The sequence below is a fragment of the Uloborus diversus genome, chromosome 6 (assembly GCF_026930045.1).
Source record: "Uloborus diversus isolate 005 chromosome 6, Udiv.v.3.1, whole genome shotgun sequence".
NCBI lineage: Eukaryota > Metazoa > Arthropoda > Arachnida > Araneae > Uloboridae > Uloborus > Uloborus diversus.
In genome coordinates, this window is record NC_072736.1 from 167,711,589 (window position 1) to 167,774,486 (window position 62,898).

General features: G+C 33.2%; 2 protein-coding genes across 3 annotated transcripts; one reads left to right on the plus strand and one right to left on the minus strand.

The window, feature by feature from the left end:
• Positions 1–947: 947 nt before the first annotated feature.
• LOC129224390 (putative phospholipase B-like 2) lies at positions 948–33,070 on the minus strand. Its single transcript, XM_054858837.1, has 12 exons — positions 32,982–33,070; positions 30,913–31,091; positions 26,771–27,017; positions 23,173–23,267; positions 21,317–21,531; positions 14,933–15,027; positions 13,446–13,606; positions 12,700–12,792; positions 12,402–12,473; positions 11,218–11,370; positions 8,526–8,685; positions 948–1,416 (listed from the first exon to the last, which is right to left on the minus strand). The coding sequence occupies exons 2-12, from the start codon at positions 31,083–31,085 to the stop codon at positions 1,246–1,248; spliced, it is 1,635 nt and encodes a 544-aa protein (XP_054714812.1). The 5' UTR covers positions 31,086–31,091; positions 32,982–33,070; the 3' UTR covers positions 948–1,245.
• Positions 33,071–34,121: 1,051 nt separating this feature from the next.
• LOC129224115 (sesquipedalian-1-like) lies at positions 34,122–50,158 on the plus strand. Of its 2 annotated transcripts, none has more exons than XM_054858523.1 (2): positions 34,122–34,332; positions 49,094–50,158. In XM_054858523.1, exon 2 carries the CDS (start codon positions 49,114–49,116, stop codon positions 49,888–49,890), a length of 777 nt encoding a protein of 258 aa, XP_054714498.1. In that variant the 5' UTR covers positions 34,122–34,332; positions 49,094–49,113; the 3' UTR covers positions 49,891–50,158. The 2 variants fall into 2 exon arrangements, with proteins under 2 accessions (XP_054714498.1, XP_054714499.1); XM_054858524.1 differs by having other exon boundaries at positions 34,148–34,250.
• Positions 50,159–62,898: the final 12,740 nt, after the last annotated feature.

Consider the following 62,898-nt stretch of genomic DNA (forward strand, 5'->3'; position numbering starts at 1 on the left):
ACTTCCAAATCCGGCCCTGTCTGGATCTCTGTGACGCGCATAGCGCCTAGACCGTTCGGCCTTTTTTCATGAAATTTGGTACAAAATTATTTTGTAGCATGGGGGTGGGCACCTCGAAGCAATTTTTCGAAAATTCGATTTTGTTCTTTTTCTATTCCAATTTTAAGAACAAAAATATCATAAGATGGACAAGTAAATTACCAAGTTATTATAGCGTGGAACTGTAACATGGGCACAAGCCAATTGGCGAGAAATTCACCATGCATTATTTGTAACTATACAGGCGAACCAAAAGACCTTTTAATTTTTCTATTACAGGCAAAGCCGTGCAGGAACCACTAGTCAATAATAAAACCTTATTTAAAGTATGCTGTTCAGATATATCCTTATAAATCAAGAAAGATATTACTTCATGAGAAAGGATTGAAATGAGGCTTCAGATTTAAATTTAGCAAAATGAAGGATGTTATAAATTTTTGCACAGAAGGCAGGACAAGGGTCATTGTTTTTCTACTACGGGCAAAGCCGTGTGGGTACCACTAGTAGGGAATAACCAGGCTTGATGCAGATGTCATCTCATTGAAGCTAAGAGTGCTAGCAAACTGCAGTCTCTGGATTGGATAACCGGGCTGTTGGTATATTGCATGTAATTCTGCCTTAGTCCTGGCTATGGGGCAGTAACTTACTGCTTAATACCCAAGCTTTGCCTTCAATTTTCAAGTTGAGCCGCACCATGTCAGCGAACTCTCCCTGGTGAGATATATTTGCTTTATTTGCAAATTGCAGCTTCTGCAAGTTCATTTCTTTTGTGGCTATGCCTATGTTCAGTGAAATGCCGATTCTCTTAAATGCTAATGAATGGGATGATAAATGGGAGAGGGGGGAGGTCTTCAAATAATGTCAGTGTTGCACAAAATAATATTGCCAAAAACTGAATTATTGTACAATAATAATTTATTTTTAAAATCATTGTGAATCGAAAGTAAAAGCAGCACAAGTTAAGCAAAAACATAACTTATCCATGAATACAGTATGTAATAATACACTGTACAAAGGGTATATTTAATGTATTCAAATCATTCACCAAAAACCCTATACTAAACAAAAAATGTCAACATGTCAAACAGTTCATATTAAGTAGATAAGTTGAATACAACCTCATAGCTGCCTAAAACCCGACATCATTCGAATAGAAACAATTATAAAAAATTGTAAACATACAACCTAAATTTTGATTAAAAAATTTCAAAGCCATTTATGAATCACTGGTTCAAATTTCCACAGATCGGGATGTCCTTCATGTTTCACAAGTTTATCAAAGTCGGATTTACTCCACTGGAAAGGTGGAAGAGGATCATAGGTTGGACCTCCAATTGCCACAAATTGCAAATTTTTGAACAACTGAGACGAAGTTAACTGAAATGAAAATAACATTCGTATAATTGAACACATTTACAAAAAAAAAGTTCCATAAAAAATACTGATTTTATACTCTTTGAAACACAAAAAGTAGTCAACAACAACTTCTCCCCACCATGTTTTTAATACATATTTTTTTTTTTAAAGCTTAACACTGTGGTGCCACTCTTGTTTAAGAAAGGATGCCATTTTCACTAATTTTCAAATTAAATAAATTATCAGTTAACTATTGTGGCGCTTTTAGAAGAATCAATTTCCTAATCAAGGGGGTAAGACTGGCAAAAAATCTGAAATCATAAGTTAACTGGCACAGTAAATGATATATAAGATTCTGTAAGTTAAAAAAAATGTTTTTATTAATCACATACAGGGTCTGTATAAAAAGCAATGAGACTGAGCTGTGTTCTAAGAATTGACTGCAGATATTAATACTTACACCTAAAAGTCTTCAAAATAAGACCCTTGGCCTAGCACACACTTATCCTAGCGAGTCTTCTCAGCTTTGACAGCTCAGGGTGGCGACAGATCAGGGAAATCAGGGAGATCAGGGAAAAGTCAGGGAACTTTATTAATCAGGGAATTTTGAAAAAATAAGAAAAAATCAGGGAAAATTGATTTTATGAAGAAAAAATTTTTTTTGCTTTACAAAATTAAGTACTCTAATTCCCTACGCATTTTCCGCCAATTATCTATTAAAAAGAAAAAAAGGAAAATTAATGAGGTGCAATTATACACTGCCGCATATTTGTGCATCTTTTTTCCTCAACGTCAAAGTATTGAATCTTACTTATTAACCACAGGATGAACTTCCTAAGATTGCTTCTGTGTCTGTTAGGTTGTTTATTTTACCTAGCTTGAAATTTCCTTCTGCGCTTTCAATGTTACGTAAAATAAACAACCATACATGCAAAGAGGAAGCCTTCATTAATGCCTTAGCTTTTCTTTTCTTCAGACTTAAGTATTTTTTAAATTTTATTACCAAGTTGTATTCTTCTTTTATACCTATAATATGAAATTAACTAATTGCTTTTTTTCTTCTTGCATTTCAAAGTTGTTTGTTACAAAAGCAATCTAAGATTTTTTTTCCTTACATACTGAAATTAATTTGAAATAGAGTCAACTTGCGTACTTAAGTAAATATCTTTATTTTTTATTGTTAAAATGCTGTATAAATCAGGGAAAAGTCAAGGAACTTTTTTTCACAGTTCCTGTCGCCACCCTGCAGCTGCTTTGTGGTCTGCTTCTAGAATGCCCTTTAAAAGTCTCGCACTAGCGCTTTCACCGCATCCAGAGTTCCATGGTGATGCCCTTTTAGTGACGGTTGCATCATCGGTACTATAAAGAAGTCTGCTGGAGCTAAATAGCGACCGTAGGTGGGCTGGGGAAACGTAGAGATACCATTATGGACCAGGAAGTATTGGAGGATGAAGCGTTTCCAGCATTTCAAGTTTTCAGCAATGATGCTGAGAACTGTCATTTTATCAAGTCCAATTTCATCTGCAATCATTCTCACACCTAACCGGTGCACAGTGGGGCGAAAATGCCAAAAAGCGCTTAAAAGTGTTTTTAAACCTGTCTCGCTTATTTGTTTACTCAGGCATGTTATAATGGATTTTTCTCGATTTGTTTGGGCTCAAAGTCCAAAGTTTGCAGGTTTACGCAGCTAATTCCTTTTCAGGGTATTTCTACAGACCATTGGTGACTAATTAATATTAATTTCTAAGAGGACATAAGAGGACATTTTTTTATAGAGCGTTTTTTAAAAAAATAACTATGAAATCCCCAGTTTTCGGTTTTGATCAAAACCAACTATCTGTTTGAATATTCGATTATTCTTTATTTTTGTTCTTTTACTATCGTCAGACACGAGAGAAATTAAATATATCCGCCATTAATAAGAAAAAAATATATAGATTGCTTCAAAGCAATATGTTTAAATCCCCTTCATTCATGGTTCTTCACCTGCTAAAGGTTATCTTTAGCTTTGTAGTGGACGAAGAGCTCTAAAATTCTAGTTCTGATTGCCTAAGATATAGGCCTGTGCAAATATATTAATCCGCAATTGGTTGAATATAGAAAAAAAATTACCCTTTTAAGCGGTTTTTGTCGTTTTCGTCCCACTGTGCGGCGGTTCGAATTTAGCGCATCACGCACACATTCCACATTTGCATCCGTTCTGCTGGTTGACGAACACCCTGTTTGAGACTCATCCTTGACGCTCTCCCAGCCATCTTTGAAAGACTTGTGCCACCAAAACACATCCACCTTTGACAGACAATTATTTCCGAACACTTGCTTACACATCTCTCAAGTCTCTGAAGCCAATTTACCAAGTTCCACACAAAACTTAATCGCTTAACGCTGCTCAAATGTTCTCTGCATTTTGGAGCTGAAACCAAGGGCGCCCATATAGGAGACCAAGGGGGGGGGGGGCCCTTAGAAATTAGAACTTCCTTGTTTTTAGTACTTTTTCCTTTGCAAAAAATGTAAAAACATTTCTTCTCCAATCATTAATGAATAAGTTATTAAAAATATTAAATTTTAATGACTCTAATCTGTCCTGAAATCTGCTTTCATGGGGAAAATATCCTGCTAAACCATGGTTAAAATATCTGAGCCCCCCCCCCCCTTACGATTCTGCATATGGGCGCTGAAACCAATGTCAACAACAGTGGTACACTAACGACGATGCTGCCCGAACAAAGATTCCCAGGAGACAGCGGACAGAAGTGAGTCCCACCAGTAACCCCCACCACTGACCTAACCGGTTTGTGCACACTTAGGAGGTACAATCACATCAGGAACTAGTATGTTGTGGCCATCACGAAACTTTCTTCTATATTTTTCTTTTTTTTTTCTGATCCCTCCCCATGCTTGACGAGGAAGCAATATTCCCAACAAAAACAAAATGACACATGCAAAAACTTGACGACCATCCCAATGTCTGAATTATTGCAAAAGCAAAGCAAAGAGCAAAAATTGAAAGTTATTTTAAAAGCCTTGCTTGAATTAATTACAAATATTTTATTTGTTAACAAACATAAGATGGCAACAGTTAAAAATTTTAAATCATTGAGATAATATTTCCGATCATTTCCATACAATTAAAATCACGAGAAATACGCAGACGACAATCTATTACGATTTATCTTTCTAATTGTTGCATTAATAAAGCTATTTTTATTCGCTAAAAAATAATGATAATAAAAATAAATCAGCACCTCTTGGCGCGATTGGCGCCAAAGTTGAACCAAAGCCTGTTTACATATAGATTCACATATATTCCAAATTTCAACCAGAACGTGGCATTACTTCTTGAGATAGGGCACTCACAATGGAAAAAAAGAACGGGCGATTGCGCTACCCCCTTTTTAGCTGTTGACACCAAAATAAAATCAGCTCTTATACCCACTAAGGGCTACTTGCCGATAAATTTTTCTTTCATTCCGTTCATTATTTCTTGAGAAACAGCAGGCACAATTGACGACGAAAAACGTTCTATAGCTCAACCCCCGTTTGAGTTATTGACACCAAAATTGAATCAGCACCTGTTCTTGTTAATGGCGACATATGGACCAAATTTTGTTTGATTCTGCCAGTTACTTTCTGAGGAATAGCTATCACGCGTAACTCAAAAAACGTCCCATTGCTCCACCCCCCTTGGAGGAATTCGCGCCAAAAACCAATGGGCACAAGTTCACATAGGGGCACATATGTGTACCAAGTTTCGTTCGATTTCATGCGGTAGTTTTTGCTGTAGCGCGGCCACAAAAAACTGGTCACACACAGACGTGACACACACACACACAGACAGACAGACATTTTCCAAAAATAGTCGAAATGGACTCAGCACACCTCAAAACGTTCGAATCCCTCAAAATTCGAAATTCGAAAATTTGCACGAATCCAATACTTTCTTCTATGTATTAGATATAGAAGAAAGTAAAAATTGAGTCTCATTACGTATTATACAGACCCTGTATAAGTAACATATCGCCTCAGAGCAACAGTAAGATATCTAATCCCAGAAATATTACTAAGGTATCTCACTGTTTCTCCGAGACGATATGTTCTTGAAATTTTTTATTGGTATTAAGAACAATTGCTCCTCTCATGATAACTAAAGCCCTGAAACGTAGAATATAGTGGCGACACGTCCGCCATCTTGGGGCTAAACAATGTTTCCTTCCTTCCTTCCTTCCTATGTCTGCTATGGTGGGTGAAGTAGAGTATTTCTTGACTTTGGTTTCTTATTAATTCCATGTTAATCCACAATCAAAAAGCACCACAATTAAGAAGCAAAACATGCAGACCAGGGTTTGTGATATGTGTCAGATATTTTAAAAAAATAGTGATATTTTCAACTACGGTATTTTCAATATAAAAATTTATTAACATAGCAATTATGTTCATTTTTTATTAAATACTAGCTGCGTCGCCCGGCTTTGCACGGTGCACCTCGAAAATAATAGTTATGTCTAGTGACGCGTGTTCAACAATCAGGCTTGAACAAACAAACAAAAAATCAGTAAAATTTTGCGGCAGATTGCGGGAAAATAACCACAAAGTAAACATTTTAAAATCCCGTTTGCAGGAAAAGCATCAAAACAAAAAAATTTTTTGTTTATATTCGAGAAACAAAATGGCAACAAATCTTTCATTTAACAATTTTCTTCACGCTACAACTACAAATTTCAATAAAAGCATTCTTACGGAAAGTTGAGATGAGGCACTGAATAATAATTTGAATGGAGGAAAGCCTTCGAAAAATAGGGATTTTATGTCGAAACCTAAGTGTCATAATTAATAGTTTTTAATTGATATCTCCTCTAACTATTATCGGAGGATTATGTTAAATAGCAAAACATGAAGACGGGAAGATTAAGAATCCATTGATACCTTGTTCGATGGTCAGTTCACTGTCGTTCGGGAGAAGAAGCTTGGACATACATAGATATGCTCAGTTTTTAATTATATAAGATAACTAACAAGTTATGTGCTATATTTTTATGATGTACATCATTAATGTAACATTCATTTTTTTATTTCATATTCATAAAACTATTAGTAATGTAACAATTTAATTCATATTAAAAGTGCCCAATTAATTATTAAACGTTAGTCAGAAAAAAAGAAAATGTCAATCTTATGACTGTGCACCGACTAATGCATATTTTTTATTTCTGAATCATATAAATGTGTAAAAGGAGAAAAATGAGTAAAACAGCTAATGCTAAATTAACTCCATTAAAATTGTATAAAATGAAATACTAGATATAAAAATGAAAAGAAACCTTAATTTTAAGTCTACATAACCTCGCCTAAGAGCAACAGTAAGACATCTAATCCCAGAAATAACACTAAGATACCCTACTGTTGCTCTGAGACGACAATATTGTAATAATAATATAAGAAAATAAAGAGTGATTTGAGTGTGCATTTACTTTTATGAAGACCTTTGTGCTGATTGAAAATATCTATACATATAATAAAATAAGATGTTTGTGTGTGTGTGGCATGCTTCCAGGGAAAACGGTAAGACCTAGAAAGATGAAATTTGGTATACAGGTACAGTTTTTGCCGAAGATCTGCACCTCGGGCTTCGATTTTTAATATTTTAATTAGAAAAAAGTTATTTAATGTTTTATGTGTTTTTTGCACTTTTTACCTCACAGACCTCGAACCAATCTCACTACACAAATATTTTTTGTACTCTAGTGTAGAAAATTTAATTTTAAATATGATGAATGAAAAAATTTTGAAGATTGAGCAATTTTTGTATTTTTTATGAATTTTTGAAAAAACCTTTAATTTGCATTTTCTCCTGGGTTTTATTTTTTTTCTAATATCATCCTGCGAGAAGAATCAAAGAATCATTTCTAAAATTTAAGTTGGTAATAGTAAAAACAATTTGCCCTCTTCAGAAAAAAAAAGTTTTTAAAAATACGCAATAATTTTTTTTTTTTTTACAATTTTTTTTAATGCTGAACACATGTCTTTTCACGCATTGGTCGAAAAAAAGCGTTCTTCAATCTTTTATGCCTGTGACGTCACTACTTTGATATTGATTCGATATTTACAATGGAATCTTAATTGCAAGCAATGTTAATCTTTTTTTTTAAACTATATGGCTTACTTCTACATTTTATGATGTGATGACCACTTGTTTTTCCCAGCAGCGCTTGCTTTTTTTCTTTCCTGTTTTTGTTTATTTAGGGATTGCATTTATTTCTTTTTCCATTCCTCCCCCCCCCCCTCCCAAGCTGGACCTTTTGCTGTATCTATATTACGTTACATTTCATAGTTGTACGCATTTAATTCAATAAAAATAGTGAGATTTTTTATCTTTGTCAAACGCTACTTTTTGCACACTACGGGGAATTTGAGCTTTTTTTTTTTTTTTGCTCTACTTAAATAAAAAAAATAGCGGTTTTTCGAGTGATCTTTGTTTTTATTAGGAAATGGGCGGGGAGGTTAAAATAAATAGAGATGGATAAGAAAATTTAGAGGTTGATAGCTTGGTGTAAAAATGTGAATGGCACAAAAAAAAAAAAAAGATAGAGATGGATTTATTAATACTGCTGCCAAATTTATTTAAACAGCCGCCGAAGGCGGCAAACTTGAAGTAAAAAGGTAAATGACAAGTTAGCCAAACAGCCGCCGTAGGTGGCTGCTTGCACAGAAAGGCGAATGGCGTAAGAAGGCGAACCAGCTGATCGCTGCCGGCGGCTAATGGGAAATATATCAAAATATCAGATATTTTCAAACTCTGTAGCAGACATAGGAAGAAAGCGGCATTTAGCCCCAAGATGGCGGACATGTCACTAATTAAGCTACTATCTACGACTTTAATGATAACTAACGATCTTTTGTACAATACTTGATTCTAATTTCTAATAGAGTTCGTCATTGATGATGCAAAGTATTACACAAATATAATGAAGAAAAGAAAAAGCCTTATTTCAATTAGGCCTAAAAGGTTAATTTCAGTTCTTGTTCCGATTTTTAATCCCCGACTTTTAAAAGCTTTTCCTGATCTTGTAGGAACTGCTGTAAATGTGTTTTCATCACATTTTTTACAAAAAAATTAAGGAAGTTGTTCTTACCTTCATATCAGTTCCTCCATGTTGACGATGGCCCAGAGCTCCAAACGGATACGTTCCATTAGCAGGATTGAGATCTGAACGTGCAGAAATTGCATTTTCTGCACTATATGGAGGCGTGCAGTTGCATCGAGAAAGTGGATCATGTGTGTAGTCATTATACCTGTAGAATTTAATACATTCTTAGTGGTTTTGTTACATTTTACAATGTAGAGCTATTGCGTTATTTTAGTACATACACATGTTTGTTTAAGCAACAAATATTCTGAAAGAGCAGCAAAGACTAAAAAATGATATACAACAAAATCTCTTTACAACCAAAGATCTTTTTAAATGAAACAAATGTTCAGTCCAGTTTCAATTGCAATTAGATAGCTTTAACAAATTTTCCAGTCCCTTGAAGTTTGTTGTAAAGGGATTTTTTATTGTATAATAAAGTAATAAAAGAAGGATACATGTCACAGAAAAGATAAATATGGGTCATTCTTCAAAAAGTGTAACTTTTCTATCACACGCCTTTTACAGAAAAACCTTTAGGAACAATGCTTTTTAATTTCATCAAAAATATATCTATTTAAACCTGCCAACAATTTTTTAATAATAATTTTTATTTTAGGATATTTTTGGTTCACAACATGCGAATTCACACCTCCGTGGCATGTCACACACCTGGTGTGACTGTTTATGCTGCTTAATAACTTAGTTAATTAAAAGTATATGTTTATTTATTTATTATTCCTTTTCGCAAGTGTCTCAAATACTAATTGTTTAAGTACATTTAATTTTTTAATATTGTGTTTTAGTTCATTTTTTTAGGATAAATAGCCATGTCACACAAAAAACTCTCACCTCCGTTACCTAAACACAAAATGCCATTCCTCATTAACATGTGGCAGTAATGATATCAAATTTTATTTTCCATATTACAAGGGAGAACCCTTGTTTATTTTCAGCCATAAAGAAGTTCTGAGATTTTTGTCGAAAAACAAGAAGACAGATTTTGTTTTAAAACCAAGTATGGTTATAGTGGCTTCTCACATCACCTCCGTGAACTTGAATTTCAGGGAAGTAAATTAATATAAAAAAAGAAGTGAACATGTTTTCATATGCTTAACATGTGCAGATTGTAGCAACGAAGAAAAAACATGTTTTCCTGAAAAATGTCTCCATTAGGCCTGTATTAATGGAAAATTCCTCACCTCCGTGATAGACCTTATCAATCTGAACAATGAATTGTGACGTGAAAATAAATGATGGAGGGGAAATACATCAATCGTAGGCATTCTACTACAATTATAAACTGCCAATATATTCTCAAATTTACTAAACACTATTTTCTAACACACATTTGAATTAAAAGGATAACTACTAATTAAGCCATCCCTAATTAAGAGAGATTAATATTAGATTCCCACTAATCATTAAAATAGCTCATTGTTTCCACGATTAACAAAATTACTACTTTGATATTAAATTGGCCTCGATTTTTAAAAATTGAAATGTTTTTCTTTTTTTTTAATATTCGTGAACAAGACATTTTTTATTTTATTTTTTTTTATGAGTAAAATAATTGGAATTTAGCTGGGCCATTGTTTATGGTTACTTCTAGTGGGTAACACTTTCATGTAAGAATTTAAAAAAAAAAGTAGTAGTTGCGTTCAAAAGTTACGTTTTCTGGAAAATGACCCATATACAGGGTGTTCTGTTTTAACCTGCAAGACCTTTATTTTCGCAATCGTTAGTCCTAGATGTATACTTCCAATTGCAAAAAAATGTTCGAAATCAGATGCAGACTTAAGATATTGAAAGTTTGAATTAAAAATAAAAATGAGTCAAAAAATACAAAATTTAACTTTTTACACGGGCCCTAGGTCCCCTAACTTATATTTAGGGAAATAATTTCCATTGAAAACTCTTACTGACACAAAAAACTTGACAGTTGTGTGACCAAAACTCAAGGAGATAGTCCAATTCAAAGTTTTAAGGGACCATGCAGAAGATTAGATTGGAACTTATCGCCCTTTCAGAAGAATGACAAGTCGTCACAGTAAGAAAAACAAGGTATTTATATTTTTCAAGGCTATTCAAAAATAAATACAAATGTTCTGCCGTGATACGCAAAACACACTACAGTACCCGAACAATTGAAAAACCACACTCTATGCACACATATAATTTCAAACACTTGTTAACCGCTATATTTCCCCCCAAAAGGTGTTATTGACGGCGAGTGAAAAGTGGTTGTAAGTCTCAAAACTCTGCGTTTCATATCTAGGTGAATATTGGGCGTACCAATGTCAACATTTGTGTTGGAATTATTTTTCAATGGAGATTATTTCCCTAAATATAAGTTAGGGGACCTGGGGCCCGTATAGAAAGTTAAATTTTGTATATTTTGACATATTTTAATTTTTACTTCAAACTTTCCATATCTTAACACTGCATCTGATCTAGAACTAACGGTTGCAAAAATAAAGGTCTTGCAGGTTAAAATGGAACACCCTGTATATAAATATACACACACACAAAGTTTGTAAGAGACCTTTTTAAAGATTTTGAGACTAAATTAATTTTTCAGCTGATATTTGTTCTTTATGCTGATAAAAATTTAGAACTTTTTAAAATTTTCTGAACAGACAGCCAAGAGTCAAATGAAATTTGGAAAAAATCGCTATGTAAAAATGAAAATACAAACCTCATGAGTTTCATCATTGATTGTAAATCAGTAACTTTCTTGTGATCTCTCCTGAATATCTGAGCCCGTGGGTTCATATCATAAGTAAACCAATCTCCAAATTTTTGTGCATTGGCTTGGCCTCCACTTAAGTTGAAAACATCTTCAAAATATCTGGGAAAATTCAAACAAACATAAAATTAACATCTCGTTGCCTCAGAGCAACAGTAAGATATCTTAGTATTATTTCTGGGATTAGATATCTTACTGTTGTTCTGATGCAACGATATGCTTTTCAATCAAGTACATATTTTTAAATTCTAAGTATCATTGGAAAGTGGGTGTCATAATGGGGTGGTTTCCTTCAGTCAAAAGTACTACTTTTAGTCATTGAAATGGATAGAATGAGCAGAAAAAAATTCCATGGACCCAGAAAATACTTTCATTTTCCCAACAGTTTTCTTTTTTCATTAATTTTTTTAAATGTCCGATTTTTCAAACAAGGCATGGTCTTGATGACGTCACAAATGATGCAATTTGGCGCATCTTTCTACTACGTTTCCACGTTATAATAATCAAGAAGCGAATTACAATTGCGCGCTACCCTCGCCATCAACCCTATCGTTGCCAATACACGTGAGTAAAGATGCAAATTAAATATTTTGGAGCGTGAATGGCAACACTGAATGGCATTTCATCATTTGTGATGTCATCGGCAGAAGCGTTAAACGATGAAAGAGCACCGATTTAAGTAATTTTTTAAAAATATTAAACTTAAATAAATTATTTAAAAAATGGTCAGATCCTATGTTTTTAAGCATGCTCTTTCAAAAAAAAATCCTTTTAAAATTTTGGAAACGACCCCATTGGTTTTAAAGATTTTTTTTTTTTTTGTCAGTGCCCATTTATAGCAGATAAGACAGGGTCTATGCCTTGGTCAATAACTTCTGAAAGCGACAAATTCCAGTGTGGCACAGATTCAAAAAGGAGTTATGACCTTTGATGAGAACAACAGCCAAAATTATGAGAATTCCCGTGACTGGTCCACAATGTGTCAAAAGGGATTCAGATCAGAAAAAATAGTCCTTAAAGGAAGTACTACAGTATAACTGACTTGATCAACTCAAATTTCAATAATATATTTTTTTAAATATAATTCATTAATTTTTTTAAGAGAATATTATTCATTAAAAACTTATACTTACGGAACGTTATACGAAGGAAAGTAAGTCTGTTGCCTCAGTAAGTCAGTCACATCAGCACTATGCAAGTAACCACTGAAAGAAAAATCAAAAGTAACAATTTGTTTTAAGAAACACTTTTCTCTTTCTTTGAAAATTAACGTAGTTTAAATTCACAATGGTTTTGATAATCTCAAATCTCTCGCATGGCAAAATTTGATGATAATTTTTTGCAACACACGCAGTTTGCTACTAAATAAACAAAATTACTACATTTTGATAAACATTTATTGTAAGAAACTGAATAAAAAAAAATCCTTACGGCAGTTGTTCAAGCACCCATAAGAGCCCATCTTGAAGTGGTTGTCCTGGCAAGAATTTTTTATAATCTAATACTATCCACTGGTTATTGTAACTGAAAAAAGAAATTACATATATCTATGATACAGTAAAAGACCAAAATCGGAAGAATGTTGTTTTGCACTGGTGGATGGCATTATTCCAACAGCATCGAAACTGCACCAAAATGCTTTTGTCAGCAAAATCGTAATTTTTTGATTTATTTTGGAGGCATTGATACATTTTTTATAATAATAGAGAGTATAGTAAACTCCCGATTATCCGTGGGTCTTTATTTTTTTTTTCTTTCAACGGTCATCAAATATTTTTTAAACTAATGATTGTTTGCTTTTAGCTTTTATAAATATATTTTACATTCAATGTTAGTAGATACAGTGTAGCAACGTTTTTAGCTATAATTTAAATGTATGTGTGAGTGTTATTCATATTTTTTAGCTATTGTATACACTAGTATCGTTTTTTACCCATTATTCGGATTATCCGCGTTTTTCGCTTATCCACAGTTACCGTGTCACCCTATTCTGTGGATAATGGGGAGTAGTTGACTGTACTTCATAAGCACACCTTATGACACCATTAGACATCCACAGGTGAAAGTCAACATTCTCGAATTGGGGCCTGTTATGGTAACATATTATACTAGTACAAAAAAAGTAATCCTTAAGTACACATTCAACAAATGAACTAATTAATGACAAAATTACTAACGTGCCACTATTCATAATTCCAAATAATTCTGTCCACTGTGCTCCAGTTACTGCTAATCTGTTAGCAACAATGTTTCTTTGATAGTCCAATATGGTTCCTTTCGGAGTTACAAATTTCCATAGACTTGAATTGCCATTTCCTATAGTGGTTTCAATTGCTGCCTAGTAATGAAAATTAATATATTTATGCATGATAGCTTCTCGCACTTTGGTAAAAAGCTCATTTTTCCTATTTCTTTACTTGCTTTTTAATTACGTCTTTTTGTGTATGTTTTCTAAAACCTTCAAATATAGCACTAAATATAACAGCTGAACTTATTTCCATCAAGCAGAACAATTTTCTGGGCATTTTTTTTTTTTTAAATGCAAGAAAAGCTTTTTTGAACAGATTACTGGCTGAATAATAAAATAAAAGAGCAACAACAAAAGTAATAAAGAACTAAAAAGCCTCTCAATAAGAAGGGGAAGACATTCAGCAATTGAAAAAAAAAAGTACACCCAAACCTGTTTTTGTACATTGAATAGAGACCACATGAAAAAAATGGTTCGAAACTTCACGAGTAGCTATTAAAAAAAATCGTTTTCCCAATACAGATAATTAAAAAAAATATCTGAAGTGGATAGGGACAGCATAAAAAAAGGCGTGTATAGAAAATTCCCCAAAAACTTACGAGTTAACTAAGAATTGCTTCTCTAAACAAAATCAAAATTAACCAAGTGATGATCATTTTGCTGAATAGTCAGACAATATTTCCGTGAATTCAGAAATTTTTGGGAGGTCAGTGACTTCTCATCGGGGTGCCCCTGTTCTCGCTTAAAGATATTACCCCCCTCCCCACTAGTTTTAGAAATAATTTGGTCAATTGAGTGTATTTTGTGTACATAGCAAGAGCACATAATAGAAACTTTTTATTAGTCTCGAAATTTCATTGAAGTTTACATTTAAGAACATTTGTACAAGAAGTATTTTATTACTAGATGTCAGTTTCAAATTTTATTTGAGCAGTTGATAAGGAGCCCTGCTGAACATTTGCAGTGCATTGAAACTTTTAGAGCCCAATTCTATCACATACATGCCAACTTATTATTATTATTTTTAAAGTTATGTGCAGATTTTATCATTATTGTTAGGGTTAATAAATCGACATTTTTAAAATTTTCAAGTTGTCAAAGGTCATTATTAAAATGATTACTTAATTGGTTCAAATTTTGAAGGATACAATTTCTAAACTAAACTTAATCACACAAATAACTTTTCATAATGTTTGTTGCTAACAAAAAAATAAATGCTTATAAAATCAAAACATACAAACTGAATAATACAAGTTTTAACAAACAAAATAATTTAGGCATTTTTAACTATTACTATACAGCATACAGCTCATTATAAAGCTTTTTACACTAAAGCACTACAAAGAACATAGGTAAATTTATTGTATATAATTAGAATGTAAAACTACTCATTTTTTTATTTTAAAACATGCTTACCAAACCAGATGAAATCAAATAGAAGTCATCTCCTGAATAAATCACACCAGGCTGAGATGAAAAGGTAACAGTGTGACCAGGTATAATAGGAGCACCTACAAATAGAAACTGTAAACTTCATAAAAGTTCCAAAACTTCATTGTAAATTAGCATTACTGTCTCAGACTTTTAAAGATTACTAGCAAAATACCCGACGTTGCCTGGGTCAGTAATAATTATGAGAAACAATCATTACTTGAACTTGTTTTCTGTTTTCAGTGAAAGAATTAAAAAAAAACACCTTTTTGACGTGATTAAAAATAGAGCTTCTTCCTTACTCATAAAACTAAAATTAGAGCTTCTTCCTTATTCATAAAACTAAAAGAGCAATAAGTATAAAGAGCAAAATAGTATTCATTTAGAAACGAAAGCACAACATTTAAGCACATACAAATTTGAATAATTTCCGAAAGAGGAAATTAAACTTCACATGTTTAAAAAGAGTTATCTGTAAATATTTTTTTTAACATGGAGTCTAAAACCTCCTCTACATGGCTATTGAAGTACGAACTGTTTAAAAAAATGTAGCCACCCGCAATCCCCTTATACTTGCTTTAGTTATTTTGGGAAATTTCAATTATTGTGGGTTCTTGGTGCGATTTAAAATGTTACCGAATTTGCGGGAATCGTTTTGGGATACTTTGGATAATGCTCCCCCTCCTTACTTTGTAAAATGGTATGTTACTAATTTTCGTTAAAAAGATATTGTTGCCAGGTGCTGAGATACTTTTGGTCACCATAAAATGGTGCTAAACAGTTTCATCCAAAAAGTTTCTAAAATAAGTAGTAAAATTTGGCGATTGTTTGAAATTGTGCAAAAAGAAAAATACAAGTTTTGTGCTGTTTATGGATTTGCCTAATTTCGTTGATGGATTATTTTACATATTAATTTTTTTTAAAGATTATTTTAATGGCGATATTTTGTTTACATGGTGAAAGCTGAAATACATTATTACAAAGTCTTTGGCTTCAAAAATAGCGACAGTTGAAAAACCTGCCAAATGTATCAGCTACTAAAATCTTTCTACAAAAAAATTTGGAGAGATTTCTGCTGGTAGATTGGATAATGAGAAAGTGTCCAATCAGCACAAATAATAATAATAAAAAAAACATTAAATTTTAAATACAAATACAAAAGTGACCAGCAACAGGCTCTGGGCCCAGCTAGACTGGTCCTAGTCAATTTACAATCCCCAGTGAAGATCAATGGCCCTCTTAAAACTGTCTACTCCCTTGCTCATTACCACCTCTTCCGGTAAGCTGTTCCAAGGTTAAACTACCCTGCTCAAATAATAATTTTTCCTAATATCCATGTCAGCCTGAGATTTAAATAGCTTAAAACAATGACCCTTTGTCCTGTTTTCAGTGCTGAACTTCAGCCCCGTAACATCTTTCATTCTAATAAATTTAAACAACTGAATCATGTCCCCTCGGTCTCTTCTTTGCTCAAGACTGTACATTTTTAGCCTTCTAAGCCTGGAATCATAATCTAAATGAGAGAGTCCATTTATTAGCCTTGTAGCCCGCCTTTGAACCCTTTCCAATACATTAATATCTTTCTTAAGATAAGGAGACCAAAACTGAACAGCATACTCCAAATGAGGTCTTACCAAACTTCCATATAAGGGCAGAAGAACTTCTTTAGATTTGTTTGAAATAGATCTATTGATGAACCCAAGCATCTTATTGGCTTTGTTGCTAGCTATGCTACACTGTTGGCTGAACTTTAAATCCTGACTTATTAAGACCCCCAGATCAGTAACTTTTTCTGCCTGACTAACGACTGAACCTTGCAAATAATAACTTGTACACTTATTTCCATGCCCTAAATGTAGCACTTGACATTTCCCAACATTAACAGACAGGGATGAGAGTGGTCAGAGAGCAAAAAGGAGGAACTCCAAAAAAATTTCGTGAAAGATGAACCCCATCAAAATAGAACCTGGAAGCCATGATATTCAAAAATTCAACAAAAAATGGCTAATTTACCAGTTTTAAAGGTAAAACGTATTTAACTAAGTACGAGTAATAATTTTGTACAATTTGCTGCATTGTAGCATTTCTTGCAAGGTTGTTTATTCCTAAATAAATCTAAATTTTGAAAAAGAGGCAACAATTTCTGACCCCTGAGTTATTGAACAAAGGGTTGGGGGAGGCAGAGTTCAATCTTGGCTGCATCACACAATAAGGTCAACTTTTCATATTTTTTAGAGAAAAATACATTTTTTTCATTAAAAACATTTGAGTTTATAGTGCTAAAGGAGTGAGAACATATATTTTAAAATTAGATCTGTTTGTAAAGTAAAAATTTACAACAAAGAGAAATATCTCAAATTTCTTTATGTGGTAGAACATACTTTTCATAGTAAGAATTGAAAATAAATAAATATATATGTATATACACGATTGGTTATCTTTTTCCTTGCATTGAAATCCAAAATTTGTTTTTGAAAACTTCCTAATACAATTTTGGAATAAAAAGAACAACTTGCAGCTGCCTCATTTAATCATGAAATCTCAAAACTTTTAACAGGCTGTAAAGCTTAAACCATTTGAGATTCACCATAAATATTTTTTACACTTTCTTAAATACACAAAAAAAGTAACCATGCCAAGTTTAAAAAAAAAAAAAAGACTGTGGGTGCTAAGTTACATTTTTTTTATTGAGTTTTGCATTTTTTCTAAAATAAATTAAAGAAATAAAAATATTATTGAAATGATGAATAAAATACGCAGATAATAAGGTAGAAAATAGTAAAAAACCACCCAACATTAAAAATAATTGAAATACTTTCAGGATGCAAAAAGACTGAAATCTCAAACGAGGCATGCAACTTTCGGCGCAGTACGTGCATGACGTCATTGGCATGATTCCAAAACGTACGTTTTTGGCAGATATCGCGGAGGATGAAGATTCAAATGGAAAAAATAGAACAAATAAGAAATCGGGGACCAAAAATTTTATAAAAAAAATCGTATTTTTTCTGATTTTTGAGAAAAATAAGGCCTGAAAGAGGCAAAAAAGGAGGAAAAGGAGGAAAGGTTTTAAAAGCCAACAGAAAAAGCCGGAATTCCGGCAAAAGCCGGAAAAATCTCATCCCTGACAGAGCAACCTGCGGTACCTTATTGAAAGCTTTTTGAAAATCAATGTAAACAACATCTACAGGCTTCTTATTGTCCAAAGCCATGGTAACTTTGTCATAGAAATGTAATAAATTAGTTGCACAAGATTTACCTTTCCTGAAACCGTACTGAAAACTAGTCAATAGATTATTAGTCTCCAAAAAATTTACTATCTTAATTTTTATCAATGTTTAAAAAATTTTGCAAACCACCGAAGTTAGACTCACAGGTCTATAATTTCCCGCACTCCCTTTAGACCCTTTCTTGAAGAGCGGTGTAATGTTAACCAGTTTCCAGTCCTCTGGCAATGTCCCCGAGTTATAAGACGCATTGAAAATATTTACAATTACATCTGCTAATTCCTCTGCACATTCAACTAAAATTTTTGGATAAATATTATCTGGTCCCAGAGCCTTAGTCTCTTTAATTTTTTTCAAATGAAGTAAAACGTCATCCCTGGAAAATACAAAGTCCTCAAGCTGTACTATAGCTTGTGTCTTGTTGATGTCAACTGTTGAGATACAGTTATCGTTAAAAACACTCGAAAAAAGTTATTAAGAACATTAGCAATATCACTATTGTCCTGAATTAAAATTCCGTGCTCATCAACGAGTGGCCCAATATGACTATTTCGAACTCTCCCCGAATTAGCGTATGCAAAAAACCTCTTGGGATTCCTGTTTATGTTATCTGCCAGTCTTTGCTCCAACTCTCTTTTCTGAATCCGTACCAAATACTTAAATTTAAGCCTTGCCTTACAATATTGGAGCCTATCTGCACTGTGACCAGTTTTTTTAAATCTATGAAAAGCGGCTTGCTTGTAATTTAGAGCGTCTTTAGTTTCCCTTGGAGAACCACATCGGCCAAATTTTAGTGTTGACACCCTTTCTCCTAAAAGGAACATGGTCCCCAACCGTTTTTGCTAGATTTTCCTTAAACTCACATCACTATTGTCCAATCCGGAAGAAAAAACTGCTTTCAAACTCTGCCCAAGTGCCACAAAATCAGTATTTCTGAAATTGGGCACAAACCTAAAATTCTCTACTATGTGCATATCAAATTTAATCCCAAACCTAATACTGTTGTGGTCACTATCTCCAATGTGTTCCCCTACACATAACCCCTGAACAGAACCTTCTATGTCGCAGAAAACTAGATCCAAAATCACGTCCAGTCGAGTACCCTGAGTCACAATTTGATCTAAGAAGCAATCACCAATTACTTTCAAAAATTCCTCTTCTCTGTTATTACTATGGCAAAAATTATTCCAATCAATTCCTGGAAAATTAAAATCTCCCATTATGTTGACTGACCCCTTGCTTGAAATGTCACTAATAATACTAAACATCTGTTCATCTTGACCATGGCTTAAGTTGGGTGGCCTATAAATGTTATAAATGTTCCCTAAACGTAGTTTTTTGCCCTTATTGCTCATCAACTCCAGCCAAATCATATCAATCTCATTAAGTTTATCATTAATTACCAATTCATTGCAAGTTAAAGTGTCTTTGACGTAAAATAAAACCCCATCACCTCTTTTACCTGCTGTATCTTGCCTAAACAAATTATACCCAGCAATAGATAATAAATCATCATCATTTTTGGTAGTCCATGTCTCGGTAACTCCAATAATATCCAACCTCTCGTCTATTATTATGCTTTTCAATTCTTCCATCTTGTTCCTAATACTACGAGCATTTGTATAAAAACCTTAAGTAAGCCCATCTTACTTTCATTTAATGCTGCGCGATTATTTGAATCCCAACTGTTAAAATCTTTTCTCTTATTAGCCAACCTATTTCCGTTTCTACTAAAACCCCAATAGTTAGTACCCTTTCGAATTCTGCTCCTTAAACCATGCTCCCCATTCCAACTTAGTTTTTTGATTCTGAATCCTTTAAAACCAAACCACTAACCATTTTGACCCCTGTAGAGCTCAGATGCAGGCCATTCCTAACAATCCAATCGCGTTTACATTTACTCCACACATCAATAAACCTGATACTACGCTTAACGCAAATTTCCTTGAGTACCAGGTTCATACACCTAGCCCGTTGGTTTAACCAACTCCTATGCACTCCATATCTGGGAAGCAAACCAATCATTTGGACATTTGCCGAACAGTTGGTTGCTTTGTCCAACAGGGAATCCCATTCCTTTGTAAACTCATCGTTGTTACTATGGCCTACATCGTTAGTTCCCACCCACAAAGTAACTACATCCTCTTTATTAAATACCCCCTTCTTTTCAGCAACCCTATTTACATCTCTCACCCGAGCCCCTGACAAACAACATCTAGCCAGCTTACGTCTAACTCTGCCTATTGAGTTTCCCACCTCACGCACCATTGAATCTCCCCAAATTATACCCTTTGTTTCCCAGTCTGTTGCCTCAGCAATAACTTTCCCCTTTACCTCTGGAATATTCCCACTATCTAACATACAGCTAATGCCCACCTCCTTTTTACTAACTTCCCCTTTTCCTCTGGCGTGTTTACCCCATCTGCAATCCTACAGCCTAATGCTAACTCACCCTCCAAAGTAAGCACCCTAATTCTGATTTCTGAGAGTTCAACACACTTAGTGCAAAAGAAATCCTTCTCAAACTCATCCTTCCCCTTAAACAAGCAGAACATCTGACATAAATCACAAGGAATCCACTTGTCCCCTTTACCACTTTTAACCTCCTTCATTATGCATATAACCCCCATTCTAGCTCAAAATGATACACTTAAAAAGTCAATACAAAAATGCAAAATTGAAGAAATTATTAGAATTAGCTAATTATTAGAATTAGAAAGCACAATTTTAATTATGGTTTTTATATGCGCTTCTCCGGGGGGGGGGGGGGGGGCACAAACTTAAAATTTTGGGAAGGGAAAACTTTAAATTTGTCAATTGAAACTTTGAAATTTACTGACTGATAAAATACCAGCATGCATGCATATGTACATCTAATGACAGATATTTAACATTATTAAAAAAGAAAAAAATATTACATTTTTCAATGCTGTAATTTGACATAGGACAAAATTTGCCAAAGAAGGAATTTTTCGGGAGGTCACTGTGACCTCTATCGACCTCACATTGGGGGGTCTACAATTCTCTGATAAAAATCTCATAATGCCCAATTTATGTCAATTGTTTCCCAAAACTAAAAGTTTTATAAAACCATTAAAGCACTGTTAATTAAAACCATGTTCAAATAATGTACTGCACTTACCTTCTTGCATCGAGGTATGAAATTTAAAGCTGTACTTTTTCAAAATTCGAAGCATGGTGTTGAATGGGGACCACGTATCTTGTGCAAAATAAATGTCTTTATTTCCTGGCAAAACTTTAACTAGACCAGAGCAAGAGCCATAGCCGAAAACTTTTTGAGCACTTTTATTCAAAACAACCTCCAAGTCCTCCAAATCTCCCATTATATTCAAAAACCTGTAAAGAAATTTGCAATTAATGTGAATGCAATTAATTAAAGAAATATAAAGCAGTGAATAATAATGGTGAAATTTCTCAGTGTTTTAATAGTACTTTAAAGGCAAAAAAAAAAAATAGAAAGTCAAAAATAGCATTACTCTATGTAGCAAATTTATGCCTCAATACCCTATATATAAATATATATATACGCTACTGGGTTAATTTTCAAAAAAAAAAAAAAAAAAATAGGAGTAGAATTAGCAAAATGCAATAAAACTTTAAAAATGGATATTTATAAATTGACAAACTTGGCAACTAAAAATACATACTTTGCCAACAAGAATCTTTCAAAAGCCATGTTACACTAAATGTTTCTATAAATCCTGAGAAATAATTTTCATGGCACCTAAAACTTTTTCCTAGCTTTTATGACTTTAAAATGTTTGCTGGTGTCTGATACTATATGATATTTATTCTATAATATACTAGAAAATCGCCTATCAAGGTATGACGGGTAAAAATTGCTTCTATATCTGAACGAAGCAATTGCCTTGTTTGGCGATATTTTGACAGTTGAAATTTTAACCCTAACTCCAGTAGTTAGCGTTCATTGTTGACCACTTTTTCGTTTCTTCATTCTCCTAAAATGAGTTCCACCAGTAAAACAGTTAATTTACCGGATCCAGTTCAGTCTTGTCAAAATATAGCATTTCCTTGCATGTTTGAAGTCACATGACCAAAAATTATCAAATTATCATGCTATGGCGCGAGTTTTATTGTTGGCGTCGCCACAGAGTGTTACACGATCAGTGAATTGAATATTATATACAGTAGACCCTTGTTTTACGCGGATTTATTTTGCGCGGTTTAAGATTTGACACCTTTATTTTATTTTACGCGGATGAGTTTCGGTTTTACGCGGAAGCGGCAATGCAAACAGATAAAATTTTCCCTTCTTTCAAATTCCAAACCCCTAAAGATTGCAGATTACACATACTAAACTGCATTTTGGCGTGCAAATAATCGAGCTTGAACCACTGGATACATTTTATGCAATTTGTTCCAGAGCTCCTTCCAGAAGTAAAGTTATTAAACTCACACAGTTCAGAACTCACTGGAAGAAGAGCTTTCAGGAGTGACAAAGGGAGGACAAAACCGACGAGGATACCCACATCGGTGACACACAACCAAAAACATTCACATTGAAAATTTTGAGTCATTCCTAGACAATAGAACGGATCTTTCTGATTTGTTAGTGAAGGAAGATTCCATCATGGAAACGACACAAGTGATCATGGATGCGTTCATGCTCTGCAAAGAACTACAGAGAAAAATTCTTAATGACTGCCAAAGGACTATCATAGCCAGCTCCTCTTTATAAACAGAACACAAAATTAATTTGTTTTCTTTAAGTATGTTGCGCACAGAAATCGATATAAGTACACATTAAACTTATTATGCAATTAGTCATCACTAGAATGAAGTATTTTTTTTTGTCTACGGAACCTAACCCCTTTTTTAACATTAATATTAGGTCTTAATTTACGGGGCTTTGATGTACGCTGCATTTCCGAGGAACGAAACCCCCCCCCCCCCGCATAAAACGAGGATCTAATGCAATGAGGATGTACGTAAAACATGTAGCTGAAACAAACTTACATAAGTCCCATTACGTTAACATCAGTTGAAGGTTTGCTTGTCTGATTTCTTATTCCATCTTCCAAGCCATGCAGCTGCTCTAGTGTAAGAGCAATCTAAAACAATATGATTGAGAAGAAGATATTAACAAAATCACATCAAGAAAATTCTGAATCATAATTGAAAACAAAAAAAAATTAATATTTTACATCATGCCCTTTAAAACAATTGCAATTAAGTCAAAGCAAAATGAACAATAACTTAAAATGTAGCAGGAAGCAGATCTAGTTTTTCTTACTTTTAAATATTTTCTAAGACAATCTGTCGATTAGAAAGAACCAGGGTTGGCAAGATTTTGGACACTATGGTAAAAATCCTGGTTTTTACCGTCCTGTCCAAAACTAGATTTTTAAAAAAATTGTATTCTGTGAAAAAACATCAAAATCAGAATAAAATGTATCAATGTAATGTTTTATATTGAACATTTATTCAATGAGAACATTCAACTTATTTATGCAGCTGATTTTAATCCAGTTGCACAGAAGTTGAATTCTTGATTAAAATTTTGATTTGTATGCATGAGTTCATTTATTTATTTTTTTATAAGAGTAACTAACTTTCCCTATGTTTATGCATGTATGCAAATGAAAGCAGGGTTGGCAAGGTTTTTACCATCCTGTTCATAACCCTTGAGTCTGAAAGTGTCTAAAACTATTTTTTGAGAAACTATATTCTGTGAGAAAATATCAAAAGCAGAACAAAATGTGTCAAAATTATTTTTTGACTGTTTAATATATTTACTCAATGTGAACATTCAAGTATAAATATATATGTAACTTATTTATACAGCTGGTTTTAATCTAGCAACGTAGAAATTAAATTCTTCATTAAAAATTTTAATTTATATGCAGTAGATTTTTTTCCCCATAAACCTTGTGTGCAAAAGAAAGTGTTCAAAATATAGTGCAATAATTGACTTAAATGCAATAAATTACAAGTCTTTGTAGTTACAAAATGTATTACCAAATGTGTTACACATTTTTTAGATTTCACCCAAGTTTGCCCAATTCCGCTTTTTTTTAAAACTTTGACAACACAGCTCGGCAAAAAAAAAAATCAAACTGCTTCTGACATAATTCTTGCTGATTCTTATGTAAAATGACCTCCTGAATCCAAATATGACTGCAGTTTTTCCTCTATACGTCCCGCTTTTAGGAAATGAAGCCCCACAATTTTTTTCAGTTTGACAGTTTCATAGTCATTATTTTTATTTGGATTGAAAGCGAGCATTTTATTAGTCATTAACACTCTTTTGAAGGGCTAGAGAGGAGCAAAGCTTAAAAGCATGAACATATGGAGCAAGTTGGGAGACTCATGGGGGGGGGGATTCCTCCCTTAAATATTTAAAAGAATCAACAGAGTTTATCTTTTCTTCCTAGTGGCTTATTTTACTATGTTTTCGGGAACTGATGTGATATACCCCACCCTTGGCGACTTTTTCCTGTTGGCGCCAAGAAAGCGTCGCCAAGAAAACGATGTATGACGACATATGTCATACATCGTTCTTGGCGATGCTTTTTTAGCGCCAACAGGAAAAAATCAGCTAAAAAAACATGATCAAAGCACTTCAGAACACAATATATATAAAAACAACATAAAAGCACAACAAAAAACATCACGAATATATGCTTCAAAAATGTACAGGGCCGGGGTTTTTTGTAAACATATTAAAATACAATGAAATAAATTATTGTATTAATTACAATTCGAAATTAATGCATTAATTTTTTTCATCATTTCTCCGGGATATGAGACCTCTGGCTCGCCAGTTATCCCTCCGACTGTTAATATACATTACAGTCGGAGTATGGTCACAATTATGTATATTTATGTATATTATGCATATTCATGTGTATGTACACCCAAGGGTGGCTCCTTCCGTTCAGTGTACAATAATGACACAGTTTTAAGTGTGAAATATGCACCATTATTGTGCAGATTTATTAATAAAATTCAGCATTTTTAAGAGTACAACCGAAAGAACTTTCAATTGTTAACATAAAATTCAGTACCTAAAGGAGGCACGTTAATGTCTAAATAATTCGTGGCATCGATAAGAATTAACTTTTAGAACAAAATAACCGTACTATTTCTGTAAAATTAATTTACATACAGTAAAAATAAAGTTAAAAACTACAAGAACCCCTCAAGGATTTGTAAAAACAAAGAATTTTGGAAGTGAGAGGTTTTTTTTTAATTCTAAAATAAAGAACTTACCTTTTTATATGGTATAAATATTCACACTCAGTCTAAAACAATACATCATATGACAATGGCACGTTACAGATACACACCACGTTGGAGTTAACTTTTAATTAACCTTCAAGTTTGAAGAAACTGGCATTTTCTAATGTTTTTACTTCAAAACACAACTACTGAATTTAAACTAACACAAAATAAGCATTCCTGTAAGGTATATTGCACGAAACAACACCACGTATCTCTCCTGCGTGAAACCCAAACAACCCAAGTAAACAAGTTTGAACAGATCTGTAAGATTGCCTTCGGGTTGCTAAATACAGGTTAGTTTGGCCAGGGATGCCATGCATAAAAAATTATCGCCTCATTGGCGAGAAAAATACTTTAATTTTGTGCAAAAAAATTGAATGTCGCCAAATGGGGGGGGGGGGGGGGGTATATCACATCTGTACCATGTTTTCGCTTATTTTTGGCTCACTCCTATGAGCCATATGTCCGAAACAATGTTCACGTTGTAAAAAAAAAACGTTCATCGTATTTTGCATAGCAAAAACCATGTTCACTTATATGTAAAAACATTCGTTTTCAAAGCCCTAGTGGATGGGTGGGGGAGCAATTGACTCCCTCCCCCCTGGGGGGGTCAGAGAGGGTCACAAGACGTGGCGGGGCTGGGGGCGGCTTTTACAGTTTTCAACCGCCACTCCCTTGAATATACTATAAATCCGCTCCTGACAGAGGTGACAAGATAAAGGTGAATCTCTAATTTTTTTGGGGGAGGAAGGTTATTACTTAGGACAGGGATGCCCAAAGGGGGTATCAAAGAATTCTAGCATGCCCTAAGTAGAGACAAGAGGTGACATAAAGTGTTCACAGCATTAAATCTTTTTTTTATCAATGAAATAAAAAACTATAATTAGTTATTCATAAACATAGTTCCTGATTACAGATATTTCATTACTATGAAAAAGTAACAAAAGAGAGTGGCACCCTTCTCTATATAAGGTGCTTAATAAGGCCTTATACAGTGGAACTCTTAATACATACTTTAATTTTTTCTATAAAATCATGCAAATGTAAGGACACCTATGACAGTCTGTATGTATGTATTAGATTTCGAAAATCCGGCCCAGTCCAGCCCCCTAGAACAATGGCGTACCCTCTCTTAAGTTGTGGAACCCCCCCCCCCCCCAAAAAAAAGGAAAAAAATGTTTTTCCTTATCCCCTGTAAAATTTCAATAGTCCAATCTGCGCCACTGAATGAATGAGAGGCATCCATAAATATTAAGGCCAGCCACCTTTCTACATAATTAGTCACAAAAAAAATCACAATTTGAATGAAATGATGAGTTTAAATTATTACTTGATGCCAATAGATATCATGTTGCCTTCTATTTTCAATATTACTATTGATGAAATCTAAATTTTCCTGCAGGAAGTCTTTCAGACGTTCGCAATAATCCAGTTCAGCATCGCAATAATCTGCAGCAATATTACTCCAATGCTTGGTCAGTAAACTGGACGTCAAATATCCTTCAACTACACCAGCAGCATACGATTGAAGACTGTCCGCATACTTTCCATTGCTATTAACTTCAAGAAATGACCATCTGTGCAGAAATAAATGATAATTAATTGAAAAAAAAAAATACTATGATACAGCATTTATATTTTACAATGTTAAGGGTGCTCTTCACTGAGAGTCTGAAAGATTCGGATCTAATGTTAACCTACGGGGAAAGTTGGAGCTTGGTTTACAAATTCCTGTGAAGTTTTTGGATCACTTTTTTTTTCTGAGTATTTTTCAAGACCATGTCTGTTTCTTTTAGTTTTTACTTTTTTGATGAGTCCATTCTCCAATTTTTTAAAATTCGAGAAAAAATGAATTTCTTCGAAAACAAGGTACTGTTGGACATTTCGCTCTGTAAAACATCTGCAACTCGTGCTATCAAAATTTTAAGAACGCCCTGACACGCAAAATATTTTCAGCTCTCTTTTGAGATCTTGCTTGAAATAATGCGACCATTTTTTAAACAAATATCGGGTTCTAACTATTGAAAAAAATTTCAAAATACGTTCACTTTTTGCATTCGCTCCGCCTCCTATAGTAAACTCCCCTTTTTTGAGGGGTGAGCGCTAATGGGGTGTAAGATTAATTACCCTCTCATTAGTTCCCCTCAATGACCTTCGCTGGACGTCCTTTCTTCTTTCCTCTTTTCCTAAGGCTTTCTTGAAGAATCAAGTGCTTTTGAAAGTGAATCCATGTAGATGCGTGCTATTAGCTGTTAAATTAGCAACATCTGCTTTTTTTCAAATTTGTGGTTTGAAAAGAAATAGATTTGAAAGGGATATTTCTGAGTCAAATTGTTTATTAACAATATAATGAACATTGTTACAATGCTGTCGAATGCGAAAAGTTGACATTTTTCCCTTCCAGCAGAAAAATATTTTTATATGTAGATTAAATCGTATTCCAGATACTAGGTATTTTGCATCGTTTTACACGTGTTTTATGTTACTACAAATGTACACACATAAAGTGCTTTCCACAGCTCAACAAACGTTTTTGAAAATTATTTGTGTCTTTAAGAGCCAGACTCGTCAAATTTCTTTAGAAGGTAGATACACATTGAACATGTAATTCATAATATACAGTAAAATTCATCGAATTTCAAAATCGGGACTAGAAATTTATTTGGTTGAAACAAGTATGTCGTTGCATTAATATACGTTGTAATAGGATTTTACTGTATTTCTCTTTAGAAAACTTCCTAAGGAGGAAAACGATGCATAATTTGACCCCAAATAGAATCGTGAAACGTTTCTTATGGGGTCGCAATATTACTCCTTATTTTAAGACATGTACGATATTATACAGTCTTTAAAACATTACGTGAGAAACAAAATAGCATAATTTTTATTTTCCAGCGCACTGTGGTTAATTTTATTTTTATTAAAGACTATTTCCTAGCTTACATTTTGTGTCATAATTCCTGCGTTTTACCTCAAGTTTTTATTTATTGCCAGAAACAATGAAAAAAAAATTAAGTTAAAATACTTATTTTTAATTAGCTGTTTTGGAAATAGCTTAAATATATTGATATTGTGATTAACTGCAGGTCTTGAGTGTTTTAATCAAGAAATCATGTACTTGTGTTATTCCATACTTTTCAGAGCGAATCAAGCTTGTACAAGTAGTCTTTACAATTAAAAAACATGTTTTATATTTTTTTAAGTACGTTGCTTAAATATTATTTCTCCAACAGCGCTATCATTTTTGGAAAACAACTAAAATTCAGGACAATATTTATTCTTCTAGAAAAAAATAAGTTTTTTTTTTTTTTTTTTGAGCAATTGCGAATGCTTATTATCCTTACTTGACCAAAGCTGATGTTGCTCTGATTTTTCATGTTGTTGTGATGACAAGAATAACGCTAGGTCGTTGTTTTAATATTTACTAAGAAGTCAAATTTTCGTCGCCATGGTTACTAATCGTTTGTGTTCATTCAAGGTTTAACTTAAGTAGATTTTACTTTTAAAAGGGGGGAGGGGGGGGGGTAAAATTACATTTCAGAAAAAAAAACATCAATGTGGATGAAATTAAAAAGCAAAATTTCATCCAAATACAAAATTTCCAGATTACTAATACCGACATTTAAGATTGATAAGAAAACAAAAATACAGAAGGCTTTCTGATGTCTTCAGAAAGTTTTCACAATAGCAATAGTTTTTTTTTTTATTTATTTATTTATCTTTATAAGAATTTGAAAGCTGTATTTTTGGAGAATAAAAATACTTTTCAGTTGCGGAAAACATTCCGTACACAACATACTTATTAAATACAAAGAAAATCATGAAAAATATATTAGTAATTTTATATGATTCGGTTAATGTAAAAAACACACCATGCTAGAATTACTAAGCATTGTATGCATTAGTTTTAATGACGTTTTCAGCCTTAAGATGTGAACAATATAGAATGGGGGTTACAAGTTTTCACTGCTTTCTATTTTCATTCTCAGAAGCTAGATCAGTATTTTAATACAATGTAGAAAAAATTAATTACTGGCATTAATGTTTTCAGGTCACATAAGCACCCCCCCCCCCTCCTCCCTTAAAAAAAACATCATTAAAGATCGTCTTAAATTTCGTTTTTATGAATTTAATTTCGAAAAATTTCGGGAAGGGAGTTTGCAAAAAGTCCTTCTTTGACCATAAAAAAAAGTTGTCTAAAATTGCATTTTTGGAACTTTGATTTCAAAAACCTGCATGTCCCAGAACGTTACTAAAGATGGCCTACAATCATCTTTATAACACTTTGAAAATTTTCCCTCCCCCCTAACATCACACTAAGACTGCGTTTTTAGACTATTTCGAAAAATTCCGGGGAAAGCTTCCGAACTCCCCGTTTCCAAATACTACCAGAGATCATTTAAAACTGCATTTTGAAAATTTTATTTGAGAAAATTAAAAGGCATAGCCCCCAAACAGAGTGCTTGGAAAAATAGGGAGTATTTCTGAGTAAATAGTATGCTTACAATAAAGATCATATTAATTAAATATAGAAATGGTTCCCTCTCCTAAACAAGAAGCTAAATCCTTTCTCTCGTTGTGTTTACATATTACTAGGAGTCAATAGAATAGAAAATGTGGGATTTCAAAAAAGATTTTTGTTCAGTACAAATGAAAAAATTACTAATAATCATTTGATTAGAACATTCATTTTATTCTGCGACTGAAGACACGATACGATAATTTTTTGGGCACAGAAGTGCGTAACATAGAACTTTAAAAAAAAAAAATGTCAATTTTTTTTTTTTTTTAAATGTGAAATACCCTTACTGCATCTCTAAAGTTACACCCAGTGTTGACATATTTCTGCCAAGGCGCTTAAAACCACCTGTTACAACTAGCTTGGCAAAAGAGGCAGAAACTCAGGAAATAACATAAAAGTAACTAATACACAATTGATAATGCACAGGGCAAGCAAAAAAATATTAAACAAAGTACAATTTATTTACAATACTATCTCATCATTCAAAACCAAGACCATTCTCTCAGGAACGGCACCACTCCATAGCCTGAGCTATGGCAGAATTGCAAGCAAAAATTGAATATTTTGTTAGCATTATAACATTACTTAGTTTTCAGATTAAATGTTAACAACCAATTTGTTAGAAAGTGCAGTAGAATGCTTTGAAAATAAATAAATAAATTGTAAAATTTATTCAAAAGTTTTGCAGTTATAGATAATTCGATGAGTTGCCAACAAGTTTTATCATAGACTTTATAAAGTAAAAAATTCTCGTCTGCCATTGAAGCACAAACTGTAACAAAAACCCAGACTCAGTTTAATAAACAATATATAGTAATCTCTTTCCATAAAACTTTTCTTTTTGAAACAAAATAATAAACATCAATTATTTTACACAATAATAACCATCAATTATTTTGCACAACTTTTGCATTTAAATTATTCCCTTATCAGAATGAAATAAAACATACCCATTAACAAATATTTCATCTTTGAAGCTTGCATAAGCGACAGCTTTGTCAACAATGGTGTCATGAATGGTAAACCTTCCGGATTTTTCATCATAGGTGACACTTGCGTTTTTGACATTACTGCAGGACGCAACAGTAAACAAAACGCTTATCAGAACATAGATAAGCCTCATGGTTGCCTAGGAAAACAAGTATTTGTTAGTTAAGCAATTAATATTTCGTTGTTTGACAATTTTTTTTTTTTTTTTTTTTAAAGAGCAATTAATTACTCTTCATCAATTCCTTTTTATTTTTAAGTTAGTACTTCATAGCACTACACTACATATTTCAAATCAAAACACACACACACACAAAAAAAAATAAATGAACCTTTCACATAACACAGCAAATAAAACTGCAGTAGAGCATCATGGTTGCCTAGGAAAACAAGTATTTGTAGTTAAGCAATTAATATTTGGTTGTTTGACAATTTTTTTTTTTTTTTTTTAAAGAGCAATTAATTACTCTTCATCAATTCCTTTTTATTTTTAAGTTAGTACTTCATAGCACTACACTACATATTTCAAATCAAAACACACACACACACAAAAAAAAATAAATGAACCTTTCACATAACACAGCAAATAAAACTGCAGTAGAGCATCATGGTTGCCTAGGAAAACAAGTATTTGTAGTTAAGCAATTAATATTTGGTTGTTTGACAATTTTTTTTTTTTTTTTTTAAAGAGCAATTAATTACTCTTCATCAATTCCTTTTTATTTTTAAGTTAGTACTTCATAGCACTACACTACATATTTCAAATCAAAACACACACACACACAAAAAAAAATAAATGAACCTTTCACATAACACAGCAAATAAAACTGCAGTAGAGCATCATGGTTGCCTAGGAAAACAAGTATTTGTAGTTAAGCAATTAATATTTGGTTGTTTGACAATTTTTTTTTTTTTTTTTTTAAAGAGCAATTAATTACTCTTCATCAATTCCTTTTTATTTTTAAGTTAGTACTTCATAGCACTACACTACATATTTCAAATCAAAACACACACACACACAAAAAAAAATAAATGAACCTTTCACATAACACAGCAAATAAAACTGCAGTAGAGCATCATGGTTGCCTAGGAAAACAAGTATTTGTAGTTAAGCAATTAATATTTGGTTGTTTGACAATTTTTTTTTTTTTTTTTTAAAGAGCAATTAATTACTCTTCATCAATTCCTTTTTATTTTTAAGTTAGTACTTCATAGCACTACACTACATATTTCAAATCAAAACACACACACACACAAAAAAAAATAAATGAACCTTTCACATAACACAGCAAATAAAACTGCAGTAGAGCATCATGGTTGCCTAGGAAAACAAGTATTTGTAGTTAACCAATTAATTTTTGGTTGTTTGACATTTTTTTTTTAAGAGCAGTTAATTACTCTTCATCAATTCTTTTTTGTTCAAATTAGTAGTTCATAGCACTGCACTACATATTTCAAATCAAAACACACACACAAAAAAAAAAGAATGAATCTTTCACATAACACAGCAAATAAAACTACAGTAGCGCGTCAAAAATCCCAACTAGATAATTCGGATATTTAAACTGTTCGGATTTTCGGAAATAAAAAAGAAAATCCCGTTCAGAAAATAGTACGCCGTTTTATCAAATAAAGTTGCTATACAATATGTACGTAAATAACATACAATTCAGAACATAACGCAACAATATTACACCTCTTGACAAAATTTAAGTAAAATAAACTTCAATTGCTTACTGAACAAAAGGAAAATTTACTTAGGCTTGACTGCTTCTGAACTTTTGCTGTTTCACTGCAATAAATATATTTTTAATAATACTAGCAATATATTCAATACACGCAAAAATTGACATTTTTAAACAAAACTAGCGGAGTTTTATCTTCTAAAACCAGAAAACTTGAGTTTGAATGCAAAGAATTTTGTGCTTCTGAAGTTACCGAAATGAGTCGGTAAAAAAATTCAAGTAATTGTAGCAAAAAAAAAATCATATAATACTTTTGGTAATGATAAATTCCAATCGAAAATATTTACTTCAAAGAAAGTTGAACCTCCTTCCTAGAATGACATAAGCAGAACAGCTGCAGCCGCTTTTGCTTTTCCACGCTTATCAACAAATGCACGTGAATTCTTGATTTCATTTCAATTCAGTTCTGGAAATCCAAATTTGGTTGCGTTCGACGAGCTCGACCGAGAGCGACCGGCTAGTTAATCATGTAACAGCTAATGATCACGTGCTCCAATCAACCAATCAACTGCTTAGAATGGTAACCGTCGTGGTAACCATAGACTAATAATAGGAGTAGACCGAGCTATGGCAACCCTTTTGCTGCTCATAAACCAAACCATGTGACTGGTGGATATCCTAGCAACAGCGGGCGTCGATCGTAGCAGACGATCAACGCCAACGTGAAATAAAATAAATAGAATGGATGGAACACGGAAGAATGATCTTTTATGGAGTCCGATTTGTAAATTTGTTATTCTAAGTTGTAATTATTTTGTTAATAGAGTGAGTTTTTCGTTTAGATAGCATTGTGCATTTTCTTTAGTCAATTTCAATAACTCTCTAAGCAATAAAAGATGCAAGCGACCAAGAAGAATCAGCAAACGGTAAGACTTTTACCTACAGTTTCAATTTAAGATACCGATTAGTACATTTTTGCACTAACGCAAAACGTTTACGCCATTTCGTTCACGCCAACGCTGACAGCTCCAAATGAAATAAAAGTTACCGAAAACTGATCAAACACTATTACTTATGTCAAAATAATGCATAACTAAAAGAAAAACAGTTCAATCTCTGCACCTGGAAGTTTTTTTTAATGAAAACACATTGTCGTAAAATACATGTCGAGTGCCAAACTGTAGATAATGCTGCCATCTAGCAACCATGCTGCCAAAGTCTTCGCCAATCCCTTCCACTAGTCACATGATACATCTATGAACCAATTTTCTTCATCAGCAAGAATGAGAAAGCTCGGTCTACTCTTATTATTAGTCTATGGTGGTAACCGATTGATCATAGAACGATTCGGTTAGTAACCAGTTACTTACCGGTCGGCCGGTGAGTTTCGTCGAACGCAACCTTTAAAGCCCGAGGCGGCTGCTCTTAGTTATTTTCTGATGGCAACGCTGATAAAATGTCCATCATGCATTAGCATATTTGCATATCAACATCAACAGTGGGAAGGGATAGTGCATTTTTGTTAAATATGTTGAAAATTAATAATTTAAACACATCTTTGAGAAAATCAAGTCTGTTCGGCAAATAGTTTTGAAGTGCTATAAATTATAGTAAATGTAACTGTTATACAAAATGTGAAAATTACTTCTATCCAAAAATTAATGTTATCCATTTCAAAATATCATTTTTTAAGTTAGAGTGAGTATTATACTATTTGACAATACATTCCGTTACTGTTAAGATATGCATTTGTTAATGACGAGTATCTAGAAATCATACGATCGATTGCCAAATGCTTTAAATAAATAATAATTTTATGAAACTGAACACAAATGATACAAATAAGTGCTTTTTGTCTTTTTAACTTAAATGATTCATTTGATGTTGCTAAATGTTATGCATTTTTTGGCTGCATAAATCAAGAGAAGAGCTTTTTTGGTTTAAAGACCCTGCGTTACATCTGAAAACAATGCAGTTCCTTTGCAAAACTTATTGATCAACTATTTAACTAGGTTTATTTTGAATATCCAGAACTTTTTTTTTTTTAGAGAACTGCATCGATGATCTATATTTTTTTTTTTTTTTTTTGACAGCCCAAGATCTGGAGGGGAAATTCAGATGTATAGAGGCAGGCAGGCAGGACTCGTTGAACCGGTCTCAATAATTTTAATGCTATTATTATTCATTTTTTTTTAATTTATGACCAACAAAAACTATAGCCCTACAAATCATATTATGTTTGTCCACTTCACAAGGTTCTGTAAAAAACTTTAAATAAAGAAAGTTTATGAGTCAAACATTTTGATAGATATCTCCAATGATGAGAAACATTTAATGAAATTTGTGGTAGAAAATCAAACTGCTCTTGTAATGTTTTAATGAGATAAAAAATGAAAAATAGAAAAGTGGACCGGTTTAAAACGACTCTCTAACTTAAAAGGATTCTTTTTGTCTATTTTTCATCAGTCATCTCCAACTATAGCAGGTGGTTTTACCTATAGCTAATAATGCTTTTTTTCATTGAACAATATTTAAAAAAAAAAAAAACAGTAGTTGGAAAAGATATTTATGAACATAATTATAGGTTAAATAGATGGTGTGGACCCTGCTTAAATGAATACCTTTAGTTCCTATAATTTTCAAATACAATATTTGATTCTGCTGGCCAAGGAAATGTTCTTTGTTGTTGTTGCTCAAACCACTCAGTTAACCAAGCTTGAGTGGACAATGCCACCCAATTTAATACAGAAAAGTGTTACTTCAGTTTACAGAGCGTCTCTTGGGTTAAACCTGTTTTTTTTTTTTTTCCCCTCCCAAAAATGTTTTTTTTTTTTTTTTTTTTTTTGAAAAATTTCATTGTTTTCCCCCAAATGTTTTCACAAATTTAACATATTATTGCAAAGAATAAAAGCTAATTAATGCAAAATAACTAGCAAAGCTTTATAGATAAATTACAGATTTAATAAATTTAGAAACTCATATTTTTTAAGGTTATGCACATTTGATAAATAGTTTTTATTTTATTTTTTTTTTTAAATCTATGCAGCTTTCCTATTAGGTACATAAATATACAAGGCAGACCAACTAATTTTTCCTAAAATTACATGGGAAAAAAATCCTAGCTCTTTTATTATTTTTTAATCATCATTCTTTTTCAGTATTTTGCATTTCAAAATAGTTCAAAAAGCATACTTCAACCAAAGCTTCATATACTACCTAATTTGCTAGATTACTTAAGATTTATTGAGATAGATTATGTACCATTGAAGCGATGCATAGTGTATATAAATTTTAACGCTAGAATATTTAAATGACAAGAGAAAAAAAAAGAACTAAACACGTGCATGAACATTTAGAGTAGGCATAAAATTCTGCTTATACCTGCACACTTTTTGCATTCTCAATAGATGATGCAGTCAGAGCAAGAAAAGAAAATGCATAAAGTTATGAAAACAGAAAACATTCATGTAACCCTATGTTCTTCTTTTTTAAAAATGCCAAAATTTCACCTTTCAATGAGCTTTTTTGATCCCAATATAATAAAAGAAGTCTCGTGCATGAATGGTGGAAGCAGTAGCGGATCTAGCCGATCATTTTGGGAGGGGCCATTTGGAATTTTTTTTTCACTTTCTTTGGATTTTTGTCCTCTGTCACTTTTCAAACTTTGTCAATCTGGCACAGATCATTGATTTTTCCGAAAAAATACCGCCCCTACCCGTCTTCAAGTTTTTATGCCAAGTTAGAATTTAAAAATAACAATAGAAATAGGGGGTTAAATTTAATTTTTTATAAAATTAAAGATAAGATTAATACCAACAAATTCTTCATGTATAATGTATTGCTTCGAAGAAATGGACATCAATTTTTATTTACCTTTGGGGGCATTTTGTGGAGGAGCATTGGAATAAGGGGCACTCCTCCAGAAAAATTTCGAAATTAAAGCCATAAAACACAAATTTAGGCTCTCTTTTATCTCGTAAACTATAGGTGTGTTCAGAGGACAGCAGCATCCATAGATCGTCCTAGTGTCCTAAGATTGTCCATCGTTTGCGTCAAGAAATGATGTATACAATGGGGCAAAATTTTAGAAATAAAATAGTTTTGTTTCAAGAAGAGGGATGTAAATTCTCTCACATTTAAAACTTAAAATTTCTATTAAAGTAACACTCATGTGTTTTTCCTCGTATTTTTTTTTCTTTTTAAAAAAAATTCCTACATTCACAAGGTTTTGGGAAGGGTCATGGCCCCCATGGCCCCCCTCTAGATCCGCCCCTGGGTGGAAGTTGAAAAATCAATAAACATTAATTTTTAGGAGTCTTCATTATTAAAATTTTTTTAAATCTTTAAAAAAATATGCATTGATCTTTTTAATTTTTAAAGTTGTATAATATACATCAGACTTATGATTCATTTGTAGATATGTACTGCAAGATGCTTTCCATGTCTAAGAATGTGTGATTTTAATTTTACTTTTTTATTTATAGTAGATAGCTTTGATTATAAGGCAATTAATTTGCAAGAATTTATTCTTGGTTATTTGTAATTAATAATGTCACACAGTAAAATATTTCTTTGATATTTATACCAAGACCCATTTACGTATTGTATTTTTTTTAATAGTTAAAGAATTTCAAACAATATTCTCCTATATAAATCTCTAAGTATGAGGAAATGACATTACAAGAATTTACTCTTAATTATTTAATTAATTACGAAGAAATTAGGCGCAAATATAAATACTAAACATTCCTTAACAATTAATTCATAAAATCTTCATGATTTTCCTAAAAAAAAAATTGTTTTTCTTGCAAATAGTAATAAAAACCAAATAAACCAGGGTTGGCTTTTTGCCGGCAGAAACTGGTTTTTGCCCTGCCGGTGGCAGAAACTGGTTATAACCGGTAAAAACCGGCAGAAACTGGTAGAAACTGGCAAAAACTAGAAAATGTTTTTAATAGCTCTAGTAATTACTTAATGACAGGCAATTAAGTAAAATAAAATATATAACTCATTTTGTCATTGCAAAAACTTAATATAATAGTTATTTAATAATTAGTGTAAAAATATGTTAATTAACAAGACTGACATTTCTAAAGCAAAGTAAAATTTATCGTAGTTGAAATTGCTATGCGTTAGAAATTTTAGCCTTGTAATGTTGTAAGTAACAAATTTTTCAGTTTGTTTATAATTATTTTGTTTGCATTTAATATAAAGTGTGATATATCAAATATTTAAATAAATACAGATTTTTTTTTTATTTCATTAAATTCTAAAATTCAGAAACTTGTCATTTTACACTTAATATAACTGAATAAAGCTATTCTCAAAGAACAAAGAGCTCTCCCCCCCCCCCATTTTGATTTCTATGGAAAGCTAATAATCCAATTATATAAGTACTAACACAGTCTTCAACTTTGCTGTATGTAAGAAACAATATAATTGGTTAGATTCACTGACTCATAAATGTAAAGAGTTTCATTGGTTGAAACTAGGGGTGCAACATGGATGTCGATGTTTTGGAAACATCGATTTTTTTGTTAAAACGTCAATGTTTTTAACATCGATGTTTTACTTTCAATGTTTTTGGACTATCGATGTTTTGGTTTCGATGTTTTTTCGATGCTGATGTTTTTGCATTTTAATTGAAAATTATCATAAAATTTTGCTCCAATCTTCTCGCTAGGTAATTAAGTTTACTTATGGAGTTGCCAAAAAAAAAAAATCATTTTTTGCTCCCGTTTTATAAGAACAATTTTTCTGCGTAGAGGATGATTTTTGGGAAGATCACTACAAGATAGTAAAAGATTAACTAGAGGGTAAAAAAGAGATCAAAGCTATTGGAAGAACCTGACACTGGTAGTCTGGTGCCAGAACTTGCAGTCTATTTCAAGGCTCCAGTTCATAAACTAAAGGAAAATTCTATACGCATTTGATAGTGATGGAAACTTCTGTTCCATCGAAAGAGATGTTTCTCAGACTGGTGGGATAGTCTGCGAAAAGAGAAATGCCCTTCTGGGGGGGACAAAGTAAGGAAACTTCTTTTTCTCCAAACTGTCAACACTAATATTCGGGCTTACTTATCAATTTCCTCCAACAAGTCGTCTGTCTATTACCTTAAATTTGTGTTTAATTATTAACTAACAGTACAACACATATTTCTTACTCTTAAAAATTATTGTTAGAGTTAATTTTGTATTTTTAAAATAATTAGCACAACTTTTTCTCATCATTCAACTGACGGTAAGTGCATGATGCATTTTTTCTTAGATTCTTTTTTGATGTAAATTTACTTTTAGTTTAATTCAGTTTGAAAATATTTCCTTATTGCTATAACTAGATTGTATTAACCGGTGCTTGTCTTATTATCAATTTTCGCCCAACTATAATACCAAGCTGTTGCGAAATTATTCTTATTAAATTATATTCATGATTTGAGGTTCAGTATTTTCAATATATTCGTCGGATACGTATTCTTTTGTATTGCTTAAATTAGTGTAGTATATTCAAAAATGTAGGTTATACATTGATAAAAAGATCGATGTTTCAATTTCTAACATCGATGTTTTGATGGGATTGAAAGAATCTTCTCAAATTTCTCCTTTGTGCACAACAAATTAAGAAATTGTTTAGGTTTAGAAACAGCGTCAAAACTTGTATTTTGTTACAGGCTGCTGCAGTGTGAAAACAATGTAAAATTTGATTTTGAATGGTGATAGTGTTGTAAATAAATTGTATTTGGGTTAATATTTAATTATTTTTCTTATACATTTTCTATTGTATGTCAGGAATTGCATTTATGTCATTTTTTGAGTTTCTGCCAGTTTCTGCCATAAATGTGGCAGAAAGGGGTTTTTGCCATGCCGGTTTTAACCGGTTTCTACCAGTGGTTTTTACCACCTTGGCAGAAACCTGCCAACCCTGAAATAAACCCAGTTTAAACCAAAAAAAACCTGGTTTAAACCAGAAAAAACATGGTTTAAACCAGAAAAACCGTCCCCCCCCCCCCAAAAAAAAAAAAAAATAGTTTCTATACCAACCCTGGTCTCTAAGGTTGAAGTCTGATTTCGCTCTGTCAACAACTGATGGAAGCACAATCTATCTACATTTCGATCCAAACCAAAACTCAAAAAACTCCTGATACAACAGCCCCAGAAGTATTGATTTGGAATGAGACTTTGACCACAACATATTTAACATGCTCCAGTCACCATTTGTAAATGCAGAGGATCCTTGAACAGCTGACATTGAACCCGAAACCCTCTAGTGTCGAGTGCTATGCCTTACCGATCGGGACATCTTGGCTCGGAAATGTTCTTTACCTTACCAAACTTAAAACACTTATCTAAAAACATAATACAAAATCAGTAGCTTTTCAAAACAAAACAAGCTGATGTGTGCATCACATGACTTCCTTTTACTCCAATTTAAAGATAATAGTGCCTCGGAGTGAGCAAAAAAAAACACTTTAAATACTTTCATTCATATTTTAAAATACTTTAAATACTTTCATTCATTCTTTAAATATTTCATTGATGCTTGGGTTCATCAATAGATCTATTTCAAACAAATCTAAGAAAGTTCTTCTGCCTTTATATAGGAGTTTAGTAAGACCTCATTTGGAGTATGCTGTTCAGTTTTGGTCTCCTTATCTTAAGAAAGATATTTTTGTATTGGAAAGGGTTCAAAGAAGGGTAACTAAATTAGTAAGGGGACTCTCAGATTTAGATTATGACACCAGACTTAATAGGCTTAACATGTATAGCCTGGAGCAAAGGAGAGTCAGAGGGGACATGATTCAGTTGTTTAAATTTATCAAAATGAAAGATGTAAATGGATTAAATTTTTGCGGGGAAAGCAGGACGAGGGGTCATTGTTTTAAGCTATTCAAATCTCAGGCTAACTTAGAAATCAGGAAAAACTACTACTTCAGCAGGGTCGTGGGCACTCGGAATAGCTTACCGGAAGAGGCGGTAATGAGCAAGGGAGTGGATAGCTTTAAGAGGGCCATTGATCTTCATTGGGGACTAATTAATTGACTAGGACCAGCCTAGCTGGGCCCAGAGCCTGTTGCTGGTCGTCACATTTGTATTCCAAGTTTGTTGCGAACAGAAGCAAAGAAAACGTTTTATACAGATAAATTTTCCCAATATTGGCAGTTTTAATGTGATTCAATGCTTAACTCTCTAAATATGGCCAAATTGAAACCAAATTAAAAAAAAAAAAATAAATAAACGCCAAATTTGTCGCCAAATTGGCGACTAAAAGCTTGGCGATATATTGCCAAGCGTTGGTCAAATTATAGCACCGCTTGAGTTTACATTGAAATTAACAATGATTTTACCCCAAAAAGGTGTAAAAGACCCCCTTTGGAACATCCGAATGCAACCAAAAGGGGAGGTGCACAACTAGACTCCACTTGGAGTCTATGTACCAAATTTCAACTTTCTAGAACATACCGTTCTTGAGTTATGCGAGATACATTCGCACATACATACGTACATACAGACGTCACGAGAAAACTCGTTGTAATTAACTCGGGGATCGTCAAAATGGATTCTTCAAGTGTCTATGCATTCTTAGGCATGTATCCACGTGTGATCGGGTTGAAAAAAAAATCAATATTCATTCGGGCTCGAGCAAAATGGAAACAAAGCCCGATTTTCGAGTGAAAATTTTTTCGCGCATACAATACTTCCTTTTTTGTAAAAGGAAGTAAAAAAGTAAAGTTAATGGTAAAAAGTTTCTGAAATATGGGCAGTAAATTACAAAATAATATTAAAAAATGGAAATTTTAAAGATGTTAGATCTTAAATTACAAAAGCTATGTTTTGGCACCACTTTTTGAAAAAGTACATTTTAGGGAATTGCTTGCTAAAAGTGTTTTGTTAAAATTTTTCCAGCTCCTTCTCCTAACTGCGAGGAAAATTATATTCCCCCCTTTGATTTCGGAAGTGCCTATCATTCCTGAGTCAAGGGGCTGTATTTTGGCTGTTTTGTGTTTGATGAGAGCGAGTAGTGCGCTTAGTATTCGAAAACTTATTAAACTCATCACTTGACTCCCAACATTGTCCACTAAGATATTGAAAAAATATATTTATTTTGTTTAATTTATTTTCAATTTATTCAAAATTTTTCTTAGCAAAGAATACTAGTCTTATTGTATCATCCCGGGAAAATATTTGATTAAGTGGCGATTTTTAACATAACATCTATGGAGCAGTATTTTGTTTCTCGGAAGTTCTATTTTTTTAGCGGAGCATTTGTTAACCTAATCAAGTGGGGCTGACAGTATTAATTTTTGATTGTTTAAAAATATTTTTTTATGGAAAAATGTTCATCTATATATATAAAAATGGAGTTTGGTAAATTTGTTCCCCAAGATCTCAGAAACTACCCGGCAGATTTGGCTGAAACTTTCACCGTTTGTTCAGTTTGGTACTGAGAAGGTTTATAGACCAGTTCGAAAAAAATCCGATTGATAGTTCCCTTTTTATTCCAATTTTAGTAACAATTTTCGCATAAATGCCCCAATATGGCGGTGGTAAAAAACGTGCACACATTAACATTATATGTCCATCGAAAGCGCCAATTTTTCTGCTGAAGATAGCATCTGTTCGAAGTTTCTACGTTGTATAAAAAACGAGTTATGAGCTTTTTTGTTCCCTGTTCGAAGGCTTTCATCAACCCAAGTCATTATTTAGTGTGTCATCTCAACTCCCAAGAATTGTTGTATTGTTGAATATTTTTGCGTTTCGTCTGACTTTTTGAGGCTTTTCTCAAGTCAAATCTTAAAGTAACGTTTTTCCACAAGATTGGCTAAAAATAAATGGATTTGGCTGATAATTTTACTTTTAAACGGAACTTATGTAATTAATGGTTTATTATTATTATTTATGCTGATTGGACACTTGCTCACTATATCCAACCAACCAGCAGAAATATCGCCAGAATTTTTTCAGAAAGATTTCAGTAGCTGATGCATTTGGCAGTTTTTTCCACTGTCGCTGTTTTTGAGCCCAAAGACGTAATAATGAGAACTACGTTATAATGTTTCTCAGCTTTCACCATATAAACAAAATATCGCCAATCAAAGATACTTAAAAAAAAATACTGTGTAAAATAATTCAACAACTAAATTAGGCAAATCCATAAACTGCACAAAAACTTCCATTAATTTTTCTTTTTGCACGATTTCAAACAATCGCCAAATTTTACTACTTATTTTGGAAACATTTCGGATGAAACCATTTAGCGCCATTTTATTTTGACCAAAAGCATCTCAGTATCTGACAACAATATTTCTATAATAAAAATTAGTAAGGAGGGGGAGCATTGTCGAAAGTGTCCCAAAATGATTCTCGCAAATTTGATAAGATTTTAAACCGCACCAAAAATTGAAATTTCCCAAAATAACTAAAACAAGTGTAAGGGAAACACGGGCGGCTACATTTTTAAAAATAGTTCGTACATCAATAGCAATACAGAGAAGGTTTTAGATTTAAAAAAAAGTACTAACAGATAAATCTTTTTAAACATGTAAAGTTTAATTTCATGTTTCGGAAATTCTTCAAATTTGTATATGCTTAAATGTCGTGCTTTCGTTTCTAATTGAGTACTATTTTGTTCTTTATACTTATTGCTATTTTAGTTTAATGAGTAAGGAAGAAGCTCGATTTTTAATCACGTCAAAAAGGTTTGTTTTAAATTCTTTCGCTTAAAACAGAAAACAAGGGCAAGTAACGATTGTTTCTCATAATTATTACTGACCCAGGCAACGCCGGGTATTTTTGCTAGTTTAATATAATTTGGCTTCTAAGTGATGATGATATTGCTTTCTTAGTTTATAAAGGTTTAGTAGTATGACTTATCCCAACTGATTTACCAAAATTAGACCAAGTCCAAGAGTTTAAAAGCATTTTATATATCGGAATAGATAATATTAATCCGAAAATTTTAGTTGAATGTGCAGAGGAATTAGCAGATGTAATCGCAAACATTTTCAATGCTTCTTATAATTCGGGGACAGTGCCAGAGGACTGGAAACTGGTTAACATTACACCGCTCTTCAAGAAAGGGTCTAAAGGGAGTGCGGGAAATTATAGACCTGTGAGTCTAACTTCGGTGGTTTGCAAAATTTTTGAAACATTGATGAAAATTAAGGTAGTAAATTTTCTAGAAACTAATAATCTATTGACTAGTTTTCAGTACGGTTTCAGGAAAGGTAAATCTTGTGCAACAAATTTCTATGACAAAGTTACCATGGCTTTGGACAATAAGAAGCCTGTAGATGTTGTTTACATTGATTTTCAAAAAGCTTTCGATAAGGTACCGCATGTTGCTCTACTTAGCAAATTAGCTGATATAGGAATAGGAGGGAAAACTTTCATTTGGGTAAAAAACTGGCTGACCGGAAGGAAACAAAGAGTAGTTGTAAGGGGAAATTATTCTAATTGGAGTGAGGTCTTAAGCGGGGTTCCTCAAGGATCAGTGTTAGGGCCTGTTTTGTTCATTGTCTTTATGAACGATATTCACAAAAATATTTCTGGGACATGAATTGTTTTGCTGATGATGTCAAAGTTATGGGGACTGTAGAAAATTATGAACAAGCAAATCAGCTGCAAGAGGATCTAGATCATATTACGGAGTGGGCTGATAAATGGGGTATGGCTGTTAATGTTGGGAAATGTCAAATGCTACATTTAGGGCATGGAAATAAGTGTACAAGTTATTATTTGCAAGGTTCAGTCATTAGTCAGGCAGACAAAGTTACTGATCTGGGGGTCTTAATAAGTCAGGATTTAAAGTTTAGCCAACAGTGCAGCATTGCTAGCAACAAAGCCAATAAGATGCTTGGGTTTATCAATAGATCTATTTCAAATAAATCTAAAGAAGTTCTTCTGCCCTTATAAAGAAGTTTGGTAAGACCCCATTTGGAGAATGCTGTTCAGTTTTGGTCTCCTTATCTTAAGAAAGACATTAATGTATTGGAAAGGGTTCAAAGGCGGGCTACAAGGCTAATAAGTGGACTTTCCCACTTAGATTATGATTCCAGGCTTAGAAGGCTAAAAATGTACAGTCTTGGGCAAAGAAGAGACCGAGGGGACATGATTCAGCTGTTTAAATTTATTAAAACGAAAGATGTTACGGGGCTAAAGTTTAGCACTGAAAACAGGACAAGGGGTCATTGTTTTAAGCTATTTAAATCTCAGGCTAACATGGATATTAGGAAAAATTATTATTATAGCAGGGTAGTGGAACCTTGGAACAGTTTACCGGAAGAGGTGGTAATGAGCAAGGGAGTAGATAGTTTTAAGAGGGCCATTGATCTTCACTGGGGATTGTAAATTGACTAGGACCAGTCTAGCTGGGCCCAGAGCCTGTTGCTGGTCGTCACTTTTGTATTTGTATTTTAAAAAATCCAGAAACAAGTCTAGTTGTCAAAAGCATCCTTCTCGGAGAATCCAGTCCATTAAGAGCAAGTGCTTTGGAGACAAGTCGATGACTATGCATCTAGGACACCGGATACTGCTTTGTACCATGCTCATTTAATGGTGACTCTGGGCCATTAAATATGCTCGTAGTCACAAAGTCCTCCAAATAAAACAATACCTATGGGGGTGCTGGACCAGGGATTGCTCGGCTCAGGCCGAGGAGTCAGTCACCTTTCTCACCTTTAGTCACCTTTTGAAAACTTGGTTACTTTTAGTCACCTTTTGCAACTTTTGTCACCTTTCTCACCTTTCTTGAAATGTGAATTGTAAATTTTTTTTTAAAATAAGTAAATCCTTGAAAAGCATCTGAATGATATCTTTAATAGTGAAATTAATTTAAAAAGTAGCATTAAATATGCCCCCTCCCCCCCTACACCTTGTTTAAGAAAAATAGCTCTGCTACCGGGAAATCAGGGAATTTTTCTATCGCTTGCAATTGCACCCAATGAGCAGAACCAGACTTTCTATCCCCCTTCGACCATCAGACGTGTTTTCCGCAAGTCTCATCTATAGCCATATTGTTTCCTATCGTGTTTCTCTGGAGTCTCTGAATCTCAATCTCATCTCTAGCCGGGCGCGTTACTTGCTTGTTTTACTTTTACTGACCTCAAAAGCCGAGACTAAGCAGCCACGAGCGTGGTTCGATTTGAAAAAGGGGTGATAGGTTAAGGAGGCATCGTGCCTCGATGTCTCCTTTGAGCGCGGAATAGTGAATTATTTTTTTAAACACGTGCCTTTAAAAAAGACTTCAGCTATGCAATGCTGGTCACATAAAGCTGTTGCAAACGTTTTAAAAAGACCTTCTATAAAAGCTGAGCTGCATTTTATCATTTCATCTGCTGATTTGTTTAAGCTGTTCACGAAACGCTTTCATATGCCAAGCTTTCATATTTCACGCTTTCATATTTCAATGCCAAGCTCCTATGATACATAAATTGTACCAAGAAATAGAGACCATTGTTCAGACTTTTATGGCTTATTAGGTTAAAAAAGCCTCTGTTATAAAGAAAGTTGATTTTTAACGTAGTTGATGAAACGTAGACACGGATGAACTGTTTGCAGTTGGTAACAGACTACCTCTTGAAGATCTCGTTGTTACTGGGGAGGTGACAGATGAACTGTCAAAACTGAAAGAAAATGAAAAGATTATATTTTTAAGAGCTGCTCAAAAGCATTATGTGACTGCATGCAAGTATGTAATAGAAAAAAGTTGCATATCAAACGGGTTACTGAAAAGTTATAAATTTTTGGATCCAAAAGAGAGAAGTAAATCTAGAAGCTGTAGGATTTGATAAAGGTTGCCAAAATCATGCCTTTTAATGTTCCACTGGATAGGTTGCAAGATGAATGGAAACTTTTGCAGCTGGAAAAAGATGATGAAACATCCGAAAACAAAACCATTGATAACTACTGACAGCAGTACATTTCAAAAAAGGACTCAAACTTCCAACGATCTAAAGTTTTCTAATGTGATCAAAGCTTCACGTGCATTATCACAGGGTAATGCTGACATTGAAAGACGATTTTCCATTTAAAGCACCATTTTGGTGAAAATAAGACAGCAACGACTGACAGATTTTTAAACAGCATACTTACAGTTAAAGACGCTGTAAAAAGAATATCCTCATTTGCTTTCTGTACCAATTGGTCCAGAAATGATTAAATGTGCACAACAAGCACACACAAATTACACAACATGCATGGAGGAATGTAAAAGGAAAACGGATTTGGAATTGAAACAGAAGCAAAAAGAAGAGCAAAAAAGAAAGGATTATGAAAAAGAAATGATGAAAATGGAAAAAATTAAACATCTATTGAAAGTGAAACTAAAGCTCTGAATGAAAAAAAGAAAGAATCATCTTCAAACCAAAACTGCAAGAGAAGAGCTGTTTGTTGAAACTAAAAAAAAGCTCTGGAAAAAAAGACCTTAAAGCAGCAAAAGTAGCTCAAGCTATGCTCGAGGGAGTTTAAAGTATCCAAGCTGAAGAAAAGGTTAAAGAAAAAGAAATACAAATAATTCAGAAGACAGTAGGAAAAAGAAAATCAAATGTTATCACATCATTTTGCAGTAAAAAGCCAAAAATATAAGGAAGGGATACCAATGCAACATTTTTCAGCCTCATATAAGCTTCAAGCCCCTACATTCCCCCCCCCCCCAAGGAAAAATTTCTGCATCCTGTAAACATTTCAAATATTTTTTTTTAATTGAAAGTTATTCTTACTTGTACTACTTTTGATAAACTATTTTCTTTATTATGTTGCTATAATTTTTAATAACTTGATTTAACACAAAATTTTTACCTCTCATGGACATGTCATAGAATATTTTCAGCACTTGCTAAAAAGAAAAACAAGAAAGGATGCTGATAACTTTTTAACAAGCTAAAAAGAGAGAGAAAAAGAAAAACACTAAAAATGTGATTGAATAACACAAATTATATGGTCAAATGGTCAATAAATGCATCATCTTTCTCTTCACAATTTCAAGCTTTATTATGTTTATTATATATATATATATATTTTTTTTAAATTGCATAGAGTTTACACTGAAAGTTTCTTGAAAATGTCTTAAAATTTTTATTTTATTACTTCTAGCCCTGTAATATTCATTTCCAAAATTGTAAAGAAATCTTTACAAAAAGTATATAGGACTATTATGGTAAAAGTCAGTAAAAAGGGATAATCCTTTTCTGTTTTTTGAATTCTTAACAAATTGCTTTTGATCACCTTTTAGTTACTTTTTTGTCACCTTTTAGTCACCTTTGTTTTCAAATTTGTCACCTTTCTCACTTTTTTCAACGGCCATCAGCAGTCCTCGGCCTGGCTCGGCTGGATCAAAAAATCAGAGCTGTCTTCCGGGTCCCATCCAATTGGTTAACCGGCACAAATAGTAGTAGTTACAGGGGACCCTGGAGTGAAAAGTGTACCATGCTCATCGAGTCTCAAATGGCTGATCATGAAAAGGTGATCTGCCTCTGCCTCTTCCCAATGAATTGTAGGACACCACCAGGATTTTTTCTGAAGTACCTAGAGTTGTACTAATTGTAGCTGAAAAGTTATTATATTTTAATGTTTTTTTTTTTTGAGCAATCACGATTGCTTATTGTTCTCACTTGACTGTTTTTGGCGTTCCTATGATTTTATTTTCCCACCAGCACCCTCTACAGCATCACCGTCGACCGGCTCCTCACGATGTTGCTCCTCTAGCGAAAGCCGCCTCCGGGTTGCATCCATGTCCTACACACACGCGCATACATACACACAAACACATACACACACATACACAAACACATACACACACATACACAAACACATACACACACATACACCTACACACATGCACAAACACATACACACACAAACACATACACACAACTACCCACACATTCATGCCTGCACACAGACACAAACACATATGCCTAGACACACATACACATACGCCCACCCACACACACACATTCATACACACAACTACCCACACACTTATGCCTGCATACAGACACAAACACACATGCCTACACACACATACCCCTACACACATACCCCCCACACACAAACACTCGTGATTGCGAAAAACATAATTTGAATTCAAGATGTCAAAATTCAAATTAATTTTTTTTTTTTTCCCTTCAGTTTTGGAGATTTAACTTGTTCTGAGCACTGCTGCTGCTGGTTGTCATTTTTGTGTTTTCGTAGCTTTACAACCTTATTCTAAGCTTGGTTGGTAAAAATTCACAAAAGTATTTAATAATTTTCTTGTCAACAAAAATTTTATGTCATAAATTTTTAATAACTTGATGTGCTATTGAGCCAGCAACAGCTGGTATTCTTAATTGAAAAAGTATTAGAGCCTGCATCTGCGTTATTATACCTTGAGTAATAGATTAATAAGTTTAACGATTTAGTACAGTAAAACATTTGTAGTAGATTTATTGAGCAGAATGATAGATTTCTTTTGTCTCTTTCAGGTGTAGATATATTGCTTAGGATGAAGATCAATGAAAAGAATTTGATAAGTTTTTCTGTTTCAAAAAATTGCATTGATCGTGAAGGATGGCTCGGTAAAAGGGGGGAAGTAAACAAAAGCTTCCAGAAAAGATGGTTTGTGTTAAAAGGAAATCTGTTGTTTTATTTTGAAAAGAAAGACGACAAAGAGCCAGTAGGATTAGTCATTTTGGAAGGTTGTACCGTGGAATTAGCCGAAAACGAAGAAACTTACGCATTCAAACTCGTGTTCCACGGAGCAGGGAACAGGACCTACATATTATGTGCCAACAGCCAAGAGAACATGGAGCAGTGGATGAAAGCCCTTGCATCTGCGAGTTACGACTACGTAAAACTCATGGTTGCAGAACTCCAACGGCAGCTGGATGAAGTCACCGAAATGGAGAAGCAAGCTGCGTCGTCAGTGCCAAACCGATGGAAAACCAGGGGTCTACCGACGAACCAATCCGACGGTTGTCTTTTTGGGCACACTGCCGCGGGTGGACGTGCCCCTAGATTCAACCCGTTCGACAAGTGGAAGGCTGGGAACAACGGAGATGTGAAAGACCCTCGTGGCACCTCTTCCGCAATCACTGCTGCTTCTTCCGAAGATGACTTATTGCACCATAGCTCGGGAGGTAGATTCAAAGGCTCTCGCCAGAGGTACCTATTTATCGAGCTGCACGAATATTATGGCCAAATTTTTCGTAGACTGTTCGAAGAGCAAAGAAAAAAGCGAGCCGCTGTTACAAAGCCTGAAGTAGATCTAATAACTTTTTGAGAATATTTGTTCTTGTATGTTGTAGTTACTTGTATTCAATACCTTATCCTGTTGAATATTATGAAGATATGATTTATTTATACCAAGTTAATGCATGTTGTTATGTTTGAAAAGGATCCTTTCTGAGAACATATTTGAAATTTGTGAACGTTATTTTCTAAAACTTTTACACATGTGTTAAGGATTTGATATTAATTCCACAAAAGACTTTCCAAAAATTTTCTGGAGACAAGTTTAATGATAAGTTTACATTAAAATTGCTACAATATTCAGATTTATTTATTTGCAATGTCATTATTCATTTAGTAGCTGCTGTTTATTGAAGGTAAAGACTCCCAACAGCACAATGTTTTATCGAAAAAGGAGACTTTAAGTTACTGACTCAACAGTTAAAGTCTAACCACTTAACTGTTTTGTCAGAACACCGCTTGTTGTGTTTGAGACAGGTGCTATGGTTCCCGTACCTATTGTTGATACATGGATATCCATACTTTTCATTGAATGGTACGTGGAAGACAGTCAAAATGTCTTTTTTTTTTTTCTAGTTGTGTTCAATATGACAACCAGTGATGTTCCAATCAATTTTTCTGAGGGTATACTCCCAGTAATCCATTATGCACAATATGTGTAGACGATTATAAGGCATTCAAAAGGCGTTGATTTATTAGGTGTTAAGAAATATAAAGAAATAAGGTTACTTAACTTGTAGGAAAATGTGGTTAACTTAAATAGATTCACTGGCCAACACACATTTTGGTGCCGGGGTATTTGGAGTTGATTTCATATGAATTTGATGCCCTAAATTCAAATATGGCATTATTTTTTGCCTAGGAGCTCGACTTTCTGAGATATAACATTTTAGTGATATATACGTTACACTATTTACAGTTAAATCTCCATAGATCAAATAAATATACTTAACACAGATTTTTTTATTATCAAATTTAAAAATTATTATATTTTTAAATAATAATAAATACATACAAATACAATATACTAATTATATACGATAAAATAATGATATATTACTAAGATAGAGGAAAAAGTCATTGATGAAACCAACTACTCACTGAACACATCCGAAGCTTCTTTTCTGTGAAATTCTTGAATGTTTATAATAAACAAAAGAAGCGGAAAACGTACTCAATGAAACTAACTACTCACTGAACGCTGTGGAAGCTTCTTTTCCGTGACATTCTTGAATATATTATAGGACAAGCCCTTTTTAAATTCCAGCAGTAATCTGCCATCATGTGCGTATCCTATCTTCCTTGGTAGCAGTGCTCCAGAGTTTTAATATCCTGGTGAACCTGTTTCCTCAGTGGTGTCTCCTAAATTGTCAGGAAAACGGTCTAAGTGGCTGTGTAAATAGTGCACCTTAATGCTCATGTTACACCCAAGGGATTTGAAACTGTTAGCATCTCGTTTACCAGTTCAACATAATTTTCAGCTTTGCATTTGCAAAGAAAATTTCTGAAACTGGCAACAAATGAAGTCCTAGCTTTTCGCTCAGCCTCATTCATCAAATTTACGATGGCAAGAGGCATTTTTTCCCCTATGTATGCAAAGCACGATCCGTTCTTATCAAGAGCCTTTACCAATTGCTTCATAAGGCCCAGTTTGATATGCAGTGGAGGAAAGATTATTTTCTCTCGTGCAATTAAGGGGTCATTAATGATATTATTTTCCCCAAGGTCCATGTTTTCTCTTTGAGGCCACTCTTTTCTGACCCAGTGGTGTGTTTTGTCTCTGCTATCCCAGAGGCACAAGAAGCAAGGATATTTGGTTTGGCCACTTTGCTGTCCGAGAAGAAGGTTTACCATTTTCAAGTTCACACAAATCACCCATTGATGTTCATGATACTTTATCTTCTCCGAGACCAAACCTATGCTGTTACATTCTTCTTTTATTTTCGTTGAGTGAGCAATTGGTATGGAACCATATTTGTTCCCACTGCGTAGAAGGGCTCATTTCAAACTTCGCTTTGCGCTGAGCTGTCAATAAATAGGCGCCAATCATCTGGAAAATATTCAGAAAGAGACTTAGTTTCCAGGAGCACTTTAATTTCGTGACAAAATTCAAGATTGTCTTCTTGAGAGAAGAAGGGTAGCAAACCCTTTTCTCTTGTACGATAAAAGGAGATTTTGGTTCCTTGTTCCAGTAAATGTTTGTCGTTCAACCTGAAACGGTGAGGAATTGATGATATGCGCTCATAATCACTGTCACCTTCATTAGTATCAGAAGGGTGATCAGATGATCACTGATTTAAAAAAGTAGAGCTGATAGAGAAAAACTGATTTCATATTTAGATTCAGCGGCCCAAATATAGCTTAAATTAGTTATAAAATCCTAGGCACCAAAAAAAAATTTTTTTTTTTTGTTGGCCTGTGTTATTTTTGCATAACGAAAATTTAAAAATGCGATGATAAAACCTGATTTTAAATGAAAATTTTGAAAGCTTGAGAGTATACGCTATAATTCTAACAAATGTTTGAGAGTGTACGGCGTATATGGAACAGAACTGATGACAACACTGAGTGTTTGTTGAGTAGAATTCATTGCTATATTTAAAAAGATAAAAAAGGAGGAGAATTGAGACAAAAAAATTACCCAAAAGCATTTTGTACAATGAAAAAAGGCTGGGGATCTGAATTTGGGAATATAATTTTCTCTAACAATCAGGAAGATTGATGTTTTGTCTTTCTTCCCTGTGCTCTTTTGTCACTATGTGGTCGAACGATATTTCCCGTGCCATGTAGCCATTAGAGGCGAAACCAAATGAATCACTCCGACAGTGTGGAAGAATCTTGGTTCATTTCATATAGTAAACTTCTGAAATTCTTCCATTGATTTTGTGAACAATGAATTTCTTAAAGGGTTACTATAAATGTTACTAGCACAGTTGTCATATTGTCGCCCCCTTACCTCATAAAACTTGTACTAGTCCAATACCTAGTTTTCGACTTGGCCGACATGGTCTCTCGTCGGTCCTGAATGTCATATCTGACAAAAGATTTCTTTTGGATGTCTTAACATCCATCTGCCAATTATTGTATTGAAAAAGTATGCCTTTTGCTCAGGGTTGGCAACAACCCGGGTTTTTTTTAAAAAGCCCATGGACCCAGGGTTTTTTGGGGTTTTTTAAATAAAACCCAAAAAAACCCAACTAAAGCTGGGTTTTTTTAAAAGAAATGTGGGGTTTTTTGTCTTTTTGTAGGGGAAAGGTGGGGTACTCGTAGCATATTGTAGCATAAGTATATGGACAAAGCACAAAAATTGTCTTGATAAAAAAAAGCTGGAAAATTCAGCGTTTTCTGAAGAAAGGTATAAAAGACGACAAAATTCAAGAATGGTGAAGTTTCAGATTTTTTTAGTTTCCATGATTACCAACAGTTAAGGCAAAGTTACTTCTTGAGTGATAAAATCTATTGTTTATTTGTTCGTTTTTAATTTCGACATTTTTTTTTTTTTTGTATTTTACTTTATTGTATTTCATTTTGTTATGCAAAACTACTGTAGAACTTCAAGTAGTTTAAATCCCTTTTTACTGAATTCCAGCTTAATCAAGACATTTCTTTGAATTTTATGTTGCCTGTTTTTCTATTTCTGTGTACAGAGTAAGAAATATTAAACTTTTTCGTAAGATAATGAAAATACTGTACATCCTATTCCATTTTCTGTCCGACCATTTGTAAAATCTGTTAATTTCTAAAAAATATACCTTGTTTATTCGAGTTTTGTGACGTGTTGGTTTGCAGAAAATAATTCACATGAGAGCCTTTTAGCTAAAGTAGTATCCTTTGTACAATCTGCAAATATTGAGAAAATCTGATGTGACAGGACTTAGTCAAGATAATTTGAGCTCCTTATTGACCAGTTGAAGGAAAAAAGTTAAATATATTTATTTAAAATCTTTGAAGCATTTTTTAATGCCCTTAAGAGTTAAGAAATACTATTAAAGTTCAAAATTCATTTTTTATGTCCATTGCCTATTGTGAAGAAGAAATAAAAAAGAAGTTTTAATTGTAAAAGTATTTAAATTAATTATTTTTTAAAAAAAAGTTCTCAGAAAATTTTAAAAAACCCAAAAGTGGGCTAAATAATGGGTTTTTTTAAATGGGTTTTTTCAAAAAAACCCATTGGGTCCAATCCGGCCAACCCTGCTTTTGCTTTCTACCATCTAATCCATGAAAGTAAGAGGTTAACTTTTTCCATTAATTTATCTGCAAAATTTGAAGATAACCAATGTTTAATATTGATGATTAAATTAACTATTATTACACAGGCCAACAAATAAATTTTTTTTCTTTGGTGCCCAGAGTTTGAGTACTGATTTTAGATATGCTTGGGGCTCTGAATCGAAATATGAAATTAGTTTTTCTCTAGCAGCTGTATTTTTTAAAATAAATGCTGCTGTTTTACCCAAAATGTGCAGTTTTAGTTCCATTTTGTGCACTTCTAAAGCAAGTGTAGGCTTCTTAAACAAGGATTTGCTTCTGGCATATTTACCCTATTGTCAGCCTGCAGTCTAGTAACTTAAAGGAAAATTCACCAGATGCAGTAAAAGTTTGACAAGTTTAGTAATAAATTATTCAACAAGTTAAGGTCAACTTGTATATTCTTGGCTTGCATACATTCGCTTCTTGCGATGTGTGATGAGCTGGATCTTTGTATACAGTATTTTTCAGGGCCTGATTAATATAGCGGGTGACCTGAAATAAACATTTTTTGTGGGGTCCTCTGAAGTCAACCTTATAAACATAAACAAAGGGGAACCACCATTTCAGGGGTGTTGAGGTGTTTCACCACTCGTCCAAAATATGTGTTGGGAGGCAGAGTATCCCACACTCAAGTACACGTAAAAAAAGGTAAAAAAATAAAGGAGAAAACTTAACTTTACATTAATTTTGTTTCATTTTCTTTTCTTAAGTAAGACTGCTACAATTTTAGTCATTTTGAGGGTCTTAAAAATTAGAAACCCATGTCCAAGAGCCTAATTGGACTGTTTGGTAATCAATCTCTTATTATTTGTACAATACAATAGGAATAAAAAATCCCTGTTTTGTGTTTTATTTGATCTATAGATGTAACTTCAACCTGTTTTATGTATATTAAAATGTTATATCTTAGAACTTTGAGCTTCTGGGCAAAAACTGATGTCATATTTGAACTCAGGGTACCAAATTTATACGAAATCAGTTTCAAAAACCCCAGCACCAAAATCACTGTTGCCCTGTGTTATCCGACGTACACATATCTGCAGCAAATGCATTCACCACGGCATACGTCTATATCAGTGCTTCTCAACCTTTTGGACCCTTGATAGTTTGTTGGCTTGATCCTTGCGGCGCACTAAACCAAATTTTATATGTCAACATAGACATTGGTTTCATCGTCCACTGGTCAAAGCAAGGAAGAAAAAAAAAAGAGAGTTTCCATGTGGATTTAACATTTTTTAAATATTTCAGTTTCCGAGTTCATCAATGAATTTCGGTGCTTATTACGGTCAGCAAATCCCAAACTTTTTCTTAACATGACTCGGACACTCTAAACTTTTCGGGGGATGCTGGCTTTTTTTATTCAACTCCATGCTACAGGAAGTTTTTGATATTTTGTTGTTCTTAGAAAGTGCCAATGCTAAGAATCCTACATCAAAAATATATGTTCTTTAAAATGGTAACAGTAGCTCAAGAATAGCATGATCAAAGATTTTTAGGTACTCATTTTTACTAACAGCCTTTGTCCAGTCTTGCATAATATAGACGAACGCGCGAATGGTATTTGCAGAAAATGTTTGGCTCTGCAGAAATTTTTTTCAAACTGCTAATGCTGATTTAAAAAAAAAAAAAAAATTTTTTTTTTTTTTAAAGAAAATCCCAGAGTTTTTATTTCTGTTAAAGCCTTTCTCCAAAAGCCTTTTAAAGCACATGTGTAAAAAAATAATGGTTTTGGCAGTTTTCTTCAGTTGGTGAAAAATAAGCAAACTATATGTTATAGTAAAAAAAAATGATTTAAAGCGCTTTTTTTTTGTCTCTTTTACATTTGAATATAAATTCAATTTTTTATTAAAGGGTGAGTTTGGCAAAATAATTATTTGCAGAAATTTTTCCAGTTAGGATTTGTGTTTGCCGAAAGCTTTTCATTTTATCCAAGTCTGCCTATGTCCATTTCATCGGAACCTATAGTTCCCCGTACGATTTCTTTGCAAGCTGGTGAAATAAATGTTCTACCGTTGGTATGCAGTTTTCAATGTAATTTGGAAATTAATTAACTTAGCAACATCTGATCTCTTGCACAGGGAAAATAATTTTCTATTCTTCCTTTTTCTACAACTCCAACATTACAGTGGCACACTGAGGACCAAGCCGCGGCCCCACCGGTTGAGAAGCACTGGTCTATATTATTTTGCTGTGCTGCATGGGCGCCCGTATGCAAAATTTTAGGGGGGGGGGGGGGGCTCAGATATTTTTCGTATGGTTTAGCAGGATATTTTACCCTTAGAAACCGATTTCAGTACAGATGAGAGTTATTAAAAAATTCGACATTTTTAATAACTTGTTCATGAATGGCTGGAGAAGTATTTTTACATTTTTGCAAAGAAAAAAGTACTAAAAGCAACAAGGAAGTTCTAATTTTTAAGCGGGGGGGGGGGGCTTGAGCCCCCCCCCCCATATGGGCACCCTTGCTGTGCTGTGATTTTCACCACTGACTTGCAAAATATCTCTAGTTGGGGTGATCATGACCTGGCAGCTTCGTAATACTGTGACTAGAATTTGTGCAGCCTTCACAATGCTGCCAGGCAGTGGCGCACCCACAGGGGGAGCTAAGGGGCTTAAGCCCCTCCCAGAAGCATGAAGTCGAACCCCTTTGACTATAGAGAGTCTAAAATTGCGTTTTTTGATCTTGAGTTTTGGAACTTTTCCGGGAGAGAGCACTCAATCCCCAACTCCCATCCTAATTTCTCCAAAGATAAATTTCGTTTTTTTTTTCATAGATTTTAAATTCGAAAAATTTCCTAGGGATAGCTACATACCCTCTCCTGCTCTTCTAACTGGTACAAAATAGCCTAAAGTGAGTTTTTCAAAGTATTTCCAGTACGGAACTTCCGTATTTCCCTCCTTTGTGTATCATCTACAAAAGATAGCTGTAAAATCTGTTTTAAGCCGGAGAGCTCCCGAATCTTTTATCCTCTAGCCCTATAGGTACACCATTTAGAATTGTGTTTATAGACCTATGTCGAAAATCTTTCGTGGAGAGTCCTCTCAAACCCTACACACTTAAAATCACCAAACATAGCATGAATAGGGAAATGTATTTTTTGGGCTTCAATCTCGAAACGATTGAACAATATCCTTAGAGTACCCATTTATCTCCTAATATCTCAGCAAATAGTCTACATTAGTGTTTCTAAAACTTCAATATCAAAACATTTATGAACAGAGCCCCTGAACCCTGACCCTTCTCTCCCATTTTCACGCCCCCACAATAGTATAAAATTACAATTTTTTAATAGATTTCGGAATTTAGAAATTTTAATTTAGCAATGTTCTCAAGGGGAAGGCTTCTCATCTTTGGCTTCACTTATCGGAGCTCCTCGCAAAACTTCTAGCCCCTCCCAGGAAACAATCCGCCTCTGCTGCCAGGTTAGGTTTGCCCCCAACTATAGAGGTCAAAATAGGATTATTTAATTGATTTACACGTCCACAGTAACTGAAAACTTAGATCAAGTTAGAATTGGCAGAGGATTAAGGCTATTATTTCACCCCAGGAGCAACTCATTGTTGGGTGTAATGGATGATTAAAAAATAAGCAACAGTTATTTCACAATACTAAAATTCTTTTAAACATAAGTGTTGATTAAAAAAAAAATGGAATTTTTATGTGCAAAAAGCAGGGCTGCAGAGTCGGAGGAAAAATAGAAGACTCCTTTAGCCCAAAAACAGAGCCCGATCATTCTGATATTGGACGTGGGGCACATTTCTATTTCAGAGCCCACCCTAGGGAATCTAAGATTTTTGAAGACACTGGGCATGAAATTCATTTTGCGCCCCCCCCCCCCCCCCATTTCTGCTTATTCTGAAGCTATAAGATATTTCGATACTTGCGTATTGACACAACTATGCTAAATTTGGTGGTTCCTCATATCACAATATTTAAAAAGTAGAAGAGATCTAGTATAAGATAATTATAAAAGACGTGGTTAAACTTTGCCAGTTTACGGTAAATATCAAAGTTATCTATGATATGACTTTCAATAGTAAATGTTGACTAAACTTGGAGTGGTTTTGAGATTTGCAAAGAGATAAAATTTTTAAGGGGAATTTTTATTAACAAATAAGAGATATTTTCCTTATCTTGGCATTGGTAAAAATACCAATGATATCATTGTACTCTAGATTCTGAGTGAAATCATTATTTATTTTTAATCAGCATAATAATCTAAGGGGATTTTGGGTCCCCCAGAAATCTTATAGGAGGGGCCTGTGCCCCACATGCCCCTGCGGCAATCGGGCTCTGCCCAAAAACAGTCCGCATCCTTGTCAGAGTTGTGGATTCGGAGGGAAAGGACCAACTCGGACTCTTGGTATTTTAAAGCCTTCAACTCCTTTATCCTTTACCTTGAAATCAGTCTGATGCAGGAATCATAGTAAATTCTGATACTGAAATCTTTGGAAACTATGAAAAAGCTCGTTTCATAGTTAAAATTTAATGAGAAAAGCATATCTAAAGGAGAAAAAAAAAACTTCAACGGTGAAACCAGATCCATATTGTTCCCACTCACTTTCAGGAATGAAATTCCTCCAATTTTACCAGGTTTTAGAGAAAATTTTCCAGATTGGATTTTTTAATTTGCAGCCTTATTTGAAAAAAAGATGCTTCTCTTGAATTTTTTAATGCAATTTGATTTTTGTGATATTATTTAAATTAAAGGTTTTACAGCTCGAGCGACAACATACTTTGTTGATCTATGTTAATAGCTTCTACCCAACTTGCCTATTGTAGGTATTAGTATTTGTCCATCCATTCCAAATCGCAAGCAGTCCATTTAGAGACAACCTTTAATTAATTCATAAAAATATAATAACCTACTTTACTTATAACAGAAAGTTATGATACATTAGAAGTTTTTCCGGGTACATTTTATGATTTTCCAAGTTATTGATAAAATTAACTTTTTGGATCAAAATAAAATTTCCTGATGATTCCATGTTTTTCCCGACCCATGTGGAATGAGACAAGTTATTAAACAGATTTACATACAACTTGTACTTCCAAATTTCAGCAGAGATTGAACTTTTTTCAATAGGGTCCAACTCGAGTAAATTCAATGAACGAACTACCAGCGTTTTAATGCATGAAAATTACTGCAAACATGTGTTTTGGCACCCCTTTTTCAATGCAAAAGAAGGTGAGCTTTTGAATGAAAAGTCATCCCAGGAAAAGGGACATCCAAAAACTCACACTTTGCATTGAAAAAGGGGTTCCTTGTAACTTCAAAACAGATGTCTGCAGTAATTTGCAGTTTTTGTGCATTAAAACGTTTAGTTTTCAAGCACAAAGGTATTTGCTTTTCATCAAGTAAATTAGTTTGCTAATAATAAATAATGACACTACGAACCAGTTAAATAGATTTATTATAAACAAAAAGGAAACTCATTTGTACACTCGCATTGTTTCGTTCTTATCTCTTTCAACAAAATTTTTTTTTTTTAAATCGCATTTGAACTTTTACCATAATCTAATATACTATACAATCAGGGAGAAGGGAAAGTTATACAAAGATAACGGAGAGAGAACAAATTAATTTATATATAAATACAATATAAATAATAAAAAGATTTAATTTGTACAAGTGATAGGGAATTGTACTTCTATTTTACACTGAGACAATTGTGGCGATAAAAATGATAAAATCGATTCCGAGCCCTTTTTCCGGCTCGGGACCGAAAATCACAATCGTAAACGAGTTTAAAATAATAAATAAATAACGCAGGAATAAGAAGCTCACAAAATCAGCTTATGTAAAGAACACCCCAGTCTTGAGGTAATTGCTACTTGCACCGGATACAAACAAAACATTTTACAAGAAGGCAAGATGAACTCATTTATGTGCATAATTGATATATGACGGGGATGTTTCATTACAAATGACTACAGAAAAATATATTTTTAAAGGTTCTTCAAACTGTATAAATCAAAGTGTAGTATTAAAATAGTTTAAAAAAAGGTTCACTAGTACAGTTATTCCGGAGATCATCGTAAAACAAACTGTCAAATAAACATTTGGTTAGAAAGAAATATATAATTTCATTTATATTTATCCATCTATGAATGATTCATTGTCACATGGTATGAATAGAAGAAAATGAGTATTTACAAAGAGTTGTTAAACTGCCATTTTATTTCGAATGGAGGCTGAGCAGTAAATCTGAACTCGAAATTATGTGCATAGCTCAATTATTGCTCCCACGAAATTAACTGGACACATATTAAGCTCTTCTTTATAAAACTTTCTTGCGTTGCAAGTACAACCAGATAAGGTACAACACTTAAAAGAGGTTTATATTTAACAATTATACAAGTAAAATAAATAATGCTAAAATCATGTCTCTTCTAAAGTCGTAAAACAAATTTACAAGTGAATATTGAAGTACTTTTCTTTTTATACAAAAATAATCCATTATTTAGTACAAAGCAAAATAAACAAAAGCTCCAGAAATTTCATTGAGGTCACAGGAATAAATAATAATACATGATGCTTTACCAGCAATGGACTTAAGTATTTTTTTATGAATAAAATATATAACAACATAGAACTTCAATAAATAATATTTTAAACAATGATTTAAAAAGTATATTCTATGGCAAATAGCAACATTTTGTACTGTTTTTATAATATTGTAGCACACAGATTTTATTTGGCAGAAATACACAGATAACTGTGTTGCAGCACTTGAAAATTTGCATTTCTCTCAGTGTCTATTTCAAAGACGTAAACTAGACAGTTTGTAGCACTTTTCTTTAAATATAAATAAGTACAATAAATTGAATGACATCATGTTATGTTTCAACTTTCTAGACAAATGAAAAAAGCAAGAACCGTCTTTGTAACATCTTTCACAATCTTTAGCATAATTTTTGTTTTATTTATTTATTTATTTTTTTCAAAATGGTCAAGAGTTAGGAATGATTTTCATCATCACTTACCTGATGCTCCTATTTTGCTAATTTTCTAACACATTATATGGAATTTACTATAGCAAATCGTTAGAAGTATTGATATAAACCAATTATAAGTAACATAAGCAAACCCACTGCAACTATTAGACACGCGTAAAATAGGTTTCGTTAAAGTTCATTAGGGTTCAAAAATTGAAATTTTCTGCATTTGAGCTTTATAACTTGCTTGAACGCCAAAAGAATGTACTAAATGTAAAAATCCATTCTTACACATTAAAATAGTCAACTATGATATTTATTTTACTTATAGTTTCAGCAATCGATGCTATGGTGATATTTTTTGAATTTCATGCATTCGAATCAAACGTTGTTTTGGGGTTGAAATGCAACTTAGGTCAATCTGCATAGTGTTTGCTCAGTTAAGAGTTTTTAAATATTTACTGGGGTTTTCCCGTATAAAATTCTGCAATTTCAAAATTGAAGAATTTCTAAGAACATTATACTTTAACCTTTCTTATTTTTCTTTAAAATCTCCTGAATTTCCAAAAGCCTATGAACTTTACATTATTCGGTTTCTGTTTTGATGACAAAGCAAAAATAATTAATGATATACCAGTGGAGAAAAATTGATTTTTCAACAACAAAAAAAAGATATATCAGTAGATTATTGTATGTATGAGATGATCTTTTTTAAAAATCAGTAAAAGTCTTGTATTTTTTAAAGGTTTTTTTTTTTTATTGCAGAGTAGGAAAAAAAAAAAACTCAGAGGAACTCACCCTTTCAATTTGCTTATTCAACACAATTATCGATCTTTTAAAAGGCAAGTATATAAAAAAACATACAGCTAATTAATTAATATCATAAAAATTAGCAATATCCTATTTAGTGTCAGAACTGTAGTAATGAAATGAGTGCACTATGTACAAGAAATGTCAACATAAAAATGAAACAAAACACAGAAAATGAGAAATACTAAACATAAAATGCTTGGTGCTAATAACCCGTAAAGAAAGCTGAATGGGCGTTTACAAACCCACACAAAAAAATGGAGTACCAATCAAAGAACAACATCCATCCTTCTTTAAATCATTGCTGTAACAACAAACTTAGCTCAAAGGCACACTCTTAACCCCAGTAATTTGTTGCTTCGATAAAAGTCTAAGATTGAGTTTATATCTCATTTGCAGACTATCGTCGAATGAATATTGATAAATTTCAATCCTTATTTTATAGCTAGATTTTGGATTCAGCAGCATATATTGAGAGAAAGTTTGTGAAATTGTAATATGCATACAAAAAATGAATGTTTTTTTTTTTGGCGACATATAAATTTAAATGGCCATCACATACAAAGTAAAACAGAACAATGTGTATCTATGAAGTTTGAATAAAAAAACGAAATTTTAAAAACAAAAATAAAATTGGTAAAACATTCTTCAATAAAGATTTTTATTCTAAGTATAAAAATGAAAGATGCATAATCACACTAGGAATTAATTTTAAAATAGCGGCTGCATTGATTGAATTTCACAAAGCATATTTTTTTTAAATCAAGTTCTAATTTTAGCTTAATTTGTAGCATGTTTAAAAAAGTACTGAAAATAATTTCATATTTAAATTGCATGTGTAAATAGGGTGTCCAGCTGGTAGGTATTTATAAAATCAGTGATCTGAGAATTGATATTTTGGAAGTACCTGCAGCAATATTGAAGAAATTATAACATACAGAAACAAAAGTTGGACAAGTGTGATTCAGCTGTATAAATTCATTCGCTAAGAAGATACTGATGGACAAATTTTTTTGCATGGAAGGTAAAAACAAAAGT

Excerpts from the sequence above, each read along its gene's own strand:
- LOC129224390 (XM_054858837.1), bottom strand. The coding sequence starts at position 31,085 with ATGAGGCTTATCTATGTTCTGATAAGCGTTTTGTTTACTGTTGCGTCC. Across the intron at positions 27,018-30,912 it reads GATGAAATATTTGTTAATGG|ATGGTCATTTCTTGAAGTTA; the intron begins GTATGTTTTATT and ends ATTTCTGCACAG. Across the intron at positions 1,417-8,525 it reads ATGGAGGAACTGATATGAAG|TTAACTTCGTCTCAGTTGTT; the intron begins GTAAGAACAACT and ends TTTTCATTTCAG.
- LOC129224115 (XM_054858523.1), top strand. The coding sequence starts at position 49,114 with ATGAAGATCAATGAAAAGAATTTGATAAGTTTTTCTGTTTCAAAAAAT.